Source organism: Pan paniscus, chromosome 2 (genome assembly GCF_029289425.2).
Source record: "Pan paniscus chromosome 2, NHGRI_mPanPan1-v2.0_pri, whole genome shotgun sequence".
Taxonomy (NCBI): Eukaryota; Metazoa; Chordata; class Mammalia; order Primates; family Hominidae; genus Pan; species Pan paniscus.
This window is the reverse complement of record NC_085926.1, coordinates 145,626,953-145,699,041: the sequence shown is the minus strand read 5'-3', so window position 1 is coordinate 145,699,041 and position 72,089 is coordinate 145,626,953. Positions and strand designations below refer to the sequence as shown.

The 72,089-nt window shown below is 35.4% G+C and overlaps 1 long non-coding RNA gene across 1 annotated transcript; it reads left to right on the top strand.

Annotated features, from left to right (window-relative positions):
- Positions 1–40,716: 40,716 nt before the first annotated feature.
- LOC117979787 (uncharacterized) lies at positions 40,717–64,301 on the top strand. Its single transcript, XR_004670761.3, has 3 exons — positions 40,717–41,527; positions 41,817–41,888; positions 63,544–64,301. It is a non-coding gene; the product is annotated as an uncharacterized LOC117979787 (long non-coding RNA).
- The last annotated feature ends 7,788 nt before the right edge of the window (positions 64,302–72,089 follow it).

The following is a 72,089-nucleotide window of genomic DNA, read 5'->3' as shown; positions in this document are numbered from 1 at the left end:
AAGCCAGATTAGTGGGGTATTCTTCTACACATAACATATAAAGACAGGATATAGAAAGGCAAGTACTAATGTCTCTATTCTATTATCAGTGGTAAATTCTTTATTGGATTTTGAATCAGTTTAAGTTAACACAGTATATGTGAGAAAACTGAACCGTACTCAGAAGAAAACATTGTAAGAACTTAAAATATATAAGTAGAAATTTTAAAACAATGTAGAGCTTAAAAGTTTACATGTGAATGTTAAAAGAATCTAGATTTTTTGATGTATAGAGAGTTGAGGGATAAGTTACTAAGTTATTACATATAGGGGATTTTCCATCTAATCTCTATGTCTTTAGAACACAAAATTGAAGGCCATGAACTTCAATTTTCAGTAAGAGACATTTCCTGGGAGTAAGAGCAACGAAGCCTTGATAAAGCAAATGGATTAAGAAAATGTGGCACATATACACCATGGAATACTATGCAGCCATAAAAAATGATGAGTTCATATCCTTTGTAGGGACATGGATGAAATTGGAAACCATCATTCTCAGTAAACTATCGCAAGAACAAAAAACCAAACACTGCATATTCTCACTCATAGGTGGGAATTGAACAATGAGATCACATGGACACAGGAAGGGGAATATCACACTCTGGGGACTGTGGTGGGGAGGGGGGAGGGGGGAGGGATAGCATTGGGAGATATACCTAATGCTAGATGACGAGTTAGTGGGTGCAGTGCACCAGCATGGCACATGTATACATATGTAACTAACCTGCACAATGTGCACATGTACCCTAAAACTTAAAGTATAATTAAAAAAAAAAAGAAAGAAGAAAAAAAAAAAAGAAATGTGAGTGAAATAAAGTACAAAATAACGCAAAAAAAAAAAAAAGCAAATGGTAGACTAACTGTATTGACTGTGTAACTAGTTTGTACTCTAAACTTAGAAGCTTAAAACACACACATTTATTCCCTATTATTTATCCCACAGTTCCTGTGGGTCAGGAGTCTAAGCATATAGCCTAGCTGGGTTCCTGTCTCCTAAGGCTTAAATTAAGGTGTTGGCTAGAGGTACAACCCCCTGTTATCTTGCAGTCCTCTTCCTGGTTATTGGCAGAATTTAGTTTCTTGCCACTGTGAGGACTGAGACCCCTTCCTGGCCAGATGGCCCTCTCCGCACCATGGCAATTTGCTTCTCGAAGGCCAACAGGAGGGAGTCTCCTGCAACTTCTTGTCTCTTTCCTCTAGATCCTCTTTGAAATGGTTCGTTTGGTTAGTTAAGGCCAAATGATTTTAATTAATCTTTTGATTAATTCAAAATCAACTGATTAAAGACCCTAATTACACCTGTGCAATTACTCCACTCTTTCCAAACCACGTAACAAAATAATGGCTGTAATATTCTATGAGATTCACAGGTACCACTCACACTAAAGAAGAGAGGATTATGCAGGACGTGTACATGAGAAAGCAGGACTCTTGGAGACCATCTTGGAATTCTGCCTATCATCCTATCTCAAGATTTGCCTATCTGACCTAAAATAATATCACTTTCTATTTAATTATTGGGTTTATCCCCAAATATGAGATAGGATAAAATCTCATTTATTTCTCTCAAAAGTATTTACAGAACATTTTCTCATGTGCCACCCTACATGGAGGAGTAATAGCCGCATATGTAGTGTGGTTGAAGCAATGCCATATGACCACAGCTGCTTAAAAATATCTTCCCAGGTTTGCAATCAAACTTGGCATTAGCTTCAACTTACTCTGTGGCATTTACCTTTAGAAATCTACCCAATTCATAGTGAACAGATTAATCAGTTGGCTAAGATGGGTTAAAAAGGAGTAATTCAAATTCAAAGTTGATATCACTCTTTCATAGGAATTTTCGGTATGACTGGATTGACATTGCAAGCATCTATACATGTATGTCTCCTACAGTAATATTCATTATATTCATTAAGGAATCACACTTACAATCCTATGTTGATTTCAAAACCAATATGTCACAATAATCTTCCCTTTGCCTGTGATCTGCAATACTGTTGGAATTATTTTTCTTCATATCATTCTTATATTTCCTAACTACCAATGCAGATTGAAATGATAGGAATTTCAGCTTTCTCTTTAGTAGCTAAGTTTTTGCTTCAAATGCATCAGTAATGTTTCATTTTCATTTCCCAGGAGGAAATTCCTTAATGTTGTATAGTAAACAAAGTGTCTTACTTTAACAATCTCAAAATTTAACCATGTATTATATTCTTTAACTCATCTGTATTCTTTCTCTCCCTCTAAAGACATTAATACTGTGTGGTATTGACTAAAACATGACAATTGTTAATTTTACATATTTCACATTTGTATAGCAGTGGAAAATGGCATGATCCCATGCACATATCACAATCTTTTCAGAAATTGAGAATATGTTTATGTAAAGTATTACTTCCAAGATATGAAACAAGTTCTACAAACTACTGATCAAAATCCTAGTTGAGTGTGCACATGTTGTACATGCTATTTAAGGAAAGTGACAACATCATATAGTTCTTTCTTAGTGTCTGTGAAAGTAATAACACAGGAAGCATGATATTATAATCTATAGAGGTTATAAATACTAACCCTATAGCATTTTTATTACCAACTTATATCAAAGGCAATCTGGCACAAATAAGATTCTCCCATTAGTAAGCAGTCTTATATTGCAGACATAAAATATTTGTAAGCATTCTAACGTCACAAGTCTACAGCAGCTGTGTCACATTTGCTTTTCCTTCATTTAATATGAGCTTATTTAGATGAAATTGGAATTGCCTTTCTCCCCTCTAGATGACAGTTCTGGTTTAATGCCAAGCCACTTAGTGAGGTCAATCAAACAATGCTCTATTATGTACAGTGGCATAAATCAAAAATCACAAAACCACTAACTTATAACACATGTTACATGCTCAGTAAGTTCAAAGTCTAGCCTTCTACAGGTGATTTTACATTCCATTTTAAGGTATGGCTTATTACCTCCACTGCAAACTGCTCATTTGATCATCTCTGAACTATTTTAACATTTATTTTACATTTTTTATGAGAATACATTGCTACATTTTTAACTAAACAAACCGACCAGAAAGAAAGTCAAATCAAACTTTTAGCCAAACTTTGCTTTGTGTTACATCAACATTATTTGCATTTGGGGACTCTATTAACTGAATTGGAAATGAGATTTCAGTGACTCTCCCTCACTTTCCCATCACTGCCTCCCTCACCTGCACCTGGCCATACTGTTACCATTCAATGAGGTGGGGCCTCTTCAAGATCCTGCTAAGCTAGTAGTCTCTGCCTCCTAACATATTTCCAGTAGTGCCCAATGATAGCGACATAAAGGAATCTGCCATAAGTTTCCTTTCTCGTTCTTTTTTTAAAAGCTGAAAGGGTGAGACTGCCGCAGAAAGATTATCAAATCCTCAGACTACATACTCTGGCATTAGTGACCCATATAGGTTTTAAGCAATACATTCTTGTCATAATTAATATGAAAGCTTCATCCATCCACTGGATATAGATACCTCCTCAACCCTAAATAATTTAATAACAACTTCCCTGCACGTCTGTTTACATGAGAAGCAATCTTTACTACCCTGAAGGCCCCAAATTCCCACCCTCTAAATTTTTCCACTTTGCACTTTAATCTAGGCTTGAATACTCTGAATCTTTTCTTTTGACTCAGATCTCAACTCACCTTTATCCTAAGTACTAAGTAGCTTCAACTTTAACTGATAAAATGCATATACAAATATATACATATTTGAGTTCTTTTCCAAATTTTGTGAATAACCACTAACCTAGATGCTGGTCTATATTACTGGTTTTACAGACTGTAAAATATTTTGGGGCAGGAACTATAACTAAAAATATGTCCAGTACTACAGGGCCTAATTAGGTGCCACTGTATTTAGGTAAATACTCAAAAATAATTATCAGTCATTGATAACAATCATGATTTAATATACTAGAGTAATTCATAATGGTAACCCTGTGGGAAAGAGCTACATCCCAAAGGCGGCTAAGTCAGTAATAGAATAATAATAATTCATTGCCTGTATTAACTTTCTGGTAAAGGAAGCCAGCAGATGTAACTAAGACATGGAAAGAAAAATAAATAAATAAATAAATAAATAAATAAAGCAAGTTATCATCAACAACCCCAGAGAATGATAGAAATTCTAAATGCAGTCTAAAATCTAGATGTACATGTAAAAGTATAGTGAAGTATAATTTGCTATTAGGTAACTAGACAAAAAATTCAGTTTGTTATGCAAAGTGTTGCATTTATTATTTGAATTTTAAATTCAGCTGAAACATTATTGAAAAAGATTGTTGAAAGCCCAGGATAACTGTTTTGACTAAATTTAACATTATTAGTCATTTTCTTTTTCTCCCTCTCTTAATTATCCGGTTTGTTGATATTCTTGGCAAGTTGATTGAATATGCAGCATCATAAAATCCTATAATTACATCACAAAAGGCTAGTGATAAGAATCTGTTGCTGTAAAAATATTCTAAAGAAAGAGTTATACATATTCCAAAAATCTTTACTGCTATTTCATCATAAAATAAACAAAAACAGCAATGGATAAAACTTCATGTTTGTATAAAAATAATTTTAAAAATTGTTCTCAATGCCTATGAAAGTAATGGGGCCAGATTGCTTACTTTTCAGACATCTGTTAGGATCCTGAATCAATAAAAAGTTGTTCTTTTTTCTTCTTAAGAAAAAAAAACATCTGAAGTGTGAACTTTTAGGGATGAAGAGATGAAATAATAAAATGCTTTTGTTTTCTTTATTACATAAGCAGAATTTCCAAACTTCATTTTTTATTAATTCTATTTGTCATTCTTTTAATGCTCAGTTAAGAAAAAAAAATAAACACAAATTACTTTTAGGACAACATATACTAGATTTTCAGTTTTCTTTGATGGCTTCCAAAAGCCCTTTGATGTGGACTCCTAAAAAGGAATTTTCATCCTCAGAAATGTATTTTAAAACATTAAAACCTTGAGAATTGCAGGATTGGATATTCTCAGCTGCAGCTCTGGAAAAAAAAATGTGCATAAAGAGATGAAGCCTTAAAGTAAAATTTTAGAAGCTTGACAACAAGGAGATTCAGTGTCAGAAGCAAATTAACTGGCCTAGTAGGAAAGAGGCCCTCTCAGAGAAGGATAACTTGAATCCAGTTGAGTTATTTGGGAGATGGGGAAAGAGGCCCACATGACGGGGCTGGGATAGTGTGCACATGGCACCTTACCCCACTGTGCCTGTCCACTCGGCTCTACCAAGTGTGGGCTCATGATTCAAACTGACAAGAACCTTACTCCCTCTCTGATCCAGAAAGAAAGAGGCTTGTCAAATTGAATATCCTGCTTGCTGCACAGGAGCAGAGTTGCCAGAAACAATGGGGGAAACTCCAAATATGCTCTCAATCAGCAAGAGGACTTGGGCCCTGATGTGGCTGCTCACAGCATAGCTAGAAGCGTAATTGAAGCTTAGATGTCATTGCATTCTTTTTTAAGGAAATGTGAGTTTCTTCTTGTGGTGGTTGTTGTTTTGTTTTGTTGTTTTTTTTCCTGGACCGTAAAAATATGGTGGTAAAATACTCTCTTTTCTATAAGGAAAATGGAATAACTAATAAACATACTCTAGCCCAAAGAACAAATTCAATCCAAGCAAGAAATGTACACATTAAAATTCATGGTGTGCCAGGTAGAGTAGCCATAGTGGGTGTGGATATAAAGATGATGTATTGGCCTGGAGGAGACTAATACAGCCTATGAAAAGAGGCACTGCGTCCAGAAGATGCATAAAGATAATGGAATTTGAAAGTCAAAGTCCCCCTCTTGACCCTCATTTTCTTGTACTTACTCCGTGATCTTTGAACAATCACTTGACTTCTCCTAAACCTTGTGTTCTTATCTATAAAATGGAGTTATGAGGAACTAACTTACAGGAAAGATGTGAGAATTAAATGAGATAGCCTATGAAAAATCCATTTGGAACATGTGAAGTGCTACACAAACGTTAGCTATAATTTGTCTGGAGGCAGATATGACTCATGATTTCTAGCTAGTACTGCCAATTTGATCTCTGTCCATCCTTCCAGAAATGAGGTCCCTCTAAGAGCTCAGATTCTATCTTCCAACAGACTATATTTCAAGAAGGAATTAAGTAAGTATAATAGATAAAGGGAAATACTTAAAAAAAAAAAAGCAAATAAATAAAACCCTTAAAAACAAACAGTCAAACCCAACTGGGATAGTATAGCAGAAGGCTTCTCAAATAGGCTCAATGGAAGTGGCACAGATTCCCATGATCAAATGCTATTAATGTCTAAAAAACCAATGATCACTGTTTCCTAGCATTTCCATTAACAACCCAACCCACTGTGTGTGAGGATTTTAAAGAGAGTGGTCATTCAAGACGGAGGCACCAGTATGAAACTTACTGGCCCCTAGTAAGTTCTGGTATTGTTCTGGCTTTGCATTTCCAATCGTCAGCCAGAACAACAGAGTGAAGATCTTTGCTTAGAAGCTCTACTTTCAATCAAATATAATTATTTATTTCTGTTGTTTAAAGTGAAAATATCTTCAAAAGAAAGATAATTTCTGTGAAAATAAATTAAATTTCCCGTAGTGAAGAGGGGGTGAAAGAGAAGGTTGCGGCTGGTGGAATACAATTTTTATAACCTGAACAGATTAATGATAATGTTGATGTTTGTGAAAAAAGGGCAAGGTCTGGGGGCCTGACAGCATCAGAAATACCTAGAACACTTATTAAAAGAAACCTACTGAAGCAGGATCTTTCATTAGAGATTAGAGATTACAGCTTAGAATTCTGCATTTAAAAGGAAATCCAGACTAAGAATGAGATCAATGAAGTTTCTTCCCTAGACAAATTTTGCATGTGGGTATTTAGAACTTGTATCACAATCCAATGTGCTATTCTAATAATTCAACTTGTAGAGCCCTTGCTTTTCTGAGAGAATCACTGAATACACTGAATATAACTACCAGATACTCTGGCATGTCAGCAAGTCACAAGCAGTGAGAAAACCGCTTTCCCTAGTTTAGGCCAAATCCTATATAGCATCCTGAATGTGACTCTTAGCACATTTCACTGTATTGGTCTATCCAAGAGAAACCTCTCCCTAACCCTTGACTCAAAGATCCTCTAACGTAAAACCTAATCTTCCTCATTTTTATATTTAAGCTCTGAGCATTGTGTTGAGCCAATTGCAGAGGAACAACAAATGCTCATTGAATAGAACTAAAACTTTGAAGCTGAAGAAACTTGCCTTAGCTATGAATCTTACAGGAGAGCCAATCCCAGAGCAGCAGCTGCAGTGAGCAGTCGTTGAGCCATCTATAAGATGACAAGTGGTTGATCTGACAGAAGTGTAGGGTTAAGGCTAGAAACAAAACAAGGCAGTGCTGAAAAGGAACATACAGTCTGTATCTACTGTAAATTCTAGTTCAAAGAAAAACACAAAGGAGCAGAATAAAAACAACTTCAAAAAGTCAAGCATTCAGCAATGTGTATTAAGCCTCCACTATGTGCCAGATACTCTGCTAGATCTTGGGGATGTAGCATAAAATGAAAGAACATGTCTTCCCTCATGAAACTAATGGTCATACACATATTAAGGTGCTATGAAGAAAAAATATTGAAGGAGCCATGAGAAAGTGTGATAGAAACTCTGTATATGTATGTGTGTATGTGTAGCCATCAGGGTGTAATTGCAGGAAGGTAAGGAAGGCTTTTCTTAGACAATGACATATAAAGAGAATCCTGGAAGGATAAGTCAGTGTTAACCAAGAAAAGAATATTCTTGGCAGATAAAATGTATGCTATAGTCTGATGGTGTGTGTCTCCCTAAAGTTCATATTTTGAAATCCTAACCCTGAATGTGATGGTACTAGGAGGTAGAACCTTTGGGAGTGATTAGGTCATGAGAGCAGAGCTCTCAGGAAAGGGATTAGTGCCCTTACAAAAAAGGCCCAAGAAAGACCCCCCTCACCGTTTCCACCACATCAGAGCACAGAGAGAAGTCACCATCTATGAATGAGAAAGCAGGCCCTTAGTCTACCAGTGTCTTGACTTTGGACTTCTCATTCTCTGGAACTGTGAAAAACAAACTTCTGTTGTTTATAAAAGCTACTCCGTTTATGGCATTTTTTATAGCAGCCCCAATGAACTAAAACAATATTCAAAATGCCTGACAGCAAAAAGCTTGTCACTTCAGAGGAAGTTTTTAATATTTTAGTCATTAGAACAGTAATTGTTAATACTTACTAGTTCCAAAACAGGTCACCACTATTTCCTAAGGCTGGATATCTGCAAAATCTGCCTACTCTGAGCTACTAGAAAAACCAGAAGCTCCAGGATGCCCCTTCCATCCCTTGGCTGCTCACTACAGTGATGGGTGACATTTTAAACCACATTAATCCCATAGGAAAAGTCACTTGATTGGCACCTCCAAGATCTGAGGAAGGATTTTTGAGTATTCTCAGTTAAACAAAATAATATGTTTTACAAAATAATTTTTTAAGCATAAGAGGAATTTTTGTAGCCAAACTGTATTTTCTCAAAAAATAATGACTTATACAGAAGGCTTGTAAAAATCACTCTCTTATATTTGTGAAAAGTAGTATTGCATTTCAACATCAAGAATGCCGGCATGGTGAATACCAGAAGCCAGAGTTGTATTTCTTGGTGGCTTTTCTTGGTCTGAATTTTTAAGCCATATTGGCACTCATATTATCTGATAAATCTAATTTTCTCATCTGAATGAATTTTCTGGTAGACTTTTATCTTTCTCCTATCAGTACACACATTATCTTATCATGATTATTTTACACCTACCATTATTTCCAAGGTGCTGAATGTCATCAAGATATATAAGTGATAGGACAGATTGGGGTTCTTCAATAGCTTTACACTCATTGTATAAAAGGAATTTTGTATGCAATGTTTGTTCTTTGATTAAGAAAGGACCACTGCACTCTTATTTTGATATATTATATGTGATATGTGCAATGTTTACCCACTAGTTGTTTCAGCCTAGGGAGAATTTTTATGACCAACAAACTCTATAACAGTATTCATAATGTGAATGCTGATATACCATTATTTATACTTCAGTTCTATACCAAAAATTGGTTCCATGATAAATAAACTCTCATTATCCAATCATTAGTCTATTGTAGCCACAGTGACAAGTCATGCCACAGGCAATACAATATCACTAATGAAATGAATTAATTTATCTTTTTCAAAGGGACATTGGGGAATTGTAAATGTATGTTTTATAGTAGCACTCCAAATAGAAAATATACCTAATAATTCAACATTTTAGGCAGATACTTTCAACTCCATCAAGTTTATTTTATTTAACAAATATTTATTGAATGCTTTCTATGCTCCAGGTACTTTCCTAGGTGGTGAAAGTAAATTCTACTGGGGTAAGTCAGAGGTTAAATAAGTAAAAAAAAAAAAAAAAAAAACTAGACAAAACTAATCTAGATTTTGATAACTGCTCTGAAGAGAGAGGAGAAAAAAACAAATAAATAAACAAAAAGCCAAACAAACAAAACACACTTAGGTTGATAGTCATCAGAAGGCTGTATTTCATAAGGTGTCCGGAAAACACGACATTGATTCACAGACCATTTTCTACTATAAAAGTCATGGTGATCAATTTGGTTTGGACCCTAAGAGATTGCTTATAATAAGCATTTTTTCACCCATGGAAATGGCAATTTCATATGGGTCAGCCAGATAACTGATAACACTAAGAACTAATAGTAGATATAATTTTAAGATTAGAATTCTTATTTTACATTTTTATTTTCAAATTTTTGATTGCTCTGTATTTGAATATTTAAGATTCAGCATTTTTTTCAGACCCTTCATCTAGAGACAGAATGAGAATCCTATCATCCCACAGGTGAAATAGATGCATAAGCGGTATTTCCAGTCTGTAAATAGAGCTTCTAAAGACAGGACATCTGAAGACGAGGCCTTACTGGATAGAGAAAGGGCCTTGGTAGAGCTTCTGTAATCAATGTGATATCAGAGCACCAGCTCAAGGAATTGTATGCACAAATGGGAACCTGATGTCTTGAAGCCAGTGCTTCTTTTGGACTCAGTTCTGCCAGGAATGTAATCTGCAACATGTTATTTATCCTCTCCCAGCCTCAGGTTTTTTTTTAATCTTTTAAATGAAAATAATTACTCTACCTTTCAGGGTAGTTATAGGTATTATAGATACAGAGGAGTGACACAACATGCACATCAACTAGTGGTAAAACATATTCAACATTACGCACTTGGGCTGCAGAAGTACAGTGGATAAACAAAGAATAAGAAATAGCACTTTTGAAAGACGTAGGAGATTACACTTACTTCTATACTCAAAGAAATTATGTTCCAGTCTGAGAGGTGTGTGTGTTCATTCTCCAGTTAGTCTCAGGTGCAATGCATCTCTTGTGTTGTAAGCATCCTGCCATCTCACATTATTTATACAGTGTTTTAAAATAAGCACTTCTCTTTAAGTACAAGATAATTATTTAATCTGTAATTAAAGCAAGAAATGGCAACCTGTCTCAAAGCTAAGGAAAAAAACTGGTTCCATATTTATTGAGGGATGGAATTTCAGTCTCCATGGCGATGCTGTTATATTTCGAAGGATAATTTTGATATTAATGAATCCGGCTCTATAAGGTAACTTTAGAATGTAAACCTGCAGAAGATGCAGTTCTAATCTGAGGTAAGTAAAGTGTTCCCAGCAATACCTGGCAGTCAGTAGATGATCTATATAATTATTTTGATCATAAAATAGGCTAAATGGGCCTATTTTGACCATAAAATGGACTAAATGAGTAGTCAATTTTTTTGATTAAAAAAAGTAGTGGATCCCAAGCTTGCATGTCTAGCTGCCACAATCTAAATTCGGACAATGTGCTTTCTTGGAGCAATTTTGCACTTTTCAAACTGTCCTAGATGTCACTGTGTTCTGACCAGCAAAATAACTTATAAATGATATCTCATGCACTGAAAGAATTTGAACAAATTCATATATTCAGCAACAATCCCCTGGTTGAATTGATATAAAATTGATACTCCTTAAAGTTCCTTTTAGTTGCATTGCAGGCCCCAATTTTTCAACTAAGCATTTTGTCCTACGGAGACTAGATGGAATGGCAAAAACTATCCAACAACCTCTTTATTTTCTGTGTTTCTCCTTTAGAAAAAAAAGCCATGTAAATTACAGAAAAAGGAGAAACTAATAGGGCTATATAAGAGCTGATCTCACAGTTATTTGTAAGGGACAACCCCATTTAGTCAATACTACTTCTGTTTGATTGGCAGCCATGCCCTTAATATTTATTACATATTTTAATATCACTCAGGATGACAAGAATATTAAACTGTCATCATAAATCAGTTCCTATTTAGAAGTCTTATAGTAAAAAGTTGGTAAGTAATTTTTTAAATTTACTTTAAAAACAATTCTGCATACTGTTAGGGGAAAAATAAACTTGTTATAAGGATGTTTCATATAATTCTACGAATGCATATGAAAATCAGGTAGAGATATAGTTTTTCACATTTCTATAGTTTTCATTTATTTGTGGACTCAAATGGATCTGATAAACTAAAATGTAAAAGTAAGCATAATAAAACCCGTTTTGCATTTTTATGTCTGTAAATATGGTTCACAATCCTGATGGCAGGAGTTGTAGAATGCGGGGAAGGTGTATATTTGAAGTAAGCCTTGAGAAAAAAGTCGACTTCATAAATAAACGGCTTAGATAATAAAGCTCTCATTCACATAAGCTCTCCGAGCAGCATTTATTTAAACAGTTAGATTGGAAGCCTTGAGAATAGAAAATATATGCTGAGCATATGTGCTGTGTAATTTGGGAAAACCTTTCTCATACACTCTGTCTGTAGTATTTAGCAGAAATAACTTTCATTTGGAATATTTCTAGTTTCTAAGTTTTCAATAATTGTAGCTCATTTTAAAGTGAGAGCAAATTATGGTCCCAAGGATTTATTTTTTGTCTTGTTTGTTTGTTGTCTTCTTGTGTTGTTTTGTGAATGTATTACCATAATTCTTTTTAGGCAGAGCCATGTCTTCATCAATAAATATACTGAAATAATGAATTAGCTGTATATAGGCTCCAAAAATCTCTAGGACTTCAGGCAAGTGCTCTGCTTAGCCCTAACCAAGGGTTCTCACCCCTTGCTAACATTGGGGACCATGAGTAGAAGGTATTCCAGGACAGTTACATGATGCTGAGGACCTCAAAGGGCTGTCAAGTGTACACTTTTCATCCCCCATGTCTCTAGGAAGTACAAAGCAGTTTGCCACCTCTGGTGTAGTTATCCAGGGGTCAAAATGTGGAGAACTGGGGTTAGGAATAGTCATCAGCAGGCTTCAGGAAACAAGAAGCATCTTGGTCTTGACTTCACAATTGTCACAGCTGAGTTGGATATGCAGGCCCTGACTGTTAACTTATGTATACCTCAGGAGTATCAGAAAAGCTGCTGGACTTTGCCAAATCAGCATCTCTAACACAGGCTAGATGTGTGAAGGACAGGTAAGGGAATTTCCTGGAGCTCTGCAAGGAAAATACAGCCTAAGACCATCCTGGAGCTTGCAGAGGGGGAAATGTGCTTCTTCACTGCAGGATACATTTTTTCATTCATTTAGAAAGGCATATCAGAGGTATTTTTAAAAATTTTATCAGTTTATAAATGTAAGCTTCATAAGGAGCATTTATTTAAACAAATTGTTTAAGCATTGCACCAGCACACAGGGGCTGAAATAATATTTGAACTTAAAGGTATTGGGTGGTCTAATATTTTGAAAGGGATGCCTTCCTGAAGACCTCACATAACTCAAAATAAATATAATTTAAGATGAATATTCCCATAGGAATAAATGTAAAGGTTATTTTTTAGTTTTTAGTTTTTAATTGATAATAATTGTACAAATTCATGGGGTACAAAACAGTGTTTCAATATGTATAGTGTATAGTGATCAGATCAGGATAATTAATATATTTATCATTTCAAACATTTATCCTTTTTTTGTGTTTGAGAGCATTCAAAATTTTCTTTCTAGTTATTTAAAACTATATAATATCTTATTAACTAGAGTCATATTACAGTGGTATAAAACACTGTAATTTATTCCTCTTATCTAGACAGAATTTTGTATCCCTTAACAAATCTCTCCCTAGCCCTCCCTTCCCCCTACCACTCCCAACCTCTAATACCTTCTGTTCTACTTTTTACTTCTGTGAGATTAACTTTTTTAAGCTTCTGCATAAGAATGAGAACATGTGGTGTTTAACTTTCTTTTCCTGGCTTATTTCAGTTAGCCTAATGTCCTCCAGTTCTATCCACGTTGCCATGAGTGTAGGCTTTCATTCTTTTTCATGGCTGTATAGCATTCTGTTGTGAATATATACCACATTTTCTTTATCCATTCATCTGTTACTGGACATCTAGGTAGATTTCATATCTTGGCTATTGTGAATAATGCCATAATAAACATAAGGGTGCAAATGTCTCTTCTGTATAATGTTTTTCTTTTCTATTGATAAATTCCGGGTAGTGGGATTGCTGGATCATGTGGCAGTTGTATTTGTAGTTTTTTAAGGAAGTTCCCTTTTTTTTCTGCATTCTCAACAGGATTTGTTATTTTTTCCCCTTTTTGATAATAGCCATCTTAACTAGGGTGAGGTGATACCTCATTGTGATTTTCATTTGTGTTTCCCTAATGATTAGTAATGTTGAGTATTTTTACATATTTGTTAGAGATTTATATGTCTTCTTTCAATAAATGTCTGTTCAGATCATTTGCCCATTTTTTTATTTAGGTTGTTTGTTTTGTTTTGTCTGCTGTTGAGATATTTGGGTTCCTTGGATATTCTGGATATTAATATCCTGTTGGAGGAGTGTTTGCAAATATTTCTCTAATTCTGTAGACTGTCTTTTTACACTACTGTTTCCTTTGCTGTGCATAAGTTTTTTCAGTTTTGATATAATCTCATTTGTTTATTTTTGCATTTGTTTTCTGTGTTTTTGAGGTCTAATTCATAAAATATTTTTCCAGACCAATGTCCTGAAGCATTTTTCCTGTGCTATCTTCTAGTTGTTTTACAGTATTGGGTCCTGTGTTTATGTCTTTAATCCGTCCTGAGTTGATTTTTGGATAGGGTGACAGGTGAATAATCTAGTTTCATTCTTTGGCATATATATAGATATCCAGTTTTCTAGGGACCATTTGTTGAAAAGATTGTCCTTTCCCCAGTGAGTGTTGGCACCTTTGACATAAAACAGCTGGCTATAGATATGTGGATTAATTTCTGGGTTGGGTTGATCATTCTATTCCATTTGTCTATGTGTCTGTTTCTATGCCAGTACCATGCTGTATTGGTCACTACAGCTTTGTAATACATTGTGAGGTCTAGTGCTGTGATACCTCTGACTTTGTTCTTTTCACTTAGGATTGCTTTGGCTATTCAGGGTCTCCTAGGGTTCCATAAATATTTTAAGATTGTTTTCTATTTCTGTGAAAAGTGTCATTGGTATTTTGATAGGAACTGCATTGAATCTGTAGATTGCTTTGAATGGTATCATAATTTTAACAATATTAATTCTTTTGATTATGAGTATTTTTCATGTATAGAAATACTCATTCATCAGCACATGGAAATTCTTCAAGACAGACCTTATGATAGGATACAAAACAAGTCTCAATAATTTTAAGAAAATCAAAATTATATCAAATACCCTCTCTGACCACAGTGGAATAGAACTAGAAATTGACACCAAAATAAACCCTCAGAACTACACAAATACATTAAAATTAAGTAATATGCTCTTGAATGATCTTTGGGTCAACAATGAAATCAAGATGGAAATATAAAAATTCTTTCAGCTGAACAATAATAGTGACACAACTTATCAAAACCCTGGGACAGCAAAAGTGGTGCTAAGAGGAAAGTTCAGAGCATTTGAAAGAATGCAGGTAGACAATCTGAGGTCACACCTCAAGTAACTAGGGAAACAAGAATAAACCAAACCCAAGCCCAGCAGAAGAAAATAAATGACAGGGTCGGGCACGGTGGCTCATGCCTGTAATCCCAGCACTTTGGGGGGCCAAGGTGGGCAGATCACGAGGTCCCGGAGATCAAGACCATCCTGGCTAACACGGTGAAACCCCGTCTGTACTAAAAATACAAAAAAATTAGCCAGGCATGGTGGCACGCACCTGTAATCCCGGCTAATTGGGAGGTTGAGGCAGGAGAATCACTTGAACCCAGGAAGGAGAGGTTGCAGTGAGCTCAGATAACACCACTGCACTCCAGCCTGGACAACAGAGACTCCATCTTAAGTAAATAAATAAATAAATAATCAAATAAATGGCAAAGATCAGAGCAGAACTAAAGGAAATTGAAACAAACAAACAATATAATACAAAAGATAAATGAAAGAAAAAGCTGGTTCTTTGAAAAGATCAACAAAATCGATAGATCATTAATGAGATTAACCAAGAAAAGAAGAGAGATCCAAATAAGCTCAATTAGAAACAAAAGGGGAGATATTACATCTGATACTGCAGAAATACAAAAGATCATTCAAGGCTACTGTGAACACCTATATGCACGCAAACTAAAAATCTAGAGGCGATAGATAAATTCCTGGAAATATGCAACCCTCCTAGATTAAACCATGAAGAAGTAGAAACTCTGAACAGGCCAATAACAAGTAGCAAGATTGAAAGATTAATACAAATAATTGTTAACAAGAAAAAGTCCAGGACCAGATGGATTCACAGCTGAATTCTTGCAGACATTCAGAAAATTGTTACTGATCTTACTGAAACCATTCCAAAAGACTGAGAAAGAGGGAATCCTCCCTAAGTCATTCTATAAAGCTGGTATCACCCTAATACCAAAACTGTGAAAGGACATAACAAAAAATAAAACTACAGACCTATATCCCTGATGATCACAGATGCAAAAATTCTCAACAAAGTAATAGCTAACTGAATCCAACAGCATATCAAAAAGATAACACACCATATCAAGTGGGTTTCATAACAGGGATGGTTTAACATATGCAGGTCAATAAATGTGATACATCACATAAACAGAATTAAAAAGAAAAATTATATGCTCATTTCAATAGACACAGGAAAAGCGTTTGACAAAATCCAGCATCTCTTCATGATTAAAACCCTCAGGAAAATTGGCATAGAAGGGACATACCTCAAGGTAATAAAAGCCATCTATGAAAGACCCACAGCCATCATTACACTGAATGGGGAAAAGTTGAAAACATTCCTCTTGAGAACTGGAACAAGACAAGGATGCCTACTTCCCCCACTTCTATTCAACATAGTGCTGGAAGTCCTAGCCAGAGCAATTAGTCAAGACAAAGAAAGCATGGGTATCCAAATCAGTAAAGAGCAAGTTAAACTGTTGCTGTTCACTGATGATATGATTGTATACCTAGAAAACCCTAAAGACTCATCCAAAAAGCTCCTAGTCTGATAAATAAATTCAGTAAAGTTTCAGGGTACAAAATCAATGTATGCAAATCAGCAGCACTCCTATACACTAACAACAACAAAGCTGAGAAACAAATCAAGAACTCAATCCTTTTTACAACAGCTGCAAGAAAATAAAATACTTGGGAATATACCCAACCAAGGAAGTGAAAGATCTCTACAAGGAGAACTACAAAACGCTGCTGAAAGAAATCACCCATAACACGAAAAAATGGAAACACATCCCATTCTCATGAATGGGTAGAATCAATATTGTGAAAATGACCATACTGACAAAAGCAATCTACAGATTCAGTGCAATTCCCATCAAAGTACCATCAGAACTAGAAAACAAAAACAAAAACAAAAACAAAAAATAAAAAAAACCCTAAATTCTTATGGAACCAAAAAAGAGTACACATAGCCAAAGCTGTACTAAGAAAAAAGAACAAATCTGGAGGCATCACATTACCTATCTTCATACTATCCTAAAAGACTACAGTTACCAAAACAGCATGGTACTGGTATAAAAATAGGGAGATAGACCAATGGAACAGAATAGAGAACCCAGAAATCAAACCAAATACTTACAGCCAACTGATCTTTGGGAAAGCAAACAAAAACATAAAGTGGGAAAAAGACACCCTGTTCAACAAATGGTGCTGGGATAATAGTCAAGCCACATGTAGAAGAATGAAACTGGATCCTCATCTCTCACCTTACACAAAAATCAACTCAAGATGGACCATAGATTTGAATCTGAGACGTGAAACCATAAAAATTCTTGAAGATAGCTTTGAAAAACTCTTCTAGACATTGGCTCAAGAAAAGAGTTCATGACCAAGAACCCAAAAGCAAATGCAACCAAAACAAAAACCAATAGAAGAGACCTAATTAAACTGAAAGCTTTTGCACAGCAAAGAAAGAATCAGCAGAGTAAATAGACAACCCACAGAATGGGAGAAAATATTTGCAAACTATGCATCTGACAAAGGACTAATATCCAGAATCTACAATGAACTCAAACAAATCAGCAACAACAATCAAATAATCCCATCAGAAATTGGGCAAAAGACATGAATAGACAATTCTCAAAGGAAGATATACAAATGGCCAACCAACATGGAAAAAATGCTCGATATCACAAATTATCAGGGAGATGCAAATCAAAACCACAAAATGTTACTCTTGCAAAAATGACCGTAATTTAAAAATCAAAAATAATAGATGTTGGCATGGATTTCGTGAAAAGGGAACACTTTAACACTGCTAGTGGAAATGCAAACTAGTACAACCACTGTAGAAAACAGTATGGAGATTCCTTAAAGAACTCCAATTTACCCAGCAATCCTACCACTGGGTATCTACCCAGAGGAAAAGAAGTCATTATCTGAAAAAGACATTTGCACATGCATGTTTATAGCAACACAGTACACAACTGCAAAAATATGAAGCCAGAATAAATGCCCATCGACCAACAAGTGGATAAGGAAAATGTGGTATATACGTATCATGGCATATTACTCAACCATAAGAAGGAACGAAATAAGGGCATTCACAGCAACCTGGATGAAGTTGGAGACCATTATTCTAAGTGAATTAACTCAGTAACTCAGGAGTGGAAAACCAAATATCTTATGTTCTCATTTATAAGTGGGAGCTAAGCTATGTGGATACAAAGTATAAAAATGATATGATGGGCTTTGGGGGCTCGGGGGAATGTTGGAAGAGGAATGAGGGATAAAAGACTACACATTGGGTACAGAGTACACTGCTTGGGTGATGGGTACGCTAAAATCTCAGAAAAAAAATGCTGCTGATTTTTGTGTATTAATTCTGTACCCTGCAACTTTACATTCATCAGTTCTAAGAGGTTTTTTTTTTTTTTTTAGAGTCTTTAGGTGTTTCTATATATAAGTTTAGGTGATCTGCAAACAGGACGATTTGACTTCCTTTACATTTGGATGCCCTTTATTTCTTTCTTTTGATGAACTGCTCTGGCTAAGACTTACAGTACTACATTGAATAAGGGTGGTGAGAGTGGGCATCCTTGTCTTGTTCCAGAATGTTGTGTTTCTGATATGCATTAATCCCTAGCCAACGTGGCTTAGGGGCATTTGACCTTGGTTTTTAATTTTGCAGCCATGTCATTTCACACATTCTGTTTTCCTCTTTTTTTTTCAGAATGTGTTGCCTACTTCTATAATGAAGTGTGTGAATAAAAAGGTGCTTTTTCTTTTTCTTTTTTTTTTTCTTCAAGATGGAGTCTTGCTCTGTCACCCAGGTTGGAGTGCAATGGCATGATCTCAGTTCACTGCAACCTCTGCCTCCTGGGTTCAAGCGATTATCCTGCCTCAGCCTCACAAGTAGCTGGGATTACAGACGCGCGCCACCATGCCCATCTAATTTTTTGTGTTTTTAGTAGAGATGGGGTTTCACCAATGTTGACCAGGCTGCTCTCAAACTCCTGACCTCATGATCTGCCTGCCTTGGCCTCCCAAAGTGCTGGAATTACAGATATGAGCCACCGTGCCATGCCTATTTTTCTTAACACCATTTCTAAAATTCCCTCATCTAAAATAATAGCACAGGATGTTGTGGGAATTTTAAATCCTCTTCAAATTATTTTTAATCACATCTAAATATCTTTCCAATTTTTTTTATATTTTCAACAATAGTGTTCACACCACAACTTAAGAAGAACTTGAGCAATATTGTTATAAAATTTAAAATTTGTTAATATTGGTAATATAAAAATGGATACTACAATTATTACCAAATTACTCAGAAAATTCTGATATATGTAGAGCATGAATGATGATGTTGTCTATTTTGTATTTCTGTTTGCCAGAAAATGTTGCTGCCAAATGGCAGTACTACAAACACAATTTTCAGTTAACTCCACCTGCTCGTTTAAAACAATACACTTCTTGACCACTTTCAAATTTGATACTCAAATATGAGAGTGAAATTTTTTGGTTTTTTAAAAATTATTTCAAAATGCACATAAAATGAATTATAAAATAAACCATTCACTGTCTAAGACTATGTGGCAGGAACTGTGTTGCAGACTCTTCACCCCTGATTATTCCTACTTTAGAGTTAAGGAAGTGAGGCAAATTTGGATTAAGTAACTGGAAAAGAGTTTAACCTAAGTCTTTGTGGATTCCAGAGTTTATCCCTGTTTTGCCAATATTTCCAAATGTAGTCCCATTTTGAGAAGGATTTGATGGTGATAAAAGCACTGATATTGTTGTTATAGCAATTCAGCTAGGTTGTTGAGAGGAGAGTAGGTGGTGAGGACAGGAAGGCAGTAAGAGCCACCTCTAGGCAGGCCCATTGGCATCAAAAGTTACACGTAGAACAACAGAGTGGTTATAGGAGGGCTTGGGTTCAAGTAGAAGCTTCTTTACTTTAGAATAAATAGATATCTGTATATGTATAGATATGTTACTTTACAGAAAGAAGGAAACATCTGGAAAGTAGTTCTTTCATTTTAATAGCAATACAGAAATTTCAACAGTCTAAATGTTTAAACAGACCCAACTATAGAGAATACTGTGAATAAGGCATAGAATGTTTTTTTCTTCTAACCCTTTTCACTCTTTTATTCTTTGTCAAGGGCTATCTTCTTAGTAACAATAACAATTATAATTATAATAACTGCACATATTAAAATGGGTAAGTTGAATATATTAAAACTCTAAGCAAAGTTGTAAGCACTTTACAAAACTCAAGTAATTTAATTTTCACAGCACCTCTTAAAAATAGGATACCATGGCTGGGCGCAGCGGCTCACACCTGTAATCCTAGCACTTTGGGAGGCCGAGGCTGGCAGATCACCTGAGGTCAGGAGTTCAAGACCAGCCTGGCCAACATGGTGAAACCCCATCTCTACTAAAAATATAAAAAGTAGCTGGGCGTGGTGGCAGGCACCTGTAATCCTAGCTACTCGGGAGGCTGAGGCAGGAGAATCACTTGAACCCGGGAGGCGGAGGTTCCAGTGAGCCAAGATCGCGCCTTTGCACTCCAGCTGGAGGAAACAGGAGTGAGACTTTGTCTCAAAACAAAAAAAACAAGCAAACAAAAAAATAGGATGCCATTATGATTCCCATATTACAGATGAGGAACATGGTATAGAGAGATTAAATAACTTTCAAATTACTCACCAGCAAAAGTACTCACCTTGTCTTCCCAGGATCCTCATTATACGCTTTTCTCCTTTGTCTTTGCATCTTTTTTTCCTTTTCTTTTTGTTAACTAAAATTTATGCATTCTGTGTCCCCAGGACCTAACAATATAATTAATTGATTAAAGAGAGTCATGCCAAATAATTTAGCTTAATGTGTTGCATTTCCAAAATAACATTTATATCAAATAAAGACCTTAAGTGTTTTAAAAGGAGGCAAGTGAACGCTCAACTTTTGTTTGTTTTTTGTTATTACTAAAAGTTACTGACTCAAAGAAGAAAATATCATTTAAACACCTCAAACCAAAATTTCTTCAACACAGACATTGGCTTACAGAATTAGATCCAACTTGTCTCAGAGATTTCTTTAATTAAAAAAAAAAGAAAATATAACCTGATAACATATTATAACAATGCATTTTAAAATAATACATTTCTGTTATATTCATCTCCATATAATGATGATTTAAGGAAGTAAAGGGAAGATGAAAAGTATAGATCAATAAAGATAAAAATGTTAGGCACAAAGAGAAAAAGAGGGAAGATCCAATTTTTCGTTTGCTTCAGCAAACAACTCTTCCTTCAGCCTACAATCTCTTCTTAAAAGATAGTATTCATCCTTTAATGATAAGTAGTATTAAAAAGTATTACAATATTTCATAAGAATATTATTTAATAGCAATATTTAGTTTTTCACTCTCATTCTCTTGCAAGCATACAGTTTACATTTCTAATATGGCAAGTATTGATGGCTAAACACCATAAACAAAATTTCTTTGGGGTCCTTGATTCTTAAGAACATAAAATGTTCCTGAGGCATGCAATAAGTCAATTCTCCAGACAAATCATTCAAGATAAAGCAGGGGCTAAAAGCTATTCTGATAGAAAGAAGCTGGGAAAGAGAAATACAGTTGGAAGATTTATTAAGATTTTTCTCTGAGGCTAGAGGTTCATGAGGAAGGCTTCTGTGGAGAAACAGGTTGGGGGTCGGGGGAATAGTTGCTTACTCAATAGTACCCTGATGGCTCCACTGATATGATAGGAACTTCCCAGAAGTACCTAATTTACTCAAAGGGAGCAGTTCCCACCTCATTATGGGCCCACAACTGCAAATAAATGTACAATAATATGAATAACCATAATATTGCAAAAAATATACAGGATAAAAAAGAAACAAACTTGTGCACAGAATTATCTGCAATAAAAGAGCAACCTTTGCTACTTACTAACATCCCAACCTTTGCTGCTTACTAACATCCCACAATAACTAATGTATCCGCCAGAATTTTTCTAAACATTATTTTTGGCTCATTCACTGATGATTACAGAATGAATGTTCTTGGATGTTTTCTCCTCTTATTGCAATTCTCTATCTCTTGTCAGTGAGTGGGCCCCACTTATTTCTTTTGTGAAATCTCTCAATTCCTCTCTCAGTGCAGATACTTCAGGATCTCCTTGCCAACCTACTCTAACATATGCTTTTCCTGTTTCATAAAAATCACTTTAAATGATTTTCTGTTTTCATTCATTCATTGGACAAAATTTATTATCTACCAACCGTGTTTCAGATATGCCTATAAAAATGATTTTTAGGCTCTGGGTTCATGGTAAGAAGACAAACAGTATCTCTGCTCTCACAGAGCTTACATTCTGGTAGAGAGAGACAAATGATAAATAGGTTGAGACATAAACGAAGTATTTTCACATAATGGTTAAAACCTAGGAAGACAATGAAACTGGGTAAGTTATACAGAATGATAGGCAGTGGTGTTTTAGATAAGATGGTGTATTAGTCCATTTTCCCGCTGCTGATAAAGACATACCCCAGACTGGGTAATTTATAAAGAAAAAGAGCTTTAATGGACTCACAGTTCCACGTGGGTGGGGAGGCCTCACAATCATGGCGGAAGGTGAAAGGCACATCTTATGCAGTGGCAGACAAGAGAGAATGAGAGCCAAGTGAAAGGGGAAACCCCTTATAAAATCATCAGATCTCATGAGACTTATTCACTACCATGAGAAGAGTATGGGGGGAAACCACCCCCCATGATTCAATTATCTCGCACGGGGTCCCTCCCACAACATGTGGGAATTATGGGAGCTACAATTCAAAATGAGATTTTGGTGGGGACACAGCCAAACCATATCAGATGGTCAGGGAGGGCCTCCATATGGACTTGACATTTAAGGTGAGTCCTGAATAATGAAAAGGAGAAAGCTATGTAAAGATGAGTGAAAAATATTTAACTCAGAGGGCATACAAAGAACTAAGTTTCTAAAGCCTATTAATTCCTCATAGTTACTAGAAAATGAGGATCATAAAGTAGGTGTGGTTAAAGCATAATGAGACAGAGGAATCTTCATAAAGGAATGAGATGGAGAGAAGGGCAAGGATAGGTTAGAAAGATGTGTAGGTCATGGAAAGGAGTTTGAATTTTATTGTAAGTTCATTAGGGAGTTACTGAATGTTTTGAAGCAGAGGTGGGTGTGACAATATCTGATTTATATTTATAAAGGACTATCCAAGGGTTGTGAGAAGAATGTGATGTTGGGGCACAGAGTAGAAATAGGGAGAATGGTTAGAACTCTACTCCAAGCAAGTGAGGACAGTGGGTTAGATAAAGTAGTAGATGGAAAGGAGGAGGACTCTTTGGGATATATTTTGGGGGCAGAGCCTATCTGTCTTGCAGATGAGTTGAATGTAGGTATAAGCAAAATGGAAGAACCCAGCATGGCTCCTGTGGTTTTTAGCAAACGAGTCTTAACTTTTCTTGCTTTCAATGATCCTGAGTTCCTCTCTCCACCACAGTATCTTGATTGCAGTAAAGCACATTTCCTCATCATTCTTTCCACACACATTACTCATTCTCATTTCTATCCTTTCGCCCAGACATTTTCTAGACTTTACTCTTCCACATTCTCTAGCCCAGATCATTAGTTGTAACAAATGAGGGTTGCCTCAATCATATCTTTTGTCTCCTAATTGAAATTCTATCTTGTATTATTTGTTGCTTCATATCAGTGAAGTTGTGTCCCCAGGTATATAATTAGAATATTTATAGTAAGCATCATATCTTAATTTCTTTAGGAAGTGTCTACCATCTAACCACAGATGAAAAATAAACTCTTGCTGATTAATAATGAATGTGATTGGCCAGGCGCGGTAGCTCATGCTTGTAATTCCTGAACTTTGGGAGGCCGAGGTGGGCAGATCACTTGAGGTCAGGAGTTGGAGACCAGCCTGGCCAACATGATGAAATCTGTCTCTACTAAAAATACAAAAATTAGCTGGGTGTGGTGGCAGATGCCTGTAATCCCAGCTACTCAGGAAGGTGAGGCAGGAGAATCGCTTGAACCTGGGAGGCAGAGGTTGCAGTGAGCCAAGATCGTGCCATTGCACTCCAGTCTGGGCAACAGAGCAAGATCTCAAAAAAAAAAAAAAAAAATTAATGTAATCTGTGATTAAATATAAAATTCTGCTCTTCTATGTGTTATTCCACTTAGCCTTTGACATGTCTTTCTTTGCCTTATTTCTTGTCCTTCAGGCTCCAGCTCAGCTGTTACTTCCCAGGAATGCCTTCTCTGAGGACTCAAGCCAAAATACCCCTTCTTACAGCCACTGGCCACTCTCCATCGTGTTTCCTTGGTATATTATTCTTCATAGCATTTATCCCTAATCTGGTGTGATCTTATTTACCTGTTTACTTGTTTATTATCTCTTTTCCCTACTAGAAAGTTAATGACAAAAGAGCAGAACTTGTCTATCTTGTTCACTTCTGGATCTCAGCACTTACAGCAGTACTTGTCTTACAGTTTATATTTTATGTCAAGCACTGTCCTAGAGGCTAAGAATAAAGAAATAAAAACAACAAAACTCTTTACCTCTATGAAATTTATATTCCGGTAGGAGATATAGACAATAAGTAAGATTAATAAGTAAACACATAGTCTATTGTTTAGTGATAAGTGCTGGAAGGGAAAAAAAATCAAGCAAGAAAAGGCAGATAGGATCAGTATATTTGTGGAGGGGTTGTATATCTGTAGGATTTTACGATGGCCAAGGAAGTCCTTGATGAGAAGGTGACATTTGAGTCAAAATCGGAAGAACATGAGAGAGCGTGTCTTGCCGGGAGCTGGTAAAGACCTTCCAGACAGAGGGAACAGCAAATGCACATATGCTGAGGCAGGAAAGTGCCCTCCCATCCCTGTTTTCCAGTACATGGTTCCCCTTACCAGAGGTGACTGATCACTGTTGCCAATTTTTTGGATATGCTTTCAGAGACAGCATGTATATACAAACATGGCATGTGGAATATGCATTGTGTATTTTATTAGATATTGCCAGATCACCCTCTAAAACGGCTATAGCAATTAACATTCTCCACCACACTCTAGGGATAACCCAATTTGCTAAGGGTCTGTGATGGCATAAGCAAGTGGAAAAAAGGTGGGAGATGCAGTCAGAAGGAGAAGATGGCAACAGAGGATCATTTATGGTCTTTGAGGCCAGTAGAATGATTTAGGCTTTGGATTTTACTCTTAATAAAATGAGAAGTCACTGGGAGATTTTGGATAGAGAAGAGCCATAAAATGACTTATATTTTAACAGAATCATTCCAGTTTCTTTTTCAGAATGGGCTATAAGAAAAAAAAAACAGAAACAAAGAGATTAAGAGTTATCACCATGACTCAGGTGAGAGACTATGGTGGCTCCAACTGGAATAGTAGCATCGACATGAGCTAAAGTTGTGGTTTCTGGTCCTTGATAAATATTTGTTAAACGAATGAGTAGTAAAGAGTTTCCTACTGAACAGTGATGGTTTACATTTTATTTAAACATATAATGTAGCCCATTTATAAACTGAACAAAATATATGTACAATGATTTTTGAAATTAGATCAGTAACTAAATTATTTAAAAGTCAAAAAGTGGTTTCTTAATAAAATTCATAAAATGTTTATTGATAGATAGGTTACATTTATTTTTACAAGATGCCCAAGTGGGTTATTCATCTGATTTATTTATTCTTGAGACCTATATTTCTCTTGCAAGTAATTCTGATAAGATGGTAGCATTTGTAGAAAATTTAAGAATAGCTATGTTTTTGGGGGGAACAAATAAAAAGAGTTTGAGATCTGCCATCATTCTGCCTGCTTTGAACACAATGGAAATGATAAGTCTATCACTTAAAATTCTAAATTAGTAGTTTTATAAAAATGAAAATCCTTTTCTTGTCTGTAGTAGAGTTTTCTTTTTAATTTTTTAAAGTGTTTTCATCTGACACTTTCTAATTACCTCTTTTGGATGAGTGTTAATGTATTTTCACAGTGCTACCTGGCTAAGTGTCATCTTTAGACCCAGACAGTTGAGTTCTACTCTGTTTATCAGTCAAACTGGTTTTGACTGATTCTGCAAGTGAAGCGTATGTTCTGAGCCATTCTCAGAAGCAAATTCAGAACATGTGAAATTTCTTTCTCTTTTTTATAGAAATTAATTAGCTTGTTGAAATTGTCTTATTGTTCTTTTTGGGTTGGTTTATATTCAAATCATTGTTTTCAAAACAGAAAATCTGTGATTAGCTGGAGTTAAAAATCTAAACAAGAGATCCCCAAGCTCCAAATCATGTAAATTGTAATATTCATGACAGTTTATAACTTCTTTTCCCCCAGTGGGAATATCCTATGTGGTTTATTGCAAGCCATCAACATCAGAGCTCTCAAAAATTGCAATATGGTGTTTCACTGGCTCTTGTAAACCTAGTTTAAGCTGGTGGGCTGCCAAAAGCCAAAAAGAGACAAAAGAAAACATACTTAATATTTTGAAAACATGTTGGTATGTACAAATCACTCAAAATTCTGTGGACTCAGTGCTTATGTTCTGCTTTAGGCAGCTTTATAAATGCTTTAGTATACTGCACGCATTGTAACACATTTCACATCACCTAAAATGTGCTAGCTTTTGAAATTGGTTCACATTCTCTTTGGTGCACAAAAGCAATCTTGTTTACATTTCTAACAGATCCTTGGTTACATTCTGGCAGTAAAGACATTGTTATGAACAAAACAGAAAAAGATGACCTGTGTTTGTCTCTGAATTTTTGTTGTTGAAGATATTGGATTGCCATCTCTAGCACAGTTCATAAACAAACTTGGTGAACATCAAAGGCTATAGCATTACAACCTGCTGAGCCCAGATTACACACCTCAAAAGTAAATGTTACCTCAATGAAAACTCTTCTGAAATTTAAAATCAAATAAAACTCAAAATGTCCAAGTGTTTTCTTTAGAACTCAGGCATAGTGTGTGAGAATTTTTTAAATGCTTTTGCAATTATTGGATGATTAACTGTACATTTATTCAATTATGTACAATCTCTAATTTGTTTGGCACAATTTTATTTACTCTCATTTGCTCTTCACACATACAGTCTTGCCACATATACTCTGGCCCTGGATATGGGAAATACTGGATGTACTTGAAAAACAGAACTGCAAATGTCTCTTTTACTACATGTAAAACACAGTGCATTATTCACAATCGAATATGGGTAAATAGTTCTTGAATATGTGATTCCAAGATCATAGCTCTACCAGAGGTAGCCACTTACATGCTCATTAGTTGTAACATACATACACACATACTCACAAATATATGTACTGCATAAATCATTGACTAACTTCTAGAGAAAGAAAACATCAAACTAACAAAACTCTGCCAAGAAACCCTGTTTAACAGTATTTATTGGTGTTTCTCAAAAAAATAAAATTCCAAGACATCTTTGTTATGCCCAGTTTTGTGTTTCTACCAAAAAAAACCCCACATCTGTAAGAATTAGAATCTTTCCCATTGGCAATCTACAAAATCATGTCAGATTTTATCCTTAACAATATAGCCAACACAGTTATTTGGGGAGGATTCCAAAAATTTTAAAGAAGCTGGGAGAGAATATCTTAGTCATTAGATTATACAAAGTGATTGCAGTTGGACATCCCTAGTCAACTTTACATAAATCCTCAGTGCTAATTTAAGTCTTCAGTCTCAATCATTGTATATCTATAGTCATATCTCATCACTTCACTAACTGGCTCCCTCAAGCAGAATCCCTTGCTTCCTCAACTGTGACCTAATAGCACTGTTCACATAACTCCCTCGTGACAACTACCAGACTACACTACAAATACACATTATGTGATCTGACTCTTCAGAGAGCATGAACTTGTTGAGGACAGGGCCATATATTTTTCATCTTTTATCCCTAGTACCTAACATCATTTCTAGTACATAGCTGATAGCTGATATCAGTAAATGCTGAATACATGAATAAACCTTGGCCCAGATATGCTTTCTTAGTATCTCAGTGGAGAATACAGTGATTCCTTGACTTTTACCTTTTAAGAACCTAAGCAGAGAACCCAACCGAGCCTGCCATGGGCTTTTGACATATAGAATTTGAGCTAATAAATGAATGTTGTTTTAAGCTGCTGAGCTTGCCAAAATTTGTTATAAAACAGTAAAAAATAAATACAGTCATATAAATGTGATACTCTTGGTCAAAGGCATATTTTCAGTGAAACAGCTAAAACATGTTAATGTTTATAGCACAATTTTATAAAAATTATAATTTGTGCAGAATCGTTAAAGTTTGTGATAAATATGTTTAAAATGAAATTTAACAATGCTATACTACTATATACCTATTAGAATGGCTAAAATAAATAAGACTGACAATACCTACTGGGATTCTCACATTTTGCTGATGTAAATGCAAAATGATACAGCTACTTCAGAGAAAAGTCTGGTGTTTCTTACATGTTTTAACATATATTTATATAATGCAGAAATACCACTCCTAGGTAGGTATACAAGAGAAAACTTATTTTCACACAAAATTGGTACACTAATGATGAGAGCAGCCTTCTTTTCTAATCTCCAAAAGCTTGCAACAACTCAAATGTCTTTCAAGTGGTGAATGGATAAACAAATTGTGGTACATTCATCCAATGGAATAATACTCAGTCATTCACATAATTCAGGTGAATCTCAAATGTGTTATGTTGAATGAAAGTAGCCAGTCTCAAAAGGCTGCATACTCTATGATTCCATTTATATTACTGTATATATTTTCTATTGCTGCAGAACAAATTACCACAAACTCAACAGCTTAAAACAGCATTAATATATTAGCTCACATTTCTATATGTCAAAAGTCTGGGGTAGGCTGAGTTGGGTTCTCTGCATAGATTCTTACAAGGTCAAAGTCAATATGTCACTGGGCTGGGCTTATAACTCAAGTTTCTAGGGGAAGAGGCAACTTCCATGCTCACCCAGGTTCTTGGCAGAATGCAGTTCTTAATGATTGTAGGACGCAGGTGCTCATTGCCTTGTTGCCGCTCAGCTCCCAGAGGCCACTTTCAGGTCTTTTCCACATGTCCCTCCTTATCTACAAGCCAGCAATGGTACATCGAATCTGCTTCAGATCTCTGACTTCCTTTCCTGTTACCAGCTGTCCAACACCCTATGTTCTTAAGAAGCTTGTGTGATTATATCAGGCCCATGTATATAATGTAGCATAATGACAACAGTTATTATAACAAGGGATGCATGACATCTTAAAATTGTGTCTACCAAAATAACTTTCTGAAAAAGGCAAAAATATAGGGAAGGAGAACGGATCTGTGGTTACCAATAATTAGATGTAGGAGGAGGGGCTAACTACAAAGGGACTGCAAGAGAGAATTTCTTGGAGTGATAGAAATGTTCCATAACTTGATTTTTGTGGTGCTAGGGACTTTATGCACTTGTCAATACTCCTAGAACTGTACATAAAAAAAACAGTTTTACTGTTTGTTAATTTAAAAATAAGTGGAAACAAAGAAAAAAATCAAATTCAAAAAAGTCTCTAGTAAAACTGAGCTATCTTACGTAACATCCTAAGTAAATCTAAACCTCAGTTATTAGTATTCTTGATCATCTTGGGTACTATCTGAAGGACAGAATAATCTATAATAACATTTTTTATTAGAAAATCTAGACCCAAATTGAAAAGAGTTAGGGTCTTTTATTTGCACATTACCTTTCTTTTCTATCTTGCATTGTTATTGAGAATTCTTATTTAACTTTCAAAGCTTCAAATGAAGCCTTTTCTTAACTACTCCAACCCCGGTTGCTCTCTTCTCTGAATATCAAATAACACTTGCTTTTACATCATCAGGTATTTTTCATACTGGAACTTCTTTTTCCCTATTTTGCTTAATTGTACCTTCAGGGTACAAACTTTGAAGCCATAGTGACTACTCTTCATTTCTAATCTCCATGTCCAATTCAAGTCTTCCATTCTACCATAGAAATAGCTCCCATATTTACTCCTCTCTGTTTTTTCCCACTATACTCATTCACTCAGGAATTCATTGCTTCTTGATTAGATTGTTGTCTTAAATTCATGCTTACTTTTTATTTTCTGTTTTTGATCATGGCATTTATAATTGTTTCACTTTTTCTGCCACCAATTTAATGTTTCCAAGTAACTGTTCCAATCAGTTAATTTTCTTCCTCAGAAATTTCAGTACCATCCTCACATTCTTTCTTTATTGAATAATGTCCAATCTCTCTAATCCTGGCATTAATGACCCTCCTAAGTCTGGCTGAAGTCTTCCTTTTCAGTTTTTTTTCTGTTAGATATATAATATACAATAAAAAGTTTTGACCAAAAGTGGCCAAATATTTTTTCACTGTGTCCATGCTGTTTTCTCAGTCTGGCATAATATCTCTGTTATGGAAATCGCCTACCATATTTTCAAGGTCCACATGAGGTAGAACGCCTTCTCAGAAGTCTTTCCTGGTGTCTCACACCTCTTAGCCAAAAATAAATCTTTCTTCTCAATATTCATGGCATTTTTCTTAAATGTCTTAATCACACTCAGCAGATTATATATTGCATTACATTTTTGTGCATGTCTTATTTCTCCTTATTCACCTTGAAGTCCCCAACATTTCTCAGAAATAAAACTAAAGAATTGTTGAATGGATTATTAAAGTATTAATTTACAGTAATTAATTATTTTTTAAGTAGTATTCCCTTGTAGAAGTAGAAAGGATAACCAAACAACTCAAAATAACATGCAAAGTGAGTTAAATTGATAAGAACTGACCAAAAAGAGAGATGAGGCATTGCTTTGCCTCACAGAAAATGGCTTAGTCAGAAATTAAGAATACGTGGAAGAGATGTTGAATATTGTATACCCACACTTGGGCCATATACAAGGCAGGCCCTCTGACTGGGCAAAGGCCAGGCACAGAAACACAGGGCTGGAGAATAGCATGGTCTTTGTCTCTGAATTTATGTAAAATTAGGAGGAGAACAAATAATGGGGTAACATTGTCTTAACTGAGGAGAGTCTTTATTTAGAAATATGAATACATATAAATACACTATGTATGGTAATATTTCTTTACCTAATTGGCCTTATTATTTCCCTTAGAAGCTTTCAAACTCAGAGAGGCAAGAGCTTCGGTTTTGTGATAGATGTCTCCAATAGGAAAATAAGGTTAGTAAGTTAACCTTCTTTAGTTAATAACTTAAAAGAAGGTTGGGTAAGTTAATAATCAACTGTCATAAGAGGATGTTAAAGTAAGGTTTTACTTCTTTGTCTTAGCCAAGTCCCAAATATAGAGAACGAGTATTAAAAATGCCAAGGAACCCCAAAATAAGAAACAAGACTACTTATGAAATACTTGAAAAAAAAAAAGGTGGTTGTATTAGGGCATTCTTGCATTGCTATAAAGAAATACCTGAGACTGAGTAAGTGATAAAGAAAGGAGGCTTAATTGGCTCACAGTTCTGCAGGCTTTATAGGAAGCATGGAGCAGTCATCTCCTTGGTTTCTATGGGAGGCCTCAGGAAGCTTGCAGTGATGGCAGAAGGCAAAGGGGCATTTGCATTTATAAATGTTTAATGGCAAAAGCAGCAGCAATCAAGAGAGAGTGGGGCTGGGGATGCCACATACTTTTAGATGACCAGATATCATGAGAACTCACTATCACGAAGACAGCACCAAGCCATGAGGTATCCACCTCCATGATCCAAACACCTCCCACCAGGCCCTGCATTGGGGATTACAATTCAACATGAGATTTGTGCAGGGAACAAATACCCAAACTATTTGTTAGTCAGTAGTTAACTAGTTTCCTAGTTTTTCCCTTAATACTTTCCTTGAGGATATGTAAAGGTTAGAGGAGCAAAGAAAAATGGCTGTTTATGGAGAAATACTTTCTTTAAATAAAATTATTGAATTTTCCCTTGCCATGGGGAAAGAGTGGGGATAGAGGCAATGTGACAGGTCCACTTGGAGAAAGCTTTATATGTGTCTTTCAGAATCAGGTGGCTTTTGACCTGTACTATAAAAATTAAAAGGCTAAAAACTATGACCAGAGGTGCCTGAATAACAGGAGGATAGAGAGAGAAAATGACACTGGGAATAACCTTTATTTGGCAGAAGCAAAGTCGTAAAGACATAAGGTGTCCATGGATGAATGTGGACCATGTGGAAGGAAGCCGAATTCAATCCATCTGAAAAGGACTTTTGCAAGAGAGTTTCCTGGAGTGATAATGAAGCCTCATCAGTAAGAGTCTATGTGGCCTGGGCTGCCCATGCCCTGAGAATTGAAGTTGTAAGCAGCTAGCTAAATAGAAAACCTCACCATGTGAGATCACTGTATTGGAGGATATCAACAAGTTTGTCTCCAATAAATCCATAAAATTACTCTCAGGCAGAATCAGAATTAGGAATCTCGGATATCCTTCCTAAGAAGAGCAGCCATTGAATCAAATTTATGTCATCCTATAAGATCTTTAGTTTTCCTAACTTCTTTTCTTCACTCCATTTCTGAAAAGGTTAGAAACCTCATCTAGCAAGAGGAGTGCAGGATAGAAGAGTCAAAAATAAGGAACAAAGATGAAGGCAAACAAAGCCTTCTCCTCTGCCCTGTGCCTAAAGCAGTTGCCAAGCTGGAAAGGGGGAGAAGCTTTGACTTTATGTGAAGTTCGGGGTATTTTTAAACATTATCCTTAGCATGACATTTTCATAACACTTATGAAAACTTGTTTTTGCCAAATTACCTGTAAAACTCACTATCTAAAAGTGGCTAGGAAAAATATTACAGTGCTTAACCTGATATTAATATGAATTCAAGGAGTGGAGAACTCCAGAAAAGAGATTTGAATGATGGAGGTGAGGATGGCAAACAGTGGAGGTAACATAGAAGGGAGATACAGTCTGTACCTGCATTTAGGTTGTATTCTACTGATTCTCCTTCTTTCAAGGTGCTAGTTATTCTGCTGGAGATGACAGTGCAGTTAATTAGGGGAAGATACAGTAGAGGCAATCATCTATATGATTTTAAATGGTAATTCATGTTTCCAAATAATTATTCAATAATTAATTTCCAAATAATTATTCTTTTTAAGAAAGATTTTAGTCTAAAGAAAAGGTGTTAAGTACACAGAGTCATGTTTGGGGAAGCAATAATCATTACCTGGAGACAATTGTTCTCTTAATGTTCATGCTACATACCACCAGGAAAACTATATAAAAACAACCAGAATTTTTGAAATTGCAGTATACATTTACATTTCTTTTTAAAGCAGAAGTAAGAAGTTTAAAATCTAATGATCTTTTTCTGCATTCCAGCATCATTTCAATGATACTTATTTTACCTTCTTCATGCACCTGATGACTTCCTGCTTTCTAATATCCATGTCCCAGAGAAACAAGAAAGAGTCTAGAAAGCCTTTTTATCTTGACTTTTCCAATTAGTGAAACAAAGCATGTAAGCCCTTCACCTTTAACACTAAAACTGTGAACTATCTCTTAATTTTTTTTTTTCCAGAAAACAGTTGAGAAGGGAGAAATCATCTGGGGGAGGGTTCAGTAGAAACTTCTTACTGCTCTTGAAGCTTAAAAATGCCTAATATTAGTCTTGAAAAAAACCTATTTTTAACATTTTATAGTGTGTAAAAGCTAGGTCAGGGAAACAGAAATTGAGACCCTGCACTTCCCAATTATAAATCTATCTAATTGGTTTTCAAATGATAATTTCATTTTCTTGTGGTCAGAGATTATGATTTATCTTTTCTTATCACAGTTCTTGAAACTTTCTTTGTTCCACAAATATTTATTGAATGATAGCTGTGTTGCAAGCATTTTGCTGAACTTTCATATACATGTTGTGTAGTTAACTAGGTCTGGCACTAAACAGATTGTGGGTAGATAAACAGCATTCGTTTTCTGGTTTTATCTCCTGATCTAGTACAGAACTGACATTACTCTATGACACAAAGATTCTCCAGCGTGCTCAGCCTGATTTCAGGTCACCTTTGATAACTTCAAAGTTGTAGCTATTACTGAAGACTCAATTCAAGGGCAAATGCAAGGTGACTTCAGGAATTTAGGGCTGAATTACAATTGACTGTCTAAGAAAGAACTCATACAAGCTTCCATGTTTTTCAAAGGTCCTATTACATAATAAATTTTTGTTACATTCTAATCTTGAATAAATTACCAAATCCAGATCTAGATTGTTATGTTTGGCCTCAGAGAGCTATGGGTGAAGAATTAGGGCTGGAATTGCAATAAAAAGAAAACATGCCTTGTTAAATTTCCTTTTTTGTACCGAAAACCTTTTTTGCTATACTATGTTTCCAGTGGGAGTAATTACAATGTGTCTAATGTTATCCTTGAATAAACTTTTTTATCCTATGTAAGAATAAGTCTTTTTATGTTCCGTAAAGCACCTGGCATATCGTGAGAATTTCAGACGTGCTTAATGATGAAATAATGGGAACTAAAGATCTAAACCCTTGTTTCCTGTGGCTACTGTAATCTGAATGGACAAAGGAGGAGGAAAAATCACCCTGGTTATTGTAATATTGTAGCTTATTATCCCATCCTACACTGTTTTGTTTAGAAAACACTTGGAAGACAATCCACGTTTGAGCATAGAACAAGTTCATCTTATAAAAGCTCACAAGTGTTTATAATTCTCTCATTAAATCTTACAGAATATGATAAAGTTTGCAAAGAATGATGGAATATTACATCACAAATTGCACAACCATTAGAATTTAGCTAGTGGATATATAATGAGACTCTAAGAGTATACAGGAAATTAATTTTTATTTAATTACCACAATGTATTTTTAAGAAGCAGATTCAAGAAGACTTGTTGGCAGAATGGTCTTCATCAAACAATACACAAAGAGCATCCAATTCAAGTATTTTTCCTCCAAGCAAAAAAAAAAATCATTTTTTTAAAAATGACACAAACAACTTAGATTTATCAACTCTTAGAGCTGGGAATTATTAGAGACTCTGCAGTTCAATCCTGAAATCTGGTATTTATTGATTATTTAACAATGTTGCCATAGTTAAGTATTAAATGCTGGTCTTAGATACAGAGGTTTTTATTCATATTGTTAAAGACCAGTGCTAGCCAAAGGATCAAATGGAAAAAAAACACCCTAGAACAGATAAAACAAAGAGTAGAGGAAAAAGACTGAGAAAGTAATTCAGAAAGAAAAATAAAATTGTCAAAGATATGTCCCCAAAGTCAAAGAGAACTACCCCACCCCCACCTTAAGAAGATTTCACTTTATCTAAAGAGTAAAGCAAATGCTTTTAGATCCAAGGGTACCTGGTTCAAATCTCAGCAGGGGCAGATTTCTCACAAACTAAAAAGGCACTCTCCCTATTAAAGGAACTGACTTAATACAGTTATATGGACCATTACTGTACAGAATGGGAATTCACACACTATTTTCTAAATGGGGCCTTTTTGTGCATGTACAGTAATTCTTATGGAAGCCTTTTACAAATAAAAAAGGAAAAATTGGGGAAAAATCTAAGAACCCATTATTTGAGCCTTTAATAACTACTGGTGTATTAGAGACAGCCATCTGCAGTAATACAGCAGATCAGGTCTTCCTGGCAATGGTCTGAAAAAGCATTCTAAAGATAAAAGCTTAATTCTTGCACGGACCCCAGATGCCTAGAAAAAGATTAATAAAATATTCCTTGAAGTATGGCCTCAATGTTGGACCTCAAAATGCATGGTCTTCATGGAACTTCACTTAAGCAAGAAGTAGCACTCAAATAGTTCATCATAAGAACACTTTTGTCTGAGATTTCCACAAGAAGACTTTACTGAGTACAGTTTTATAAGACACTCTAATTTGACTGCTGAAAGTCTTCCTCAGTAGTGAAACCATGACAGACATGTGGTAAACATTCTACCTAATCCACCTTATAAAAGAACCCTGAGGAAACTGCTAGAAGTCTACTTCTGCAATAAATTTATATTTGGAGAGCTATAGTTGATCTAGGTTCAACATATTTGGGGTAATTTATATCACTCTCCCTGGGAACATCATTGAAGATAGAATAATATTAAATGTTGAAAAAGTCTTTTTCACCAGCTTCACCGTACATAATTCTCTGGGACCTAACTAGAGGCTAAATGATTGCAAATATAGGCCAAGATTCAAAAATGTGGATTATACAAACATGTAAAAAGTACTTTCAAAAGTAAAATGTGTTTCTGCAGAATAAATCTGAGTACTGGGTCAATATTTTAGGTAGTAATAGATTTTACAGAAAGTAATGTATTTGAGACCTATAATTTATCCACACTATACCAAAAATTTTACAAACATCTTCTCAGTATCATATTAGTTTCAGCTGAAAAACAATGAAATAAAATTTAAAAGCTCAAACTGGTTGAAAGAAAGGGTGTGGACAGAGTCAATGTTGTTTCACACGACTGATAGTAACCGGTATGCGGGCAAAAGTGAATCTCAAAGTGCAAAGGATGACTTCAGAAGTCCATCTCCTTCTCTCTGCCTCTCAGGTCCTCTTCTCTTTACGTTGGCTTTTCTCTCAGATAGGCACCCCTGTTAGCCCCACAAGAAAGCTTCCAGTAGCTCTGGCATTGCACACATCCTCACAAATGCATGTCCTGTGGAAAGAGCTACTCCCTTCAACATTTCAAAGCAAAATTTCTGTCCAAGAGCTCAAGAGAGCCTCAATTATTGTTTCAACTAAATTGACCTAGATTTAAATCGGCTTAGATTTAAATGACAAAGTGTACATGATCAGATTTCCAAGGATTTTCTTTGATTTTAGTCAATGGAGATGACAAGAAATGTCAAATGTATGTGTGGACACACATACACACTCACACACACACACACACACACACACACACCAAAATCTTACAATTTTGGAAACTAAACAGACATGATGTAGAATTAAAATCAGGGAACAATTTTAACTAAGTATGAAGCCACTGAAGTTGGATTGAGTTCTGCTAATGCTCTAACTTTGATAATATGAAAAAGATAGAAGAATAGTCAATCTTCAATAAATATTGAATAAATCGGTGAGTGAAGTCATTAGACAGAACAAAAATAATATTTTATTATGGAAACTAACAAGAAACTGCTTCAATAAAAACAAAAAATAAAATCTAGTTAATACTCTGAGTACATTAGAAGTGAAGGTAAGTTCAGGAAGCTGAAAAAAAGCTGGATAAAGTTAAATTCGTTAGTATTAAAGAATTTTCTGTGCTGGTTTTGGATTTTATAAAATTATTTATATATCAATTTAGTTAATAAAATAATTATTTACTTTACATATGTGTCTAAGCACATGGAATATAATATAAAGTTAGGTGTCTTCTTGTCAGGGTATCTCTACTAAAATCAATGAACAGGGAGAGGTAGGAATAAGTAAAGTTAAAAAAAAAAAAAGATAAGTAGAATTTAGGTGCATCCTGAACATTATGTGTGGGGACACAAATAACTTAAACAATATTATCCAATTAGTTAGAGAGCACACCATGTTCTTTTTTTTTTTTTTTTTGAGACGGAGTTTTGCTCTTGTTGCCCAGGCTGGAGTGCAATGGCGTGATCTCGGCTCACCGCAACCTCTGCCTCCCGAATTCAAGTGATTCTCCTGCCTAAGCCTCCCGAGTAGCTGGGATTACAGGCACGTGCCACCATACCAGGCTAATTTTGTATTTTTAGTTGAGACGAGTTTTCTCCATGTTGGTCAGGCTGGTCTCAAACTCCTGACCTCAGGTGATCCAACCACCTCATCCTCCCAAAGTGCTGGGATTATAGGCATGAGCCACCGTACCTGGCCAAGAGCATACCATGTTCTTTTCACAGTAAGAAATTAATAGAGAGTATGCTTATATATAAAGCAAAAGTGGGCATTTAGGAGGCAAACATAGACAATGAGTATCTGGGCCAAGAGAGATGGAATAAGGTACATAAAAATGACAATGTTGTCAAGAAAGAATCTCTGAGTTGTGGGGCAGTTTCTTGAGAAATCTTAAATATTTTCCAGTAAAGCCCAAAAGTTTCTGTTACATTTAAGCAGTCAATTACTAATAAACGATGTTATTATTAATTTTTGTAAGACTCACTAAAAGGAGCCATAAAGTCTAGAGAAGTGGTTTCCCAATAGCCCATGGCACAGCCATGTTTTCTAAATTAATCTTTGCTCTTATTCCAAGAAGCTAGAGTTTGGGTGGGAGAGAACAATGCTTTAAGTCTGGCTAACTCAAGAGCTTGTAATTTAATAATTATTTAATTTCAGAATTCTAAACCATAGTGCAAAGGATTTTAGCTATCAAATTTCTCTGAGCTTCATGTGCTTTTACTGTATAATGGGGATAATGAACACTTCACAAGATTGTTGGAAAAATTAGACGAGATAATACATGGCAGATTATGGTACAATATATGGCACTCTGTAAATTTATTTTTAAAAATTTTGGCTTGATTTCCCAATTATACACTAAAAAAGTCTTGTGTTTCTTAGTTTCAATAACTCATATTCAGATTTCCCCTGTGGTAATGGAAAATTCCTGGCAGTGAACTTCTCAAGTGGTTAAAGTCTAAAGTCACTTGACCTTTAGCCTCTGGCTTTAAAAATCCCTCAAGAGATACGTTAAATGGCCCAGAAATACATTGCCTGTCATGTCTTATTGCTTAATTAATGGCCAACTAAGATGGCCTGTATGGACTGCCCTGAAGTAATTGTGAACTGATCTTCTACTCAAGGAAATGAATTGACTAAACAACAGCAGCACTGTCACAGAGCATTTACCGTATTTAAATTTCCACAGCCCTTAGAAGAGACAGAACATACAAGGGCTGGTTAACTGAGCATACAAACACCAGCTAAGCAGATACAAACTGTTGCTCACTGTACCAGACAGGGAATTGTATGGTTCTGGTTTCTGGAAACTGTGTTGAGAATCAAACAAAAAGCTACCAAGTAAGCATTTTCATTTTAGTCCTATTTGTAATAAAATTGGAAGTTACTGAATTCTTTTAATAATAATAATAAAATTGTGGTTTGAAATTGCTCCATTTGAAGATTAATGGCACTCTGGAGAATGGGAAGCAAACTTGGAGTGAAAGTTCACTGATTTAAAATGAACGGTAGAAAGTATATTCCAAAATAAAGGAAAAACTCATTATATTTTAAATTATTTTTCTTTCAAGATAGAGAGTAATATGAATGACTTATTAATAAAATACTGCCAAATAATTCTGAGTCTTTTGTGACCAATATGACGTGCTTATAATTAAATATGAATGTTGATCTTCTCAGTGCTTATCATTCCCAGAAAAAAAAAAACTTTAACAGAATTTTTTTTTCTTATATGGTAAACCTCTTTGCTCTACTCCTTTACTGCTTTTATTTGCACTACTCTTTGGCCTTTCCCCACATCCCAAACAACCCCAACCAACTCCCACCCCAATTCATTGTTTCACTTCAGCAGGATGAATGTGCAGTGCCACAAGGGTCTGAAGAATGAAAACAAGGAAAGGATAAACCATTTACACAGCTGTGGACAAGAGAAAGAAGATACTGTTCTTGCTGTTGATGGTTCTATAATCCTTCAGCTAGTTCTGCTAGTTCTTCCAACCCTGACAGTTCAGTAAGTAAATATGAAATTCTGGTCTTCGGAGTGTCCAACGATGAATTTAAGGATGGTAGTTCAGACTTCACTCCCTTTCAGGTGTATGAAGTGGTGAGGGGAGAGTATGAAGGCAGGGAGACCAGTAAGGAGGCTTTGATGGATAACAGAGTATTAGGTGTTTTGGACCTTAGTGAGGGTTGCTGGTCCAATGAACAGGAAAATGTCGTGCTGAGAGATGCTCCGTGGCAAGGATTTGCAGAGCTGGTTGATGGATTATATAAAGCTCCTAAGCAAGGGCAGTATAGTTTTCTCCTGTCTACAGCTGTGTGCATGTCCTATCTTCACTCCACTTTCTTCCTCAGTATGTTAGAATATCACGTATTTATTAATCAAAATGAAAAGACAAATGGGGAGCAGGGGTAGCCTTTTATATTTTTTTCCATGGTTCAAAGCATTAAAATGATTGAATGATACAGTGTCTTCCCTTCTGTATTTTAGTAACAGAAAATAGGTCAATTTGGGCACATTTTCAGCAATAAAAAAGGTAGAGTCCCTAATCTACTTATCTCTGAATAAATCAAATCACTAGTATTTACAGATTCATTACAATAATCTCAAAAGTAACATTTTCTGTATGGCCACAAAGCTATGCAATTTGTAACATAAAAAATCCAAGCCCCTTAAAGAGGAAAATAATATCCAAATGAATCCCTCCATCTAAAGGCAGCCAACTTCTAATCTGGGCTCTGGGGAAGGAAGGGTGGAAAAAAGGAGACAGAAATAATTGGCAAGTAAAGATGTAAGAAAAGATCAATAAAGAAGAGAAAGGTAGAAGACAGGACAAGGGTAAACAAGCAAATATAGTTTATAGTTATTCAGATATAGGAAAATTGAGTCAAAGCTGTCAGGACTATGAAGAGTTTCCATGCTGCAGCTTATAAATCAAAATGCTATGCTTTAAAATAAGATGATTTTTTGAAATTATTAAACTAATTCTTAACTTCATCTTTATAAAATGACATTTTCCCCATTTTTTCATGTTGATATCTCCCATTTCGAAAACACCAAATGTATACATGAGAATAAATGGACCTGACATAATGTGACCTAGAATATTACAGCATTGGAGCAGTTATTCGGAGGCAACTGCATAATACGTTTATTTTGGATACCACACATCACTAGGGTGAGTATTTGTTTTATAGTCTTGGCTTCTCAGCCTGACTCTTATCCAAGTTGCCAAGTGTAACATCATCCAATTTGTAACTCAATGTTTCATCAACAGTGTTCATGTTTTGTAGACATACAGAAAATAGAAACCCTTGAAACTAAAAAGTGTCAGGATTAATAGGGCTGACATGAGATTCAGCACTAAATAAATGGCCAAGTTCCCATGAAAACAACCACTGTGTCCTGTGTTAATTCTGTTTTTAGTTAACTTTGTCTTCCTGCCTAAAAACGTGTAGGTTTTGTATCATTCTTAAGTTGCTGTAACATTGAGATGTGAAATTTGGAGGATTCGAAATAAATGCAGCTAAATGGAACTTTTGGATGAAGAATCCCCGGTTTGTTCAGATCTGTTAAAGTAATAGGGGAAAGCACAAAAGGATCAAGAAAAGGAAGGCCCCAATCTTTGTTCGATGACTGATAAAACAGCATTACTTGGGTGAAAATTGGCCTGACCTTCACCTACAGGATGCTTCCGCTGCCTCAGTGATTCTTGCTTCGCTCTGATTAGGTAAAGATTGCCCCTTTCCCTGCAAGGAAAAGTCAAAGAACAAAAAGAGGAAAAAAAATCTTGACTTAACTATAAAAGGTTTATTTTTTTAATCACAGTTGGGCTCATCCAAGCCAGTTTCTAATCTTATTTTTCAGGCTTAAAAAAAAAAATGCCCTGCCTTTTAAAAGAAATTCTTTGGATCATTTTCTTTACAACCTCTAGTCTAGATCTCAACTCACATTTCTTGGATGTATTTTTTTTTTTAAATCTTCCTCACTTGAAATGATAGCTTTTTTATTTCTTTTAGACTCTCCTCTAAAGCTCTCCTGGGAGAGGACGGCCGGAGAAAGACACAAGTCTCCCTCAGCTGGCTGGAACAGTAAGTAGAATGCAGTTGGCAGAGTCCTGCCAATGTTCCAAGGAAACTTGAAGCAGTTTCCCACCCCCATCCCCACCCCTCAGCGGTTGCCCATGGAAGACAGAGCTCCATGGAACCATGGTATTAAGTTTCAGACTCTGCCTGTTCATATAGACCAGAGCTTTTCTGTGACATTACTGTCAAGCAGCCCCCTGTGTGACTAATATTTTTAACAGCGTGATATTTAAAATTTGACAAGGATATAATAATTCATTCTTCAGATAGTCAACATACTATGAGAGTAAGTCATGTCTTCAAAGTATCTTTCAAAGGGGCTATTAAAAGTAGGCTAAATTTTTTCCCCCTACAGCATGCAATTTCATTTTGGCTCTGCAACTTCAACCACATAAAATTAAATTTTGACTTGAGAGTGACCTGCTGAAAATTAGATGGAAAAATAAGGGGATAGATTTAAGATACTGATTCAAAGAAAACTAGCATGTCTGTCTGCAACTTAACATGCAGCACACTAAGCTCTCTGAGAATCTTATGTTTCTGGTAGCTAGTATTTTCCTCTTAGGATTCAGATTGTATTTTTAATGAAAATGTTGTAGAACTTAATGGACTGTAATCTCTTGTTGTGATATATAGATGTAAGGCAACACAGGAAAGAATTATCCATGTACATTTTTTGTCACAATTCTCCTCTCCTTGTGACCTTATGATACAGCCATCCAGAGCAACTAGACATTCTCTAAAATGAACTATGTTCTTTAAAACTCCTATGAAAAATGAACCCAATAAACTTCTGTGATTTTTAAAGTGCTTATCTCAAAAGAACATCTCTCCTTTGACATTCCTTTCCCCAACCATTAACATTTATTCTAAATAGTTATGAAAATGTGATATTGAAGACTAATTTTAGAGGGGTATAAGGCAATAGAAATTAATGTGATTATCCTAATAACAGCAGAATGTGAGCATTTAGAGAAGGCTTAGAGACAGTTACTGCAGAGCTGAGTAAGTGATGTATTATGATATATATACATCATATATATCATATATATATACTCTACTGAGTATGATATATTCTACATATTCTATGATATATTCTACTGAGATCAATGCAAATCACAAAAATGTTGTGTGATATTGCACAAACAGTTATTTGGTATCTTTCATTTTGTCCTATTTTAATTACTAAATTTATTTTCCTTTAAAAGCTCCTATATTATATATACACACACATACACATTATACACACACACACACATATATATATACACATACACACACCAGTCATGATAGGCTAGGTTGTGCCGTGGTAATAAGCAACCCTAAAATCTCAATGATTTAACACAAAAAAAGTTAAATTTTCGATCAGGCAAGTCTACTGCAGTCTCCTCAGTCACTCTTTATAGCAGCTGTACTCCATGTGTTCACGCTGCATTCCAGCTTGCTTTCCTCTTTCAACACACATGCTTCCATGGTCACCTCTGCAGAAGAAGAACAAGAAGAGAGTTCACGTAATTAAAGGCTTCACATAGCCCTTATGCTCAAATTTCATTGGCCCAAACTTTCCACATGGTTAAAACCCAACATCAATGTGGCAGAAAAGTGCAGTTTTCCCATGGGCCTCACAGAAGATAAGGTCAAGAGATTGGTAATCAGCAGTAATGCCTATCAGTGAATGAAGACAGAATTTTACAATCAAATTAGTTTCATTTATTCTTTCACCTCCAATCATGCTCCTATTTAGTAGGGGCCATATCATTATTGTTAAGAGCAAAATATATTAAAAAGCCAACTCTACTGGAGTTCATCCACACATACTGATTGCTATGGTGTGAATGTCCCTGCCAAAGCTCATGTTGAAATTTAATTGCCATTTTAGTGGTACTAAGGGGTGGGCCCTTTAAAAGGTGATTAGGTCATGTGGACTCCACCCTCATACATTAATTAGTGCTATTGTTGCTGGAGTGGGTTCTTAATAAAAGGATTTTGTCCGCCATTTTCTTTCTTGCTTGCTCACTCATCATGTGATGTTTTCCACGGTGGGATACTCCTTGCCAGAGGCCTGAAGCATGATCTAAGACTTTCCAGCCACCAGAAAAATGAACCTGTGATTTTTAAACTATTCAGTCTGTGATATTCTGTTATAGCAACAGAAAACGAACAAACACACTAATTTATATTGCTGTTATATAAACAAAGAATATCATTCTTCAAGGTGTCAAATGTTTTTAGAAACCATATATATCTGTTTAATGTAACCTTTCACAAAGCATCCAAAGTATTAGGAAAAAGGATCCCATGTAACAAGAATACACTACAAAATTACTCACAAATAAGAATAGCCTAAGTGAAATATAGGCTAAATTGCTTTAAAAACAGGTTAATATTTTTCTTTTCTATTCTTTTATGGTGGAAATATGTACACTATACCTGCCAATTTTAACTGCTTGGCAATTTTCCCAAGAATTTACTCATGCCACGTATTTAATGACAAATGTATCGGCATCATCTGAGATGAGAATTGAGATGCTCAAAACTGCAGTCAGTATCTCCTATTGCTTTATACTCCATCAAAGATGATGCAAGCTGACTTCAAAGGCAGCTCAGTACTTGCATCAACTCTGCAGGGGTGTTGAGTAAAATGAGAAATGAAAAAAAAGGAACACCATTATGTTTTGAATTTCAAGTCCTAAATCATTATTTCCTAGCTGTGCATGAGGTTACGTAGACAGAAAGTAAAATGACAACTGGTCATGTCATTGGGATGATGATATAGGAGGATCAGGAAGCTTAAGAAGAGGAATATTTTTTAAGTCACATTAAAAAATCTCTCTCCCCTGGTGTTCAGATATTCCTAGGACATTTTTCAGTGATGGAGTGACACTCGGGTACCCCCATAATGCCCAGGTGCCTGCTGGGGATTGACCTGCTTCAGAACTCTCTTCTCAGGAGCAATAATGTGCTACCCCTGAAGATAATTAAATGTGAGATATCCAAATAGTCACTTACATCTGCTGTTGGGCCTCAATTTCCCACTTGGCACTGTATTGACAGTGTGAACTTTAATGGCTTGAAACAAATTCATATGACATTCTTTTTTTTTAAAAAAAAATCTCCTTTTAAAGTGCCTAAGTAATTAGTTATAATCAATTTCTAATACAATACTCATATGGAAATATTTGTGTGTGTGTGTGTGTGACAGACAGAGAGAGTGTGTGTGTGTGTTTTCAGTGACAAAATGCAAAAATAATTTATTGTACTAATTCTGGGTACATACTGAAACAAGAAAGAATTCATATTTACTTGAAAAGCAAGAATGCCTCTGGATTTAGTCAAGTATCTTAGTATAGTAATATGTGATTTATAACGTTCCTGAAAGTGTTTTTACAGCATTACTTTTGAAAAATAAATGAGGAAATTCTCAGCTGAGACTGTACTTAAATTATGGTGTGGTGATACAGCATAAAGCACTAGAAATTCACAAAGGCAAAATGAAACTGGCAGGCCTTAACTCATTGTGCTTCTCATTGTATTGGAAAAGAATCATTCTTTGCTATGAGAATTTGGCCACTCTTTTTGAATTAAAATTTCACCTTAGGTGAACTTTAAAAATTCATTATATAATGGCCTTTTATTTACTCTACAATTATGCAAACATACATGAACACATATGTTCATACACCCCATATAATCAGATGTATGGGGTAAACAGACACCACCATATCAATAGGTTATCATTTTGATGAGGCACTACAAGAAATCTTGATACTACTTCTCGGTCTCATGAAACGTTAATGATTACACCACTGTTATATTTCCATTCATCTGGAGCTGTTTCTGCCATTTACTTTAATTCCTCATTAAAGTATTTAGTGTTTTCTTCATTGATATTGCTGAGAAACCCACCCCCTTTTTTTTCACTATAGTTACTGAGCTGTATCTTTTGTTGCTTACATATATTTACTTTTAGGACTATGACATACTCTTCAGATCAGTGGTTTCCAAGGCAGAATATATGCAACTTAGCAACTGTTCAAGTCAATTCTGTTAGTTTGTGCTTCATAAATATATGGTATATTACATATAAAATATATGTTTTTAATTTTTTAAAAATAGATATTTTGGTAATGTATACTTAAATGTTTATAATGGAAAGGATGCACAAATGAAAATACTTACAAATCACTAGCCCAGATATATGCAAAGCTTGATATATTTGTTATACTTTTTTAAATAGCCAAATACAAGATCTAGTTTAATATTATTACAGAATAGGTATATTTAGTGTGTCAGTGAAAAAAATATTGGCATCAAATATTAACACTTTTGTCAGGGGTTCAGCATAACATCACTAAGAAACTAAAACTATTCTAATGGACACGCTTCTCAGATGCCCTATTTTTTTTTAATGCAGTATTTTATTTCATTTTTTCTCTCCAGTTTTTTTTTCTAATTTTACTTTAAGTTCTGGGATACAGGTGCTAAACGTACTAGTTTGTTACATTGTTACATAGGTATATATATGCCATAGTGGTTTGCTGCACCTGTCCATCTGTCATCTAGGTTTTAAGCCCCACATGCATTAGGTATTTGCCCTAACGCTCTCCCTCCCCTTTCCCCCTACCTCCCCTACAGCCCTGCTGTGTGATGTTCCCCTCCCTGTGTCCATGTGTTCTCATTGTTCAACTCCTACTTATGAGTGAGAACCTGAGTTGTTCGGTTTTTTGTACAAAGTACTTTATCTCTGAAATTAGATGAAAGCTTTGCTATAGAAAACTGGCTTTACATATATGGCTGTTAACTAATAATTTTACATTCAAATACATCTAAATACGACTAATAACTTTCTGATTGAATACTCCCTCATCCTGTTATGTAGCAACAAAAGGTGTTAAATGTAGAGTAAGCATGTCAATGAGAAAGGCCTCACCTAATCCAGAAGCACTGGGACTTGGTAAGCGTCATTTAACGTTTTATCTTTGTATCTTCAAGAAATCATATTGTATTGCTCCAAATTTGCAAATGAATTTTGATATAAACAGAATGCCAAAGGTTATTTTAAAATAAACATGCTATCCAGCTAGATTTGTGAGTAAAAGGTGATTTCCTTTTCACTTTCAAAGAGACTAGAAGATAAAATTATTGAAATGCTCTGCTGTTACAAGATGATATTGTTTCTCCTTTAAAAACATATCAACTGTCTTAATAAAATTCACAAGCCTCTTTGCTCTACTACTTAAAATAAGAAAATTTTACAAAATTTATGTGTTATTAGAGCAGCTTCCCTCCTTATTCCAAAAATACCACAGCAGCTTTACCTTCTCCCCCTCCCCTTTCCTTCTGTTTCCTCTTCAGGTTTCTCCCTCTTTCTTCTTATCTTCCCCTCACTGGTTTTCTCTGTCAGAACACTGAATATCGGATATAAGATAATGTTTTCTTTCCCAACATTTTCTTCTTGAAACTATAGTCTCTTTTCTCTGAGAAATTTCTTTTACATGATAGATTAGTCCGTCTTTTTTTATTAGAACAATATTATTGAGTTTTAAAACCCCTGGTATTTTCATTATTCTGTTACATATAGTCTCCTTCCCCCAAATGAAGAAACAAGTTTAATGAGTACGGACATTGCCTCAAGCTGGAGAAATGAGGCTAAAAGAAAATGAAGCCAAGAATAAAAGGTGCTAAATGCTATGTTCCCCACAGAGCATAACTCCTGAAGGAACTAAGAAAGAAAAAAGTTTCATTCTGTTGAAGAAATTAGGCAGGGCACCAGAAGAAATGTGGGACCTAGAAGGATGGATAGGTGTCACTGGGATTAGAAGAGGGTATGTGTTAAAAGAGGACATTAATTTCAGATAGATAGTATGCCCTGGGCCTGATTAAATTCCAGGTCCCAAGCTAAACTGCCGATAACCTTGCTGCCCATTTCTACCTTCACCTTCTGAGACCCTTCCATGGAAACAGAAGGGATCCACCTATGATTTGGATATTAAGACAGTAGATATTTATTGGGCACCTATTGTGTTCTAAGCACTATGCTGTTAAAGCTATATCAGTGAAAAAAGAATAGACAAAGCCCTTCTTCTCCCCTCATTATCTACTCTTCCCTTTTAATATACTCTTATTCCATTTGAGACTAGAACAGCTTCCCATAAAAGTCTATTACTTGAATTTCAGAAAATATTCCAAAACACCACAGCTATGTATCACTCTTACTTGAGATGATTGGTGTCATAGGCTACCATAATATCCATTAAATATCCTAAAGCCTAACTTAACTTTTACACTGTATGTAGTTTGGCATTTAGACTGGGAAATGCCCTGCCTGTTTGCAGTAATACTATCACCAAGCTGCCAGCCTGGCTCACCTGTTACAATTTAATAAGAAAAATAAATGATAGCAGATGTTACACATGGTTACATTAAGAGAATTGCACCCCTTTAGTTCTAATCAAGCCAATTTTTCACCCAGCTGAAGATATGTCACTTTTAGAGGGTTCTGAATCAATGGGAAAATACTTGCTCAAGCAAAGAACCCAAGAGAGATAACCTGACCACCCCTGGGGGAAATAGTTCTTAGAAGTTCCCACAATTTGATATGCTAGTCTGTAAAACAGTGAGAGTTTTTAAAAAGTATATATTCTGGTTAGTATGTAGATGAATGGAACTTCTTTATATCTTTCATTTGCATGCAGTTATTTAATAAACATTCTTTGAGCAGATTATATGGAAAGACCTTTGAGCAGTAATGCTCAGAGTTCTTACAGTCAAATAACTTACTGTCTGGTGGAAAGAGACCTTAGAAACCTGTGGAAAGTTAGATTTAAAAAAAAGTTAAAACCAATCAGGCAAGATTAAAAGCCAAAATCTGATGAAGTTGCCAGACTTGGATATGAATCTTTGTGACCCTGTAAAAGTTAATTAATCTCTCTGATTAAGAGAATAATTGTTATAATGATAGGTTCAAAAGAAGCAGCTGTGAATTTTGGATTTTGGGATTTGTTTGCTCTTAACTATATAATAAGCCTGAGCTGATATGAGTGGGCTTTTTCATATGGTGGCATCTCCAGTTAACTATCTTAAGATGAAAATTTATTTTTCTCTTTCTCTCCTCCTTCACTCATTTCTACAGAGTGTTACTTTGTGCTTGGTATGTGCAGGACAAACTTAGAGCATGCCATTATTCATTCAGCATGGCATTTCCCTGTGCCAGCATCCAATTCTCTTGATACCACTGATTTCCAGGTCACCCAATGATCATGCATGAAATTTCCAGCCCTCTTGAATAACAATTACTGTTTGTAATAGACAATCCAGAGAGCAGATTCAGACCCTGATGCTCTATTTTCAACTCACAACATTTCAGAACGTCTACAATGGTGGTTCTCTAGTCCAGAAAAATGGCAGCTGACTGGGCTATGTAGTTAAGAAGCCAAGTTATCACTTCAGAAGCCAAGTTATCACCATAATGGGACAATAGCTTGTGATGCCACCCAAATATCATCTTGGGTTCCCCATGTTGTGGAAGGAACCTGGTGGGAAGTAATTGAATTATGGGGCAAGTCTTTCCTGCGCTGTTTTCATGGTAGTGAATGAGTCTTATAAGATCTGATGGTTTTAAAAATGGGAGTTTTCCTGCACAAACTCTCTCTCTCTTTTTGCCTGCTGCCATCCATGTAAGACTTGACTTGCTCCTCCTTGCCTTCCACCATGATTGTGAGACCTCCCCAGCCACGTGGAACTGCAAGTCCATTAAATTTCTTTCTTTTGTAAATTTCCCAGTCTTGGGTATGTTTTTATCAGCAGCGTGAGAACAGACTAATACAGATGCCTTCCTTATTCCGTCTCATACCCCAGGTTTTCTGTGTCAGTGTCAGGAGAGAAGCTATGGAAACAAACAATTGAGGCAAATCTTATGATGTTATCCTTATGTTCATAGCAAACTCAGTTCCCTTCAAATGTGACTTTGACACAGGGCACATGAGAAAGTAAAACCTTTCATAATTCAAGTTCTTCCACTTCTAAGCTTTTTCAGACTTCAGTATTCAACTATAAGTGGCTGAATTATAGTTTTGCCCTGACCAAAAAAAAATAAAAAACAAAACTGGTCTATTACCAAGTCATCCCCAAATTTATCTTCCCCTTTCCAATATTGAGAAAATATGGCAAACACTTGTGTTTGCCCTTCCCTTCCCATAAAACACATAGTCTCCACATTGATATCCTGCTCAACTTATTTCCCAGTCCCTCTGTTACTAGTTATGGACAAAAAGTTTATTTCTCATCAGTGACTATACAAAGAAGTGAAGTGTGCAACTTCTGCCATTTATTTAAAATACATTAGCCATGGTCATACTGTTCTCTTAGTCTTCCCATTTGGTTAATAAATAAATGGAAATGTCTTGGGTAGTCCTGGAAATCATATGTAGAAAACAGATTCCTAGAGCTTCAAAAATGTAGCTTGTAGACTAATAAAGAAGAAAAGAGAGAAGATCCAAATAGACACAATTAGAAATGATGGAGGAAATGTTACCACTGACCCCACAGAAATAAAAATAACCAACAGAAATTACTATGAACACTTCTATGCACACAAACTAGAAAACCTAGAAGAGATGGATACTTTTTTGACACATTCATCCTCCCGACCCTGAACTAGGAAGAAATTGATTCCCCAAACAGACCAATAACAAGCACCAAAATTGAATCAGTAACAAATAGCATGCCAATCGAAAAAGCCCAGGATCTGATGTATTCACAGCTGAATGCTGCTAGATGTACAAAGAAGAGTGGTACCATTCCTACTAAAACTATTCCAAAAAATTGAGGAGGAGGGACACCTCCCCAACTCATTCTATGAGGCCAGCATTATCCTGATACCCAAATCTGGCACATGCACACACACAGGCACAAACACACACACACACACACACTCTTCAGGCCAATATCCTTGATGAACATGGATGCAAAAATCTTCAACAAAATTCTTTTGTGAACCCAATCCAGGAGCACATCAAAAAGCTAATCCACCATGATCAAGTAGACTTCATCCCTGGGATGCAAGGTTGGTTCAAAATATGCAAATCAATAAATGTGATTTATTACATAAACAGAACTAAAGATAAAAACCACGTGATTATCTCAATAGATGCAGAAAATACTTTCCTTAAAATTCAACACCACTTCACGTTAAAAACTCTCAATAAACTAGGTATTGAAGGAAAATACCTCAAAATAATAAGAGCTGTCTATGATAAACCCACAGCCAACATTATCCTGAATGGGGAATAGCTGCTTTTCCCTAAAAAACCAGAACAAGATGAGGATGCCCTCTCTCACCACTCCTATTCAACATGGTATTGGAAGCCCTAGCCAGAGCAATTAGGCAAGAGAAAGAAATAAAGGGCATCCAAATAGGAAGAGAAGAAGTCAAACTATCTGTGTTTGCAGAAGACATGATTCTGTATCTAGAAAACCCCAGCCTTGCTCAAAACTCCTTCAGCTGATAAACAAGTTTAGCAAAGTTTCAGGATACAAAATCAAAGTACAAAAATCGTTAGCATTTCTAAACACCAACAACAGCCAAGCCAAGAGCCAAATCAGGAACAAACACTCATTCACAATTGCCACAAAAAGAATGAAATACCTAGGAATACAGCTAACCAATGGAGGTAAAATAGCTCTACAAGTAGAATTACAAAACACTGCTCAAAAAAATCAAAGACATAAACAACAGGAAAAACATCCCATGCTCATGGATAGGAAGAATCAATATCATTAAAATGACCATACCTTACAAAGCAATTTACAAATTCAATGTTACTGTTATCAAACTACAATCACATTTTTCACAGAACTAGAAAAAAAGCTATTTTAAAATTCTATGGAATCAAAAAAGAGCCTGAATAGCCAAGGCAACCCTAAACAAAAAGAACAAAGCTAGAGGCATCATGTTACCTGACTTCAAACTATAGGGTTACAGTACCCAAAACAGCATGGTACTTGTACAAAAATAGGCACATAAACAAATGGAACAGAATACAGTGCCCAGAAATAAGGTCACGCACCTATGACCACCTAACCTTTGACAAAGCTGACAAAAACAAGCTCCCTATTCAATAAATGATGCTGTGATAAGTGCTAGCCATATGCAGAAGATTGAAGCTGAACCCCTTCCTTATGCAATACACAAAAATCAACTCAAAATAGATTAAATACTTAAATATAATACCCAAATCTATAAAAGCCCTGGAAGACAACCTAGGCCATATCATACCAGACACTGGAATGGGCAAAGATTTCATGACAAAGATACCAAAAGCAATCACAACAGTGGCAAAAATTGACAAATGAGATCTAATTAAACTTGAGTTTCTGCACAGCAAAAGAAGCTATCTTGGGAGGCTGAGGTAGGTGGATCATCTGAGGTCAGGAGTTTAAGACCAGCCTGGCCAACATGGTGAAACCCCGTCTCTTCTAAAAATACAAAAATTATCCAGGTGTGGGGGCACATGCCTGCAATCCCAGCTGCTTGGGAGGCTGAGGCAGGAGAATCACTTGAACCCGGGAGGCAGAGGTTACAGTGAGCTGAGATTGCGCCATTGCACTCCAGCCTGGGCAACAGAGCAAGATTCCAAAAAAAGAAAGATGAAAGAAAGAGAGAAAGAATTATCAACAGACTAAACAGATAATCTACAAAATGAAAGAAAATATTTGCAAACTATGAATCTGTCAAAGGTCTAATATCCAGCATCTATAACAAACTTAAACAAATTTATAAAAGGAAAACAAACAACCCTGTTAAAAAGTGTGCAAAGGGCATGAACAGAAACTTTAAACAAATATATGCAAACAAATAAATAAAACTTTAAATAAATATATGCAAACAACAAGCATATGAAGAAAAGCTCAATATCATTGATCATTAGAGACATGCAAGTCAAAACCACAATGAGATACCATCTTATACTAGTCAGAATGGCTATTAAAAAGAAAAAAATGGCCAGGCCCAGTGGCTCATGCCTGTAATACCAGCACTTTGGGAGACCCAGGGGGGTGGACCACTTGAGGTCAGGAGTTTGAGACCAGCCTGGCCAACATGGTGAAACTCTGTCTCTACTGAAAATACAAAAATTAGCCAGGCCTGGTGGTGGGCGCCTGTAATCCCAGCTACTCGAGAGGATGAGGCAGTAGAATTGCTTGAACCTGGGAGGTGGATGTTGGAGTAAATGGAGATCATGCCACCGCACTCCAGCCTGGGCAGTAGAGCAAGACTCAGCCTCAAAAAAAAAAAAAAAAAAAAGTCAAAAAATAGCAGATGTGGAGAGGTTGCAGAGAAAAGGGAACACTACCTATACACTGTTGGTGGGAGTGTAAATTAGTTCAACCATTGTGGAAAGCAGTATGGCAATTCCTCAAAGAGCTAAAAGCAGAACTACCATTCAACCCAGCAATCACATTACTGGGTATATACCCAGAGGAATATAAATTATTCTACCACAAAGAAACATACACATGAACATTTATCGGAGCATTATTCACAATAGCAAAAACATGTAATCAACCTAAATGCCCATCAATGACAGATCAGATAAAGAAAATATGGCACATATAGTCCATGAAATACTATGCAGCCATTAAAAAGAATGAGATTATGTCTTTCGTGGGAGCATGGATAGAACTGGAGACTATTATCCTTAGCAAACTAATGCAGGAACAGAAAACCAAATACCATACATTCTCATTATAGGTGGGAGCTAAATGATGAGAACTTACGAACACCGAGAAGGAAACAACAGACACTGGCATGTATTGAAGGGTGGAGAGTGGGAGGAGGGAGAGGAGCAGAAAAGATAACTATTGGGTACTGGGTTTAATACTTGAGTGATGAAATAATCTGTACAACAAATCCCTGTGACATGAGTTTATTACCTCTGCAACAAAAATCCTCACATGTACCCCTGAACCTAAAATAAATTTAAAAGAAAAAGGGTAGCCTGTTGCCTTGCATCCATCACTACACATTAGAATCACTCACTGAGCTTCTAAAATGTACTAGCAGCTAAGCATCAATCACAAGATTCTGATTTAATTGGTTTGGTTTGGGTCCCAGGATTTATCATTACTGTGTTGTTGCAGATTCTGCAGTGTTTCTTTTCTTTTTTTTTTTTTTATTATACTTTAAGTTCTAGGGTACATGTGCACAACGTGCAAGTTTGTTACATATGTATACATGTGCCATGTTGGTGTGCTGCACCCATTAACTCGTCATTTAGCATTAGATATATCTCCTAATGCTATCCCTCCCCCCTCCCTCCACCCTATGACAGGCCCCGGTGTGTGATGTTCCCCTTCCTGTGTCCAAGTGTTCTCATTGTTCAATTCCCACCTATGAGTGAGGACATTTTGCAGTGTTTCTAAGGTGAGAACTCGAACAGAGTCCAATGCAGGCAGTGTTTATAACCTGAATTGCCCTTCCTTGTTCATCCTTTCCCCTGAGATGGAAGCTACACTGTCTTCAAGACCGAGATTTATCAAGTTTATGCCAGTACAATTATTTACAAATAAGTAAAAATTTTCTGCCTGTGGAGCCTAGTTGAGATGAAAGATTCTTTTGAGAGAATTAGAATTATTCATTTAAAGTGAACAAAACAAAGAAACTACATTCTCTTCTGTTACTGAATTTGTCTTCACACAGGTCTCTTTGCTTTCACTCCTGCCATCTCCACACACCACACAGCAGCCATATCAGATCACGACCTTCCTTTGCTCAAAGCCCAGAAATGACTCTCCATTTCAATTGAAGTAAAGCTGAAATTTTTACAAAGTCTTACAAGGTCTCACAAAACATGGTCCCTCTGACCTGTCACCTACTTCTTTTCCCTTGCTTACTGTGCTCCAGTTCTATCAGCCTCTTTGCTCTTACTGGAGCATGCCAAACAGTCACATTGCACAGACTTTGCCTCTGCTGAGAATACTCTTCTTTCCCAAATAGTCAAGCAGCTAGTTATCTTCACCTCCCTCAAGTATTTGCTCAAATGTCACCTTTTCAATGAGGTCTGCCCTGGCCATCCTACTTAAAATTACAATTTCCCTACTTTTCAACACTTCCAAATTCCCTTTTGCTGGGCTGCTGTATTTTTTTTCTCTTGTAAGTTATCACCTATTCTTACAGATTGTAGAATTTAGTTGTTTATGATGTTTATTCTTATTGTTACCTTACAGTCACTAAAATGTATGCTCCAGGAGGGCAGGGATTTTTTTTTTGGCTAGTTTGTTCATTCCTGTACCCCAAATCCCTAGAACAACATAGAGCCAGTACTCAAACACTGAGTGAATGAATGAATAACATTTCTAACCCATGGTAGAAAACATTTCTTTAAAATCATCCATGAAGAGTTCAAAGAACTATAAGAGATTTTTGCCCCTAAGAATTTCAGTCCACAGTTTTGATTTTGGAGGTAATAAGATGGTGTCAATATAGTGTGATTTGCAGGCCTCCAAGTATAATTCTCCCTTTAAAATGCCTTTCTAGACACACACACACAAGCACACATGTTCAAACTACACTTCTCTCCTTGCTTTACATTAGCACTGAATTCAGACCACTTAAGCCTTTATAAGCTGATACTTAAAAAAAACTGTGATAGAGAGCAACATGCTAGCAGGAAGAATCAATGAATGATAAGTCTGGAAACGGAAGAGGCAGAATCTCAAGAGGGCCCAGCAAGATCTATAGAAAATTTGCTTGCTTCACAATATTGCCTATAAATGACTGATTACACAATTATATTTCAGTCAAGTAAAAAACACCAGAATCTTCTGTGACACAGTGCCCAGCACATAGTAGGGACTCAATAAATATTTGTTTAATGAATCAATAAAAGAAGATTCATAAATCATAAAATGATTTATGATTGTCTTTTTATCATTTACCCTTCCCTATAAAAGAAGATCTCCTTATTTAGACAAATATGCTCACCCACAGAGGCTATGAGGTGAAAGGATAAAGTAAATGTTTCAGCATTAAAACTATGTGAGATATCTTTTGAAATCTGTGCAGTATCTTCCCCATATGTACCTGCTGTGCATAATTTCAGAATTCACTGCTTTCATCAAGAAAACCCATTTGCTCTTTCATCTGTGCATCATATCACACTAATTTTCATCAAAACCAGAAAAAACCTTGATGGACCACCAGTCCCCAGGTTTCCTGGAGCATTTACCTGTCTTTCTCTGGCATATACAGAATTATGCTCTGAAGTCTGAACTGTGGAAATTTTTGGTTGTTTTCATAAGATGTGGTTAGCACTGTGTTTATTTCTGGAAAATTGACATGTTAATTATTGATGACTATTTTCCTAGAAAGTCTCATGAATTTCATGTTTGTGCTTTATTTCATCTTTAATGTCCTTACTCCATTTTAAACCACCACATATAAAAAATACAATACACAAAGATTCTTTTACATTAAAAAAGTCAGTGGTTAAATAGTTCTGTGTATCAGCCACAGCTAGTAAGTTTTCACTTATAGTAAACCATTACTTTATTTCTGAAAGTTTGCTGTGTTTCATGATGAAATAAAAACTCAATCTGGATTTATGTGATATTTTTGATGTAATGGCATCATATGAAATAGGGAACAGTCTTTGGTAAATGTTCTGCATCATCTAATCTTAAACGTTTGAACCATGTTAATGAAATAGCCAATGGTCTGTGTGGTTATGCAACTTGATTCTACTGTAGTTGTCACACACAACTTCATATGTATGCAGATTGACCTAGTCCACAGAAGTAGAGAGACCCCCAAACGGAGTACAGATACATTTTTAAAATAGTGAAAAAAACTTAAAATAGAAGTGTTGCAAATATGACATCTTCTGCTTACATTAGGTAAGCTCAATTCTAAATACAAAGAAATGGGGTCTTTACAAAGTATGATTTGTGTTTCTTGAGGCTCTACCAGCCAGGGGTTACAAATATATAGATTACACTAATAAAATTTTAATAATAAAAATGTAAATAGTAATTTAATTTATTAAATTAAAAAATGATACACATTTAACATTTAATTTTTTACATTTAATAAATGTTTACAGCTCTGTAATCTATAGCTCTGACTTTGCGTTCTATCTTTTAATGAATTTCTCAGCTCCCCTAAAAATCTCTATTGACTTATTTGTGGAGTTCTCCAAGGGGTATCTGCTAGGTGCCAGCTGGCTTTGTGATCCATTCTTGCTTAAACTTGAATGCTGTTTCATAATCTGTTGCCAAGGATGCTGAAGGTAACAAAGCTGCTCCAGAAGTTGGTGATGCTCACCAAAGTCTACTTCAATACTGCTAATATGTATTGCCAAGAGTTCTGTTTCTGCAAAAGCTAAAATAGCTATAGTATGGGCACTGATTGTCACCACTGGGAGCCTTAAGCACTGCTTCCTACATGCATAGAAGCTGCTAATAAGTCATGCATTTGGCAAGGCCACATTATATATTCTGTAACCTTCCTTGTTCTAAAACACTGATGTGTTACATTCCAAAGTGGTATGTATCACTCTCCACCTTTTGAACTTCACTGTTCTGAATCCTTTCAGTTTTGCGATTTTTGCTCTCAAAATCTTGACTTTTCAGTTACAGCCTCCATTTGTTATAGTTCTGGCTCATATGCCTTAGTGGTGAATGGTGTGCATTTTGGAACAGAAGAAAACAAATGAAGAAACTATTTGGGATTGTCAATAAAGAAAGATGTTACAAACTAAATAGCTTCATTTTTTCACTGCCTTCTGTGTCAGGGAATCACTAATCCATTGTGTGCTTGATCCCTTTCTTCCCACAGGATGAATTCCTTCTAAAGGGGCTTCAAAACTCTCTATAAAGTTTAACCCCTTGGAAGTCCTGCCCTTAAGTCTCCCCAGTTACTTCTGTACACATTAGCTCAAGTTAAGAAATAAGACATCATCACAACACCTTTAATCATTCATGTAAAAAAAGTTTCAGATACTACAGGTTTCATTCATAGAGTCTCATCCAAATATAGGATTATTATGTGGCAGCTACAGTGACATAACAAATCTCAGGTATAATTTGATATTGATTATGTATTGGGAATTTTTAACTATCTTTTCATAAGAAGAAAATAATCCTATTTGGATCATCATTTTCATGTTAAAAGGTAGAGAATTTAGTACACTAACATCGCTAAAACAAAGAAAAAGTACAGAGATTAGAAAACTGAGGAAGAAGACATGAATTTTGCAGAGAATGGAGGACAAACTCTAAAATTATTGGTATTCCAGAGTGAAAAAAATATGGAAACAAGCAAAATAATTTATAATGTAATAAAAGAAAACTTTTCTGAGCTACACAAATACTTCACCCTACACATTAAAAGTACTAAGTAAGTTTAAAAACAATGATGTATAATCAAGTGTGTAACTTAAAAAAAATGTACACATACCTGACTGCAAATCCCTGAAAATTCTGACTTACTGAGAACGGAATGGTACCTTGATAACTACATTTTCAAATTTTTTCACAAGGGATTCTGATGAACATTTATAGATTGAGAAAGATTCTTCTAAGTATACATTTTATGTAAAAGAATAAGTGTATACCCACTTTCTAAGTAACAAGAAGGAGGAAGAAGAGGAAAAGAAGGAGAAAAAACAAGCAATAAGTAAAACTTAAAAATAGAGAAAAGATCTATATTCTTCAGATTAGAATATTCTTAAGAAAGAAAGAATATCTGGGTAGAAAAAAAGATTGCTCTAATAGAAAAATAAAAATATAAAGCTCACTTTACACAAAAATCAGTGAGATGCCACCACATACCTACCTAAATAGTTAAAATTAAAAAGACTGTCAATACCAAGTATGGATCAAATGTGGAAGAACTGCAACTCCTATACACTGCTAATGGGAATATAAATTGGTAAAATGACTAGGCAGCATTTATTAGAGCTGAACACACATATATCCTATGACACAGAAATTGTACTCTTTAGTATATTATACAACAGAAATATTTGCATATGGGCATCAAAGGTGTTCAAGAATATTCAAAGTAGCATTGTGTGTAACTGTAAACAGCTCATGTTCATTAACAATAAAATGGTTACATAAATGATAATACATTTCATTCATACAATGGAATGTCACACAGTAACAAGAATAAATGAACTACAGCTACCATAACAGCATGGAATAATCTCAAAAATAGGCTATTAAGTTAAAAGAAAACAAACACAAAAGAATAAGTACTGTATAATTCCATTTTTAAATAGTAAAATACAAAATGTTTGTGAAAACTTATCTAGTTATGTGCTCATAATTTGTGTATTTTTCTGTACTTACATTATTCTTCAATATAAATATACTTAAACAGTAAGTGCCACAAGACAGTAAAGTAGTGTCTACCATGCCTTTAGTTAAAAGGGGTTGGGAATTTTATGTATCTATCCATATATTTGTCAGTATATTTCAATTTGTCTTATTTAAAACAGTAAGTTAGTTTTCTTATTTAAAACAGAAATTTGTTAGATTTAAGTATGCTAGATTTTAAGATACACACATCTATTTTTCCTAAGAGAACACAGAGATGCCATTCCAGACAATAAATAGATGAATAAAAATTAAAACTCAAGACTGAGAAGCTGTACTGTAAAAGTTCTGGTAAACAAAAAGTAAAATTAAATTCAGAGCATCCACCATAAGCAATTATTATTAATAATGTTGTAAAATAAATAAAAATTTCAAATTCTTTTAAAAAGTCTTTAATTGCGTGATGCTCTTTTTAAGACACAACAGATTTTACTTTTATATATTTGTCTCTTATATGTATGTGTGAGTGTGTATAATTATTTGTACATCCTTTGTTCTATGGATATAGGATCAGAAATTCATCTTGAGTCAATTGCCTTTTTAAACCACAAATGAAGCTCATGTTCCTGAAATATGTAAGGGTGGGGAGTAGGAATCAAATATTTTGTACTTTTGAGGGTCTAGACTGATAGGTAAAACAATAAAAACAGAACAAAAGATTAAATGACAGCTGTAGAACAGATGAGGAACTCTTTGTAAGAGTTCACAAAGTGAAGAGTAAGAGATAGTGTCTAAAATTGATTGAACAAGAAATAAAATGTAACAGAAGTACTTAAGGTTACAAAAGTAACAAATAGAAAAAAGAACAGTAGTTTTATGCATATCTACATCAAAATCAGGAAGAGAAGAGGTGAGGTGGAAGAGTGGTTTAAATGAACTAAATTATTATTTTAATATGAAGTCAACATATATTCTATAAAATTAATAAATCAATAAAATATAGTTATATAATTTAGGATACAAGAATTAATCAGTAAAAAATGGTTATTATTATTATAAGTGGGTTTATCTGCAAACGAAGATGGTGTGGAGAATGGTGGTCAAATATAATACTGTGTTTAATTATGCTCATTAACTATTTTTCAAATGCAGTGCTAAATAATAAAAAAGTAACAACATTTGTATTCATAATACTTACATTTACTGAGTATTATTTTATGTTAATACTGTACTAAACTTTTAAACTTCACTATCTGATTAAATATTCATAAAACTCTATGAGGAAGTAAACCTATATTCATTTTCCAATGGAGAAAACTGAGGCTTAATGAAGCTGAGTAACTTTCCTAAGGCCACAGAACTGGTAAGGAATAGATATATCCACCTTCCAACCCCATACTCTTAACCACTTTGACAAACCAACTCTTCTGAAGAAAAAAAAGTAACTATTACAAAAAAAACCCTCTAAATACAGTACATATTTATCTATTTAACATATAATAATTATATCATGTAAACCCTTAGTAGCTGTTATAAAATTGTCTATGCAATTTGAATCAAACAAATATAACTTTTCATTCTCTAAATCAGTTAAATATTCTCCAGTGCATGGACGGAAGAAAATTAAGTAATGACTATACTTGAAAGGAACTTACTTCCTTTTTAGAATCTTGCCAGAATTATAAAATGGGGCTCATCTTGGTGCTCTCAAGAACCAGTGAGGGGATCCTGCGCTCAAGTACACAGTGGTGACCATCACAACATTGCTCTTTCTGCTACCCAGATTTGAGCACTCTTGTCTGGGCTAACTCAGACAACCTGCAGTGGTTTACCTGAGTAACTACCAGACTACAGAGGGTGAAGGCCAGAGTGCCACTTCCAGCCTCTAGCAATCCTTGGTCAAAGTGCCTGAATGTCCTGACAAATTTTCCTTGCCTGATCTGCTCCAAGTTTGGGAATTCCTCAGCATCTTCCTTGAGATCAATCTGATGAGTCCATTTCTACTCTTTCTAACCCTAGAGTCCCCTTTTACCAGACAATCAAACACAAATATCTCATTAGGAAAAATGTTGCCTGATGATATCAATAACTTTGTGTCAAAATAAGCTACAATGTTGAAATGTTGGCTGTCTTCTTTAGATGAAGGGATATGGGCAGGTGAGTACCCACTGCAATGAGAGAAAACACAAATCAGTATCTCAGTAAACTAATCTGCCTCAATAAGACTAAAAAGGAAAGCTGAGCTAATCTTATTATTGACCTTTCAAAAAAAAAAATAAGACTCGAAGGGATATATGTGAAATTATATAATGTGTGTACACATTTCCAGACATGTCCTCATCTGATTCTTTAAGAGAAACAGAATAGTACACCAAAACGAATATACCTGATGAGCCAAATTATGGAATAAATATCTGTCCAAACATTATTTTAAGACAGAGTTTGGCAAACTATGACCCACTGGTCAAATCCACCTGTTTTGTAAGTCCCATAAGCTAAGAATAGTTTTACATTTTCAAATGACTGAAAAAAATTGAAAGAAGAATAATATTCTGTGACATGTGGAGGTTTTATGAAATTTAAGTTATAGTGTCCATAAGTAAAGTTTTATTGGAACAGAGTCCTGTTCATTCTTTTATGTACTGTCTGTCACTGCCTTTGTGCTGCAACAATAGAGTTAGAGTTTCAACAGGCCCTCAAAGCCTCAAAGCCTACTATTTACTATCTGGACATTGACAGAAAAAAAAATTGCAATCTCCTGCTGTAGGGCAAGGAAAACTTTCTGTGTCAATTATCATCTACTAGTAGTGGAAAATTAACACTGTCCTATCATAGAGCTCTAATGACATCATTACCATATCCAGGCAAATAACTTACTAGAGGTTATAATGAAGATAGACACACACATACATATACTCATGGATGTACATGCATTCGTACAAAATATTGTTTAAAATACAGTAAGCAAATAATTCATTTTTGTCTTATTAATATTTAAATATATGCTGGATATACCTCAACTTTGTTGGAGAAGATTATCCCTCCCAGTTTGGTTATTTTCGATAAAGAAATAATTGCCTCTGTACAAAGACAAGCATATCCTGTTACAGCTGTATCAACAGAATATTCTTTTCTTTTGGAATGCAGCTGACATTGCATGTCAAGTTTGACATACTTGGCCAATGATGCAAAATATGACCTCCATTGCCTATGACCATAAGCTTAGAAAACTTCCCCTGAACAAAATTTTTCTGGGGGAAGGGGAGTGGGCTGAAGGGCATAATTATATTTATTTTATTTATGATTCTATAAAGTATTTGATGTTTGACTGAACACAAGAGTGTTCAATCTTCTAAAACATATTTTTCTTATATAGATTCGTGTAAGCCTAAAGTTTTGTAATTCGAATTACTACTAAAGTGCCCATGGTCAATATGAGAAAAAAATGCTGGAGGATTATTTTCTGTTGAATTAAGAACTTTCCTCTACACAACCATTTATTCAAATAAACACTATTAGATTTTAGCATTCATAAGTTGTCTAATTACATAAATGTAATAAAAATAGTGTTCCCATTTTCAAATGTGCTCTTAAATAATTCCACTCAACCCTCTGAACTCCACATCTAAAGACACCAGCAACAAAGTAACCCTCAGTTAATACAATATTTTTTATCTATACTAGCAAATACCTTGTCGTTTTAAGTTACTATAAGAACATGCTACATTTTGAACTCCTCTTTGTTTTACTCCGAAATATTATAGTTGGCCTATAGTACATTCACAAGCAGACAAGCTATATTGTCCTACTACTAGAAGAATTAAACAAAATTTATATTCATATTTATAACTAGAGCCTGATATGCACCTGTCTAAATAAATAGCCGTAGCTTGATTTATATTCTCTCCAAAGAGGTACTAAGACTGGGGCATTCATTAAATCACATTCTCTATGCAAGCATTAACAAACTGAAAAGCAAATTTAACTTTAACCACAGTTCCTGGTAAGAACAATGATGCAACTGAATTATTACTGTAGGTATTAAAATATTCTCCTAGTAGATCTAAATCACAGGACAGTGAATGAAGACCATTTTATATGGCCTTTTACTCCTTTGACCTATGAAAGTGTCCTATGTTGCTTATTTTGAAAGTCCATTGTGAGATGTTAAATAAATCCTTTCCCTGTTGACATTGTACAGTTTTAAGTGGTAAATATACTTCAAAGAAAAAAAAGACATGTAATGCTTTCTTCAAGTGACACTGAAAATGCCTCTAAATTTGGCTAATCACAGAGGGACTCTAAATGTATAATTTCTCCTTTAACTTCCCTTTTCTCTTTACAGGAAATGTCACTGAGTTACACCAGGTCCTATTTGCCATCCATTTCTTCTTTTTGCCACAAATAGAGCATCAAAATAGATTGTTCATTAGAAGTAACATGTCCAAGCTGTTGCCAACATACATTGGCACCTGAAGACATTATATGTGGTTTCCTCTTAACAAAAAAAGAAAAAGAAGAAGGCTAAGAAACTAAAAGCCCAGAACCTCTGAAATAAGTCTACACAACACCCAGTTTTTTCCAGTTACTCTGTATGAAATGTTATTGTAAATATAAGTTCCAGTAATTCATAACCTTAAATTATTGTTCTGAAAGATCAGCCCAAAGAATATTAAAAGTGTTTTCAACATACTCCATTAAAAAAATAAAAATAAATAAAAGTGCTAGAATTTCTCTTTCTTCTGACTTCAAGTGTTCAAGAGAATCACATCGATGGGACAATGGAAGCAGTTATTTGGATGCATGTTGCAAATCTCCCATCTCCGACTTTATGATGGATGTCAGTGAAGTTTGTGGCTGGATAACAGTAGTCCTACATCAAGGAGATTTATGGAGAGGATGCATTTAGTATTATTCATGAGCCACTTAACAAGCGTCAGCAAAGGAAACAATATGGCCTTTGTTTATAGTCCCAGGGGTTCTTTAGAGGGCTTTTGAAAATTGAAGAGATTTTTTGATAAATGGTAGAGGATCTTTAGGTGGGCCTGAAAGCTGTAAGTGTATTTTCCTGTTAACTTGAAGAGTACTACATTTCATCCTAACTTCCCTGTTTCCTCAATAAAAAATTATCAGATATTCTGCTGGTATTTTATTGTGCTATTGTTCTGCTACATTAAATAACCAAGAGGGACACATTTTTAAGAAAAATGTTCATTTCACTCTCTATTACAGGAAGTTGGAGCATCTTAACAGGCTATCCAGACTATTTGAACAGAAATGAAGCAACATATGTTCAAAACTGTCTCTGATATTATATTCTTTATGTTTATGACCCACATCTTTCTCAACGAATTGTTATTTATGACAACTTATGTGTATAATAGTTCTGACTTAACCAAGAACTTTAGTTCTGCAGCTAACTGAAAGACTTGGGAATCAGACAGTTGCATTGGGTGACTTGGTTGAACTAAATTAGGAAAAAAGATTTCACTAAGGTTATTAGTGTTAGAGAAAATAGTGATGAAACTGATAGAACTGTTAACTAAGGGTAATCTATGACATATTTAGATAGACTTTCTTAATTATTATTTTGTAAGATTGCTGGTTTTCTAAGCAATTTGCAACCAAAGAAAGTACCTTCAGAATCTGACCATATTAACAAGCAAAAAATAAATATTTTTTATTGTAATAAAAGTACAGGTTATGACAATTATTTCATCCTACCTAATCCTTAAAAATGTTTCCAGAGGCCAGGTGCAGCGGCTCACGTCTGTAATGCCAGCACTTTGGGAGGCCGAGGCAGGCAGATCACGAGATCAGGAGTTTGAGATCAGCCTGGCCAATATGAAGGTTGCAGTGAGTTGAGATCGTGCCACTGTACCCGGGTGACACAGCAAGACTCCATCTCAGAAAAAAAAGAGAAAGATTCTGGAAGCGTGTTTATTCAATCCATTTTATGGCCGCTTTGTGTGCATTCTTAGTGAATTGGAGTGCTTGAGGCTACAGATTGCAGTTTTAAAAATAGACATATTGTTGGAGATAAAACTCCATTGGAGACTGTGGTTTACAGGATTTATTTTATACTTGATGCCCTTTAGGCAAATTCTTATGTCTTACCAAGTGCTTCATTCCCAAGCCCATCTTTCTTTCTGTTTCAATTTTGGACTTGCAGTCAAACCACAAGAGCTAGGACCTTAAATTTCCTGTCCATCAACAGTGTTTAACATGACTCCAATGTGGAAACAACTGGCAAAATCATTTGGTTCAAGCTCATAGATTTTTAGATGCAGACATGGAAGCCCAGAGACTAAGTGACTCACAAAACATCATATAGTTTGTGAGCGACAGAAATCTTTATGTTTCTTAATTTATCTCTTATCAACTCCAAAAATGTTTGAGAATGGTTTCAGAGCCCTCTGACGTGGTTAGCAAAGCTACTAAATCAATGTGCCTATTGAAAATACAAAATTAGAGTTCTATCATCTGTTATCTGCTTGCAACATGAACCACAAAAATATTAAAATGTAGAAATTTAAATAAGATGTGCCTTTTGGGAAAAAATGTAAAACCATCAGAAACAATCTACTAGCTAGATATTGAAAAATATACCACTTTTAATAATTCAGCACCGAAAAAAAGCATCCTAAAATAATTTGAAGGTTAATACATAAAAACTGAGACAGAGAGAAGAGAAAAAAGAAGGCCTACTCAAAAATTCTATTAATCCTCACTAATGTTCTGTTTTGCCTCCCCTAGGCACTAATTCTTCGTGAGAATGCCAAAATGCTAGATGATATTACCTTGGGTTTCCTAAGTGGGAAGCTTCTTTATATAGTGTGGTACAGCTATGTTTATGTCTTAAAGGCTAACAAGTAAACAGGAGCTAATGTTTACAAAGCAGAAAGTCAATCCGGAGTTCCTGAAAGGTATTTTGTTCATACAGCACATAAGCCAAGTAGCTGGTCAAATAATTAACATCGTCTTCCTTAATTGTTGGTATCAGTTGTCATTAATACATAAAATTAGGAATTTTGCTGGGTCAACATTTTAAATGGGAAGACAATCTCTAGGAACATATTCATTTATTAACTCCTATGACAAGCCGGTGACAGCTCCCCCTTGTACAGAAAAAATGGTTCCTTTTTTTTCACTTTAGTTACTGGCATCTAGTTCTCTAACCCCACATTTTTTAACATCCCATTAATCCAAATCTTCAAACTAATAACCTATATTGTGCAAAGTGAGAGTGTTTAAAAGCAAAGGTGCTGACAGTTTGTAGATAGAGGAAGTAAATTTCTTTTAAAAGACTTCATAGGTGCTTATCTGATTCTGTCAAGGCAGTGATTATAACACACAAATATGACAGCGTTCACTGATAAAGGCAATGTGAGTAACTGCCAACAGAGGCATCCACCAAAGAATATCTAGGCCTGATAATACAGCTATATTAAAATTTAAACCTATTTGTAGAATCGTTGCCCTGGCATTATTAGAGATCATTTCTAGAGGTCAAAAGCAGCTGGTCCTCTCTCCCTGTAAATCTTTAGCATCTTCTCCTTAAGAAACAAGTGATCTAGTTTCCAAATTTAAAGTTTTAAAGTAACAGGCTTTTCACAGGTAATCAGTTCTAAGATCGTGAAAACATATAGGGTTTCATATTGCAATTCATACTGTGTACTAGGACATATATTGCTGATGTGAATGTCTTCTTATTCTTTTCTTCTCTGGTGAAGGACCTATCAGTTCAAAAGTTGTGTTCTAGCTTCAGGTTTCGGCTGCAGACAGATTGCTGACCTCAGTCTAGGTGGAAGCCATGAAAAAACTAAACCAAAAAAAAAAAAAAAGAGCAGACCAACTAACACAGATTGTCAAATGACAAAACTTCAAACCAGAGCAGTATATTCACTTTGATTCCTTCATTCAGTATTCACTTAAGGCCTAATATTTCTGGATACTGAACAAGATTATTCATAATTTTTTTTTTTTTTTTTTTTTTTAAGGAAAAAGAAAACCTGGTCCCTGCCTTCAAGGAACTTGTGTGGCAAACACTTGCAAGCAAATGACTCTAATAATAGTATGTGTTTACTATGTTCTATGCATTGTTTTTAGTGCTTTACATGAATTAACATTCCTTTTATCAATCCTATAGTGTAAATACTATTATGTTCTCCATTTTACATATGAAGAAATGGAGCATAGAGAGGTTAAGTAATTTGTCTGAGTTCAAACAGCTGATAAAAGAGAATCAAGTTTCAGATCCAAATATAGGAAGTTTGGCTTCAGCATCCAGGTTCTTTCCCATCATACCACACTCAATTATTCTACAATAGAAGACTGGAGAGAAAGAGATGCAGGTGGGGAGGAAGGAGGCAGGAATAATGGGAATAGGTGGAAGAGAAGGCAGAAGATGTATTTATCCAGATACAATCAAAGAACCATTTCAGAGAAAAAGGAGAATGTGAGTTGGAACTTTAAGTTTGAGTAATGATCCCCAGAAATAATTAAAGAATCCTTCTAGGCAATTTGGAAAATTTTCTTTCATTTATTTTCATTTACTTTTATATATGTGTGTGTTAACCCTTGCCTTTTCATGAGTTTTTCTGCAACCTGAAATTCATACTACATCTCTGTAAAACTAAGGCTAATCTGTAATTACAATTCATTTTATCTGGAAAATATTATTGTACTCCCCAAAATATGTACACTAATTCTACATAGCAATAATTATTTTGGATGTTAGTTAAATGCTTTGCTAAAACAGGGGGAAACTGCTTTGTTCCTAGTTATTTGGGTAAATTTAATTTAAAAAAAGGTTTTCTGTTTTATTCTTCTTGTTCTCTTCAGTTTGGTCAGAACTGCCTCACGGTCTCATAGTTTTGGTTTGCACTTCAGTGGTTAGAGAAGTCTGAACTCCTTTTGCTTTGGAAAGCTGGTAAGCACAGAAAGTGAGAGGCAAGGATGTATTTGTTAAGGTATATTTCTAGAAAATTCCATGTAGACAGTGTAAAGGGATGGTATTTGATAGAACACACTATTTAAAATTATGACTTTGGAATGGGGACATTTTAAACTCAGTTATAGGCATATATGGCCTCTTTTCCTTTCCTTTCTTCCTCCACCACAAAATTCTATGTTGACTGGAAGTCAACTATTTTGAGAGATGCTATATTGAATTGTAGGATAGTAAGAAAAGTCATGTAGCTGATATACTGCGATGGGAGCAGCTTAACAGCAGCTTTAACTGATAATTCCTAGTTTTCTGTAGGCTCATTAGCGCAAACAGTGTGGAATTGGCGAGCCACCGTCCTAATCAGTACAGTTGTAGGGTAGGCATTAGGCATTAGGGTTTCCAGAAATTGGACCCCTGATAGCTCTTAGAGCTAGAGCTTATGTCTTATTTCACTGTCCTAAACCACTGAAAAATATAACAGCCACAGCATGTTTAATTCCACTGAGCTATAAGTGTTGAGGAAAAAATATTTTTAAATCACTTTTAGATTTTAATTAATATGTCTAATAATCTCTTGAGAAATCTCTAGCAAGGCAGCCAATGAAAATGTGATGATTGCAAACTTGATTTTATAGAAGTATATTTGTATGCTTTTTATTCAGACATCTGCAATGTCACAAGGAAAATATTAATATTTTTTCCTCTAGTTTGTCAAATTTTGATAAAAATTATTTTATACATCTTAATTTTATTTGCTAGAACATAATTATAATTTTATACTATTTGTAAACTAAATGAAATTTCAGGATTCAGTCCAATGGTCACCTTATTCTACTTTGGAATAATGAAAACAACATTAAAAAAATTAACCAGCTACTCTACAACTCATGGAGTGTGAAAGTTTAAGTAAGTATTCTGGTGACAGCTTGCAACAAAAATAGAAAGTGGCATACCATTAATCAAGTTATCTGATATGTCATAAAAAGGTGGAATTGGTGGAAAACATAGCTATTTCCACTACATTCTCAAGACAGTACTGTCTGCAGGTATTCTTCTGAAGCCTTCATGCTGTGGACCCTTTTGTCCAAAGCATTTTAAGAAGGTCTCCTGTGAGCCCTTTTCATTAATCACCAGTGTAGTCTACACGGGAGTCTCCTGAAAGGAGTAGAGGAAAGTCTTGTGTTGAGAGACCTTCAGAAACAGATGACAAGAGCACCCCAGCCTCCAGACGAGGTCATGAAGAGTGGAAATATGAGCTCCTAACCCTTGACCTCTTTGCCTCTTTATTTTGATTCCTTTAACAATACACATTTGGCAGACACAAGCAGTGGCAAGTCCTTCTCTCTTTTGTTAGGCTTGGGAAAAACTCAGGGCAGCTCACTGTGACTCCCACCTAAGGGCTTGCCTGGTTTTTAATTAGAATTACAACTCATGCCACATTTTTTTAAATAATGGTTTTTAAAAAGACCCAAGCAATAACATATTTCTAAAATTTCCATAGCCAAATGAGCATAACTTTCAAGGGGCCATTATTAGTTTTTTGTGTGTGAATGGGATTTTTTTTTTTTTTGGTGGATCTGTTTAGATATTTTAAATTGTATTTGTTTTGTCCCCTACAGTTAATGTCTTTTTGAAGTGATTTCACAAATGTTAGTGGTTACAGATCATGAAAGGATGTTAAAAAGGGATGCCACGGCTCTGGAAGAACAAGATGAATATTATCCATATGTGTGTTCACAATCTTGGAGAAATAACAATAACAACAAAACTATAATAATTTTTCATAGAACTATCTATCCAAACATAACCTTACAGTAAAAAATTTTAAATAGTGCTTCTTCTGAAAACACACATTATTCTAATTTAATGCTAAAATGATCGGGTCCATTTACATTTGATAGTTTCTGAGATTCTAAAAGCTTATGTATTTATTGACCCAAGTAAGTTACCATGGACTTTTGTCCAAAGAAAATAAAAAACATGACATGCAAAGAAGCTGTGGAGCAAATGTCACATGGCTTTGGTTCCAAAAATTCAAAGAATATGCAGAGAGCTGATAGTCAACTAACATTCTGGTATATAATACCAGGAAAAAAAATCGAGAATTTTCATTATTCCTAGAGAAATGCTTGTCCCTGCCTCCCTCTCTTTTTCCTGTTTTCCTCTACCACTTCCTCCTGTTTTCACACAAACAAAAATATTGAACTCAATTTTACCCTATTTTTCAGGTTGTCTTAATGGTTAGTAGTCACATCCCATAATCCCTTTAAACTTTTAAAAATATTACTTGGGGCTTGGACGCAGGAAGGGGAACATCACACACCGGGGCCTGTTGTGGGGTGGGGGGAGGGAGAAGGGATAGCATTAGGAGATATATCTATTGTCAAATGACTAGTTAATGGGTGCAGCACACCAACATGGCACATGTATATATATGTAACAAACCTGCACGTTGTACACATGTACCCTAAAACTTAAAGTATAATAATAAAAAAAAATTACTTGGGGTTATTATGGTCCTGGGGCTGGAAAATCTAGTGTCAGATGTAGCCAAGACATTTGTTTGTTACATATGTATACATGTGCCATGTTGGTGTGCTGCACCCATTAACTCGTCATTTACATTAGATATATCTCCTAATGCTATCCCTCCCCCCTCCCCCCATCCCACGAGAGGCCCCAGTGTGTGATGTTCCCCTTCCTGTGTCCAAGAGTTCTCATTGTTCAATTCCTACCTATGAGTGAGACCACACGGTGTTTGGTTTTTTGTCCTCGTGATAGTTTGCTGAGAATGATGGTTTCCAGCTTCATCCATGTCCCTACAAAGGACATGAACTCATCATTTTTTATGGCTGTATAGTATTCCATGGTGTATATGTGCCACATTTTCTTAATCCAGTCTATCACTGATGGACATTTGCATTAGTTCCAAGTCTTTGCTATTGTGAATAGTGCCGCAATAAACATATATGTGCATGTGTCTTTATAGCAGCAAGATTTATAATCCTTTGGGTATATACTCAGTAATGGGATGGCTGGGTCAAATGGTATTTCTAGTTCTAGATCCTTGAGGAATCGCGACACTTTCTTCCACAATGGTTGAACTAGTTTACAGTCCCACCACTGGTGTAAAAGTGTTCCTATTTCTCCACATCCTCTCCAGCACCTGTTGTTTCCTGACTTTTTAATGATCACCATTCTAAATGGTGTGAGATGGTATCTCATTGTGGTTTTGATTTGCATTTCTCTGATGGCCAGTGATGATAAGCATTTTTTCATGTGTCTGTTGGCTGCATAAATGTCTTCTTTTGAGAAGTGTCTGCTCATATCATTTGCCCACTTATTGATGGAGTTGTTTGTTTTTTTCTTGTAAATTTGTTTAAGTTCTTTGTAGATTCTGGATATTAGCCCTTTGTCAGATGAGTAGATTGCAAAAATTTTCTCCCATTCTATAGGTTGCCTGTTCACTCTGATGGTAGTTTCTTTTGCTGTGCAGAAGCTCTTTAGTTAAATTAGATCCCATTTGTCAATTTTGACTTTTGTTGCCATTGCTTTTGGTGTTTTAGACATGAAGTCCTTGCCCATGCCTATGTCCTGAATAGTATTGCATAGGTTTTCTTCTAGGGTTTTTATGGTTTTTAGTCTAACATTTAAGTCTTTAATCCATCTTGAATTAATTTTTGTATAAGGTGTAAGGAAGGGATCCAGTTTCCGCTTTCTACATGTGGCTAGCCAGTTTTCCCAGCACCATTTATTAAATAGGGAATCCTTTCCCCATTGCTTGTTTTTCTGAGGTTTGTCAAAGATCAGATAGTTGTAGATATGCGGCGTTATTTCTGAGGGCTCTGTTCTGTTCCATTGATCTATATCTCTGTTTTGGTACCAGTGTATTTTTCTTCTCCTTGGGATGCATGACTGCTTGCCTCAGCCTCCTGGAAGAG